The sequence below is a fragment of the Syzygium oleosum genome, unplaced genomic scaffold, assembly GCF_021117445.2.
Source record: "Syzygium oleosum isolate NSW1041296 unplaced genomic scaffold, Sole_v2.1 Sole_v2.05, whole genome shotgun sequence".
Taxonomy (NCBI): domain Eukaryota; kingdom Viridiplantae; phylum Streptophyta; class Magnoliopsida; order Myrtales; family Myrtaceae; genus Syzygium; species Syzygium oleosum.
In genome coordinates, this window is record NW_026607489.1 from 14580142 (window position 1) to 14642314 (window position 62173).

The 62173-nt window shown below is 42.0% G+C and overlaps 7 protein-coding genes, 2 long non-coding RNA genes and 1 other non-coding gene across 16 annotated transcripts in view; 4 read left to right on the plus strand and 6 right to left on the minus strand.

Annotated features, from left to right (window-relative positions):
• The window catches only part of LOC115665788 (uncharacterized), a 6659-nt gene extending 2426 nt beyond the window's left edge, over nucleotides 1-4233 (minus strand). The window contains exons 1-2 of one of the 2 annotated variants that reach the window (XM_056311303.1): nucleotides 3082-4233; nucleotides 1889-2943 (exon numbers count right to left, since the gene is read on the minus strand). In XM_056311303.1, coding sequence (XP_056167278.1) covers nucleotides 1889-2943; nucleotides 3082-3529 — 1503 coding nt within the window. In that variant the 5' untranslated portion in view covers nucleotides 3530-4233. Of the gene's footprint in view, nucleotides 1-1888 lie in introns of both variants that reach the window. The other variant, XM_030587622.2, reaches the window with a different exon arrangement.
• Nucleotides 4234-14521: 10288 nt separating this feature from the next.
• Nucleotides 14522-17441, minus strand: LOC115665834 (uncharacterized). Of its 3 annotated transcripts, none has more exons than XM_056312020.1 (5): nucleotides 17305-17441; nucleotides 17045-17193; nucleotides 16220-16482; nucleotides 15111-15316; nucleotides 14522-15007 (listed from the first exon to the last, which is right to left on the minus strand). In XM_056312020.1, exons 3-5 carry the CDS (start codon nucleotides 16307-16309, stop codon nucleotides 14749-14751), a joined length of 555 nt encoding a protein of 184 aa, XP_056167995.1. In that variant the 5' UTR covers nucleotides 16310-16482; nucleotides 17045-17193; nucleotides 17305-17441; the 3' UTR covers nucleotides 14522-14748. The 3 variants fall into 3 exon arrangements, with proteins under 3 accessions (XP_056167995.1, XP_056167997.1, XP_030443520.1); XM_056312022.1 differs by lacking the exon at nucleotides 17305-17441 and adding an exon at nucleotides 17271-17288 and having other exon boundaries at nucleotides 17045-17166; XM_030587660.2 differs by lacking the exons at nucleotides 17045-17193; nucleotides 17305-17441 and adding an exon at nucleotides 16537-16563 and having other exon boundaries at nucleotides 16220-16435.
• On the plus strand, nucleotides 16405-17167 carry LOC130138315 (uncharacterized). The gene is made up of 2 exons (XR_008816718.1): nucleotides 16405-16579; nucleotides 17014-17167. It is a non-coding gene; the product is annotated as an uncharacterized LOC130138315 (long non-coding RNA).
• Nucleotides 17442-20046: 2605 nt separating the features above from the next.
• On the plus strand, nucleotides 20047-21154 carry LOC130138297 (uncharacterized). Its single transcript, XR_008816702.1, has 2 exons — nucleotides 20047-20614; nucleotides 20724-21154. It is a non-coding gene; the product is annotated as an uncharacterized LOC130138297 (long non-coding RNA).
• A 2594-nt stretch (nucleotides 21155-23748) lies between these two features.
• On the plus strand, nucleotides 23749-24384 carry LOC115664519 (uncharacterized). The gene has a single exon (XM_030586446.2). It carries the CDS (start codon nucleotides 23851-23853, stop codon nucleotides 24184-24186), a length of 336 nt encoding a protein of 111 aa, XP_030442306.1. The 5' UTR covers nucleotides 23749-23850; the 3' UTR covers nucleotides 24187-24384.
• A 586-nt stretch (nucleotides 24385-24970) lies between these two features.
• Nucleotides 24971-36775, plus strand: LOC115664502 (trafficking protein particle complex II-specific subunit 130 homolog). Of its 3 annotated transcripts, XM_030586432.2 has the most exons (21): nucleotides 24971-25192; nucleotides 26215-26444; nucleotides 27088-27269; nucleotides 27733-27916; nucleotides 28264-28354; nucleotides 28881-29041; nucleotides 29209-29298; nucleotides 29405-29566; nucleotides 29997-30058; nucleotides 30174-30264; nucleotides 31092-31255; nucleotides 31343-31553; nucleotides 31846-32391; nucleotides 32498-32710; nucleotides 32911-33307; nucleotides 33442-33532; nucleotides 33642-33726; nucleotides 34448-34664; nucleotides 34959-35257; nucleotides 36070-36160; nucleotides 36254-36775. In XM_030586432.2, the coding sequence occupies exons 1-21, from the start codon at nucleotides 25129-25131 to the stop codon at nucleotides 36427-36429; spliced, it is 3807 nt and encodes a 1268-aa protein (XP_030442292.2). In that variant the 5' UTR covers nucleotides 24971-25128; the 3' UTR covers nucleotides 36430-36775. The 3 variants fall into 3 exon arrangements, with proteins under 3 accessions (XP_030442292.2, XP_056167445.1, XP_056167446.1); XM_056311470.1 differs by lacking the exon at nucleotides 29209-29298; XM_056311471.1 differs by lacking the exons at nucleotides 24971-25192; nucleotides 26215-26444; nucleotides 27088-27269; nucleotides 27733-27916 and adding an exon at nucleotides 27946-27976.
• A 486-nt stretch (nucleotides 36776-37261) lies between these two features.
• Nucleotides 37262-37333, minus strand: TRNAQ-CUG (transfer RNA glutamine (anticodon CUG)). Its single transcript has one exon. It is a non-coding gene; the product is annotated as a tRNA-Gln (tRNA).
• A 2574-nt stretch (nucleotides 37334-39907) lies between these two features.
• On the minus strand, nucleotides 39908-42010 carry LOC115663192 (uncharacterized). The gene is made up of 2 exons (XM_030585222.2): nucleotides 40832-42010; nucleotides 39908-40655 (listed from the first exon to the last, which is right to left on the minus strand). The coding sequence occupies exons 1-2, from the start codon at nucleotides 41328-41330 to the stop codon at nucleotides 40273-40275; spliced, it is 882 nt and encodes a 293-aa protein (XP_030441082.2). The 5' UTR covers nucleotides 41331-42010; the 3' UTR covers nucleotides 39908-40272.
• A 7062-nt stretch (nucleotides 42011-49072) lies between these two features.
• Nucleotides 49073-52910, minus strand: LOC115663179 (PAP-specific phosphatase HAL2-like). Of its 2 annotated transcripts, none has more exons than XM_030585210.2 (4): nucleotides 52490-52910; nucleotides 50929-51607; nucleotides 50329-50690; nucleotides 49073-49533 (listed from the first exon to the last, which is right to left on the minus strand). In XM_030585210.2, the coding sequence occupies exons 1-3, from the start codon at nucleotides 52641-52643 to the stop codon at nucleotides 50387-50389; spliced, it is 1137 nt and encodes a 378-aa protein (XP_030441070.2). In that variant the 5' UTR covers nucleotides 52644-52910; the 3' UTR covers nucleotides 49073-49533; nucleotides 50329-50386. The 2 variants fall into 2 exon arrangements, with proteins under 2 accessions (XP_030441070.2, XP_030441073.2); XM_030585213.2 differs by lacking the exon at nucleotides 52490-52910 and adding an exon at nucleotides 51707-51927.
• A 2672-nt stretch (nucleotides 52911-55582) lies between these two features.
• LOC130138230 (uncharacterized) lies at nucleotides 55583-56554 on the minus strand. The gene has a single exon (XM_056311670.1). It carries the CDS (start codon nucleotides 56552-56554, stop codon nucleotides 55583-55585), a length of 972 nt encoding a protein of 323 aa, XP_056167645.1.
• Between the last annotated feature and the right edge of the window lie 5619 nt (nucleotides 56555-62173).

The window sequence follows — 62173 nt, forward strand, 5'->3', positions numbered from 1 at the left end:
TGAAAACAAAGAGTCTGCTACTGCATGGTACATAATCAATGCAAAGAGACCTCCTTTAAAGACTACTTGTATTTGCAATCCTCACTCCTCCTTAACCTTTTCAAAAAAGCACAACCCCGTTACGGTCGGCATAACTTATGCAAATAGCTTCAAATGAACAGAAATATTTAACTCCAATCGACATAAAAAAGGCAACAAAATTTAAGACTCGTTGCATGAGGACATCAATATGGAGCCTTCAAAACATTGAACGATAACACGCCAATAGTCAACTCGACATATGACATCCTCTCATGAAAATACTGCAGCTCCAAGATGGAAGTCAGCTACACTATCCTTAAACAATTTCGAATAAAGCAAACCTTTGACACCAAAATTTGTGTATCTTCTGACATCTCTTCTGGCAGGGAGCATATATAATGCACAAAGATGAGGTGGTATTTACTGGTCAGCCTGGCTCTATTCGCATGTCTGTTTTCCCATCTAACACCTTAAATCATGCAATAGCATATTTTTTACTTTCAAAACCTGGTACTGACCCAAAGGCTCAAATTTAATGGAGGCCAATACTAAAGATGAAAAAAAAAAAAAAAATGGGGCCAAACTCATCAAGTTTAGGCCTGTGATCTATCTACCATGAAACTGCTGTAACACATACCACAAGGACCTTAAGCGGAAAAGGAATGAAGAGTCCTCTGCTTAAATGAGATACAAAAACTAGTCATGCCAAGAAATCCATCATACATGTGAAGCTACCAACTGTGGATCACTAACACAGACTCCAAGGCAAGTCGCATTGAACAAAAGCAGATGCTCAGAAGGGCACTGTTCCAACACCACATTAGGTCCATAAAAAAAATTACAGCTTAAGTTTTTGAGCTCGTCAAGAATAAAATTCACTTAATCAAGAAACAAGATATATAAATACAAATGAAATGAAGTGAATTGAAAATCAAGCAATCAAGCGAAACTTTTCACAGCAGAGCCTAACTCCTAACTCTGAAATAACTCACTGTTGGGGCGGAAGTGACCAGCTTTTCACACTCTAAACAACTTAATTTCCATTCGACTTGAAACTGACAGACATAAAACTGCATCGCGGACATGTTCGTAACACATCAAAATGATCTTTTTCTAATGACAAGTCTAAAAGGAGTAATGAAAAAATTTTCCTTAAAAAAATGAACACGCGTTTTAGCATAATCTACATAGTAATCAGTTGAATGAGCTATGTCACACTCCATTTTAGCATATTTCACCAGTTTTGATCCAACAAATAAACATAACACATAGGCCTCACTCAGTTATAACTCGATAAGCATAAGATATCCTGAAATTTACTTCCCAAACAACTTGTGTCCAGTTTCACTTTCTCAAAAGAGAAAAGAACAAGAGAAGAGTGGAGAGAAACTAAAGGCTTCATCTTTATTTAATGACTTAATAAAAGAGTATACGAGATGGCTGTAATTATATAGAGCACAAGAAACACCGAAAACCCTAATTAACTTATTTAAGACTCGACCACTAACTAATGCCTAATAACACTAAATATGTTTCAACACACGTCACGCAGAGAAAAGGGGAACTCGCACATGGCGATATGCATATGCCGGTTTTGTAAGTGGTGATGACACGGTCGCCATGATATGCTCTGGAAAGTATATCCTAAACAGCTAGTATACTTTCTCCATATCAGATCAAGAAAAATGTAACTCCCAAAAGCAAGGCAAGATAGCTAAGCCAGGGGGAGCTTAGTCATTATGGAATGAGTTTCATGAAATCCCCAATCAGACCATACACAATTAGAAACGGAACATGTACATGAACTGCCAATAACCAATCAAAAAGTTAAGGAAAAGATTTGGAGAATCGGAGGATGGTAACTAACCTGGGACTTGGACCATGAGAGGTCAAGAACATCATCAAGATGTCCCTCAAAAGAACATTCAGGTTTCTCTGAAAGTGCGAACACAGCTTCTGGAACAAAAACATGGTCCAAGCTCAATGACTTCCGGCTTATAGATGATCTCCCCCTTCTCTTCTTATCGAGATAATTATCTATCTTCGGCGACAACGTGCTCAGTTCTGGTGATGCATTAGCCCCCGACAACATGTGAAAGCCCCCGTCTTCCGGTTTTTCCATCAATAATTCCCCCTTCCTCTCGGACTCCACCACCTTCCACACATGAATTACACGATCGTCACCTGCACTTGCAAGATATCTCCCATCCAAACTAAATTTGATACTCCATATAAACCCATTATGCGCCTGTATTTCTTGGCATTTATAAAGCCCTGTAAGCTCTTTATAAGACTTCCCGTACTGCCTCACTTTTACGCGCTCAGGTCCATGAAATGATACATCCTGGCTATCATCTGTCGCCGAACTTGACCTTCGACCGCCTTTTTCGGAAGAAGTATCCCTCTCGTCACTGCTTCGCCTCTCTTTATTAACACCAGTCATTGTGCTCGCCACGCTCCTTATACTCCTAAACCACCCACCCTTCTTCTTCAACTTTGACCCCCCGGCACCGCCCACGATCCCGTTTACATCCATATGATCCTTATTACCCTCTTCCACATTTTGCCTCCTCATCAACTCTTGCACGATTGGGGAATGCCCGACACTAATCTCAAACTCCTCATATGTCAATTGCCTACCAGTCCCGACTTCCTTGAGCTTGTTCCAAGAACCATCTTCCCTAACCTCATTCACCACAAACTCTTTCCCGTTGTCAAGGTTTTTGATCGTACAAACGGTCTCATTCGCCCTATCATCAGTCCCATTGTGCTGCATATCACAATCACCCACTCCATTACCCTCAGCCGCAAAGTGACGATCATTCGAGTCAACCTTTACACTGGTGGAATCACTCTCAATCTCGTGGAATTTTTCACAACACTGCGTGATTGGCGGATTGTCCAATCTAAGGGGACTGGCACCTGCGGATCCAATCCCAGCACCCCGCGATTCAACATCGACACCATCCACAAAATTATTACTATTTACAAGAGAACCATTGCTATCAATTGAAAGAATAGAAGTAGAATAACGAATGGGCTGCAAGGAATTCGAATTACACTGGTCACTCGAGGAGGCATCGTGATCCACAGACCCATCTGATCTCGACCGCACGATACCGGCGCTCGGACCGTTCTGCTGACCCCTCACGTGATCCGCCGATACTGACCTCCCAAAGTCGGCGCGACCCGATTCCTTCCCGGGTTTCGCCTGCGAGAGGGAAGGGTCGGCGGTGAGACCCATCTCGTGGAGAAGCCGAGACCGCCGCTCCGACACCGAGGACGGCTGCGAGGTCCAGACATCGTACCGGAAGACGCCGGCCGGGAACCGGGGCACGGGGAAGGGACGATCGGAGGCAGAATTCGGATCCGGGCTCGTATCGTCGGCCTCGTCCTCGGAGTTGGAGCAGGAGCAAGAGGAGGACGAGATGAGGCGGTCGAGGGACTCGTAGAAGCGCTCTTCCTCGTCGTCGTCGTCGTCGCCGCCGAGGTCAATCGCTCTGGTCATCGTTCGCGTGGATATGAGCCGGGCATTTTCATTTCATCTGGGCCAAAAGAAATGAAAATGCCCCCCTTCACTTCATGGGATCGAATCCCAAAAGTTCCTATTCCTCTCCCCCCCCCACCACCACCACCACCACCACCCACCGCCCGCTTCTCTTCCCCCGCTCCTCTGTCCTCAGTCGTCGGCGAATTTTCAAGAAAGAGAGAGAGAGAGATCAGACAAAACACGATGTGGGTATTCGGGTTCGCAGAAATCAGATCCGATGACGGTAGAGAGAGAGAGAGAGAGAGAGGGAGAGGGTGGAGTGGAGAGGAACGAAGCCCTATGCCTCTGTATGTGTGTGGGGGCGGGGGCTGTGCTGAATATGTAGTTAGATGCAGTGTGGGTGTTCGGTGATTTGCCTTTCCTTTTTTATTCCTCCTCCTCTTCGCCTCTCTGTTTCTCTCTCTCTCTTGCGCGCGCGCGCTCTCTGCATGCAAAACCCAAATGGGAAACTCGGGATGGAACGACCGTGAAAAAGATTTTGGGTCGGGGGGTGTATCGAAAGATCAGAGTGACGAAGTAGGGGGGGGATCGAGAAGAGAGATGCTGAGCGAGCGAGCGAACTGGTGCGTATGTACCGGCGCGATTGGTCGATTCTTGATTTCTTGATATTCTTGATTTTGTCAGGAAGGGAAGTTATGGATCCCGTTTTCTTTACCTTCCCTTTCCCTTTTTCCTCTCCCCCTTTCTTTTATGCGGGGAGGTGCCGTATTCAAAGACGGGAAAAGGAGGAGCGACAGGACAGTAACATTCGACGAGGTGGGGAGCATCGTGGTTCAGCCAGTGAAAATGGAGTTTTTGACTTCTGATTAGGAGGGAACTGGGGGGGGGGGGGGGGCAAGAAAGGAAGGCAAATTACGAGCGACTCCGTCCGTACTCTCCTTGGCGTGTGTGTGTGTGGTGTGTGGGGTTTTGGTTGGCGTCGGTTTGGCACGTTGGCTTTGGAATATTCCTAGGAGAGCAGGGAGGGTTTTTGGACCAATCCTTTGTCATGATCATCTCTACACGTTGCGAAACGCCGTGATCTTTTACCTCGCGACCGAAAAATTCAGGTTGTTCTTGAATTCGGGTAGTTTTCAGTATGTTGATCGGCAAGGTCGTATCGAATCCTCTTGTGCGACGATACAAGACATTCGCTCTTTTAACGATTGTAACGTGTTTATGGCGTTTATCTCGTATGTTGCCGTGGTTTAGCCATAGAGTTTCCTCGCGGCATCAGTTAAATAATGGAAAAATGACGCAAATGACTCTTGAATTTTGGCTCAATGTGTAATGCGGTCCTTGAACTTTTGATTTATTTAATATGATCTCTGAACTTTAACCCGACGTGTAATGCGATCCCTGAACTTTTAATTTGTTCAAAATGGTCATCGAACTTTTGGTACATATTCAAACTAGTCATTGGACTATATGAAAATATTAAATGATAACCTTCTACTAATTTAAGTTCTGGGACAACATTAAATATTTTCATATAATCCAGGGACAAGTCTGAATATGTATCAAAAGTTCATGAATCACATTTCATACTGGACTGAAATTTAGGGACTACATTGAACATTTAGTCAAATTTCATGTTATCCTTCAAGTAATCGAAAGAGAAAATTTTCAAATTTTTAGCACGTCCACCTTTTCCTCAACCTTCGCAATTTCTTCTCCCCTTTTTTTTTCCACTTTTCCTTTTTCTTTTGGGAGCTAACTGCATGATTGATTCTCCCAAAGTAGAACCGCAGGACAACGTTGTTTTATCTTCGGTACGAGCGCTAAACGCTAAACGCCAAACCACCGAGACGGTTTCGTCCTTATTCGAAAATCGAGTGGGACGGTCCCCAAAAACGCTCGCCAAAATCAGTAACGTTCGCTGTGCATACTTTCCTCGGGGACCAAACGTGAATTACCTCTTCGAGTGCATACGCGGAGTTTCCTTTGATGTGAGAAGGCTTTCATGTTCGAGTTCGACTGGGGGCGGGGGGGCAGCGTTTGTTTGTAGTCCGGAAATGTTGTCACCATGTAATGCGGTAACAAGTGCTCTTTGTTGGTACATGAAAAATTTGCATCAAAGGCACTCGCCAAAAGGGTGCTTCGAGACATGGAAGAGAGTGTTCTTAACACGGTTCCGATTTGCAGACATTCTCTCCTTTTACACAGCCCTCGTAAATGATAGTTGGAGGATCGTATAGTTTCCTAGCAAGTAGCAGCTTAGTTTTTACTGCACGTTAAAGTTACAAGCATCTTGTAAAGATCATGTGGATCCTTTTGTCATTGATGTCCTATGCACATCGATTAACCTGGCTTTAAAGCGAATATTTTAGGGGTACTTGTTAAGTAATCACTTTCGAAAGCAAAATTGATAATTTCTCATTCGCGATCATCATCTATTTTCTTCAGCATTAAAAAAATATCGGCACACTTCTTAAAGAAATGTGTCGATCTGACCTTATTTAAGTTTACGGTTAGCTTATATGAACAGTAACCAAACTTATTTCGTACAACATGCCACGCGAGTCGTGAAATCGCACATCTCAATGCTAGACATCCGACCAAAAAAAAACAAAGAACATATTTTTATAGGTCTAACAATTTGGATTGAAATATACACTACGTGGAACAAATTGAAATATATATAAACTGTCCGGTTTATAACCATCGAGAAATATCACATCTATTATGTACAGGCCAAATTTCAGTATCTCAACCGCATTTTCTTTTTGCAACAGGCTGGTCAAAGAGATGCTTCAATGAGCGAAATGAATTCTTATGACATAACTAGAGTTTTAGGAACGGAGAGCATTCCAATTTTGTCGGAGCAGAGAACATGGTGATACGCAAATGCCGAATCGTTTTTATCTTTTCGCCGCTATCTCCATGAGACGGCCGAGTTACCACAACTAGTGAGATTAGCCGGTCCGTCCGAGCCATCCCAAGGATTTAACGGGCGAGCTAGTCCTTTATATCCTCTAGGTCCTAATCCCACGCACGCATGCCCTGTGCTACGGAACAGCCAAGACTTGAAAACAAGATCTCCTCCATTCATGAACAAACGTGCCCTTAAGAGATCCAGATCCATGATAAACAGGAGATCGATCAACTTTGGTACGAGCAATTTCTCTTTTGAAGTTGATGGGTCATGAGATGACATCTTAGGACAACTCTGGCCCCCAAATTAGGGGTCAAGCAGCAAGCAGGGGTACTCCTCCAGCCTGCAGACAGGAGCCCTAGCAGCAGCACTAGGCAGGATTTAGGGATGGGGCTACTTGTGGCCAAAGGAAACAAGTGATAATGAAACGATAAAAAGAAGGGGAAAAACGAGAGAGAGAGAGATGAGTCACAAAAGCCTTTGCGAGTGGCTTTTGGAACTCGAGTTTTTGTACGTGGACATGCGACCCCCCCCCCTTGCTTTCCAAAGGTTTTCTTTTCACCTTCGCTTGCGCCCATTCAGAACAATCACATCTTTAGTACGTATCGAACTGGATGATTCGAGCGCAACGATGGGCACCCGGTGAGTAATGAGCGATGATTCGAGCTTCCGTCAAGGGAGCGGAATAAACGTGTTGCCTGAATGGAGCCGGATGGTTTGAGGATGATGATTCGAGCTTCCGGTAAGGGGCAATCGGCGAAAGAAAGAACGAAAGGAAAGAGAATGAATAGGAAAAAAAATAAATACAAAATTCGGAAAATTATTAAAATATTATTAAAACTTATTCACATTAGTGCTGGCCACGCCAAGTAGGATGGCCGATATCTATGTCAGCTATTTCCGGTCACAATTGGTCAGATGGACAAAATTGACACAAATGTAAAAGATTTATGAGTCAATTGGCAAAAAAAAAAACAAAAAATTTTGAACTGAATTGGCTATATTTATGGCTTTTTGGGTAATTCTTCCAATGCACATTACATTTGGCACCGAGTAGGATGGCATGCAAATCATTTTGATAATGTGATTGGCCAGTGACACCCCATCAGCACCGCCGTGTGATGTCCATGTTTATTAACCCGCCAATCACATGCAAATTTCATTAGAATTTAAAATGGACGATATCCTCGTTGGCAACCCACCAATCAAAAGTGTGGTCGAAGAAGATCATGATATTCCAAACGGTTTTTTCCTGGAAACACATGCACTTCATCGCGTGATTCGGAAAGCATACGCATGCCTACTTTGATCCATGGCATTAAATTGCCGGCATGGTCCGAAATAGGGGAAAGAAAACGAACAAATCGAAGATGATCTTAGACCATTTCACTCCAGCTAATTCTAAAACCTGTCCTGCATGGCAGTCCTACAGCATGATTGAATGAGAACTTCGAGTGCAGTTGGTGAACAATAATTAGAGCAATGCATGATTAAGTTGCAAAAAATCTGTCAAAGGGAAGGGGGAAGAAGATGGGAAGAAGGAGGAGATGGCAGTGGCGGCGGCGGCGGACGGTGGGTGTCGGAGCCCGAACACCTCCCAACACGACATCCCAAACGTGGTTGCTCCAAAGACAAACATGCACCGTTTGTACCTTTTTTCCATCGTCATGATTAATGTCATGCGTGCTAAGGTTTATCTAAATTCGCTTTAAATTGGAATTAAGTGGCCGGCACAGATTAGCATACGAAGATTATTATGGGGGATGGAATGATGAGCTTGTGGTTCCATTGCCTAGACTCGATGTAGTCATTTCGCGCCAATGATTAGTTTTTCTCTCTGTCTACACGTCGATCGACGAAGCTAAGGAAGGAAGAAGAACACCCATTTGTCCATTTGCGGCTTCGATGAAGATCCAACGTTCGGAAGTTTCGTAACTCGATTTGTCGTATCTGAATTAGTACTCTCGAGACATTAGTCTTGTAACAATGGCGGGTCGAATCTATGCCTTCCTACAAATTAGACGACGTTGATAAAATGCTCGGAACTATTTCAAGCACGGGCGTCGCTCACTGCCCCTTGGGAACGTTGGCAACCGCCAGAGGCCAAAAAGGTCGGCGACAGCTTTTTGACGGCGGTGGCTTTGGTCGGTCCAACTCCCACGACGGCCTTAGACCTCGTTGGCTCGCAATTGGCGCGTTGACACGTTAAAACAAAGGGTCGGCACGTCAACCCCGTTATACCCGTTGACTTTTCTAAAGGGGAAATCGTAGCTGGTGAAGTCTCGATTTTGGTAAGTTCAAGAGTCAACAAGACCCCCAAGGTTCAAAGCGTCTCTGGTGCTAACTCAAGTTACCTATATACATTTAAGAATGCATACTATCGATATACGTTGTCGGTCCGTTTCCTAATTAACGATTTGAGTTTTTTAAGTAAAGTGATTGATGTTGAAGTGTGGAGAGGGTTTGAATTCTAGCATTCTCTTTTGCTACTATCGTGCGAGGATTTCCTCTTAAAGAAAAATTCCGGGAGGGGCCATAGGATATGACCACTTGTTTTATTAATCAAAAATTTGGAATTACGTTTGAGGGACATCGTGCATCATACTTCAACAATATCTTGTTTAAGTCATGTCACCACGTTAATACCTTTTGAAGTAAGATTTGTTGTGAAATCCGAACCCGAGTTGTTTTGGCTTCGAAGATTAGATTTTCCTAAGACTCGTTCAGTCGTCACTCGCAAGTAGATATTCCAATGACATCGTTAGCATATTAGAATAAGTGGAGAAAAGGGTACGAAAAAAGGGTTTTTTTTCATTTGGATCAATGGCGACGTAAAGAAAACCTTTACCGTTCAGGCGCCGCCACGTACACATTCCATTAGAGAAGATGAGAGTTTCAGTTCGTAATTTGCAAGCGTGAAAAGATCTTGCACCGGCGATATATCTTATATATAAATCCGAGAATGGAAGGCGCCCCACGAAATTTTAATTAAAAATAATAATAATTAAAAAGACAAAACAAGTAATTGAATTCTTAAAAGCCAGAGATGCCTTTCTGTACTCATGCATCGTCCATCATAAGGGTTCGGTTCAAAGAACCACATTATTTTGCGCTTGTGATTAAGCTTATTATGTTACGATAGAAGAACCAGCACAGATCAAATAATTAAGTTTCCCAACAATTGAATGCAGACACACCACGTGGCTTGATTCCCAACCAGCCTGTCCTAGGGCTTAACCTGCTGAGGGCAAAGGTTAAAACTCAAGATGAACAGCGATCTAACATGCCCCCTTTGCATCTCTCCTCATTGTCAAAGCTTGACAAATCGTCTGATTATTGCTTGCCAATCATTATTAACTAATTATTAGGGTCCTCATTATATTGGTCGAGTTAGCGAACTTCTCGAATGCCCCGGAAAAAAGGAAGCGGCGACCGGTCCTTTCGAAATCGCCACATTTACCGCATGCATACTCCGTGCCGGAATAGGCGGAAAAACTCAATCTTAATATGATTAGGGTAAAGATCGGAAGGGGGATTTACAACGCAACGCGCCCTGGAAACCGAGGTTGGTGGGTGCAACGATCATTTAATGTACCGGTGCCTTTTAGAGAACGGGGGAACTTGCTGTTCCAATTTCAAAGGGCCACGGAAGAGCCAAGAGAGCATTAAGTACCAAAAGAAGGAACGGATTGACCAAAGAATGACATCAGTCACCTTATTTAACAAGAACGAGTGAATTTGTACATAGGATCTGATTCTCCTGACACGGAAGATACGATGATAACTTCCACTCACGAACATAATCGTGAAAAATTGCAGTACTGAGAGTACCGAGGCCCTATGCCTCTACCACGCACAACAACAAGATTATCAGGAAAAAGAGCCAGCAATCGAATGTCCCAACTGGGTTTTGCATGCTTTGAGAAAAATAAAGAAAATGGCCACTTTCTTCGTGGCCACAGCATTCAAAATTGCAATTCGGACTGATTTTCTTTTCAATGGTCTGTGATGATCCACTCGGGTTCGCCCGATTCGTTTTGTGTTGGGGGTATCCAAAGGGAGGCTGCGAAAGTTATCAAGACGTAAAGAGGAAAACGGGGCAAAGGCGTATCGACAACACTATCTAAAAGATGATGACACGGTTGGGTAGTTCGGAAATCCTATCTCCAGAATACAATGCCCCGGCTCAAATCTTCTTTTGTACCGAGCGTGCTGAGAGAACACGGGTTGAAGTAACAAAAAAGAACAAAGAAAATGAAAGAAAATCGACAACCGTGATCTTTGCCATTCCAAATATATGTAAGTGGTCAAAAGGTGTGACATTTTTCCACCACGTTTACAAGCTCACAGTCACATGTGCACTGTACTGTTTCTAGTAAACAAAGTGTGCACATTGATGATAGCAAAAAGTCCAAGCAAGGACCGAGCCACGACATGTTCCGGAGTTTGGCCCTTTTGACATTTGTAGAGAATCATTGCTCCATCGAAATCAACACGGTCCATGTTTGTGCTGTGACACACGAACGTGACGTTTCCAGGACGTGTTCCCCTCGATTCGGTTTGTGCGGGCACATATACTCAAATCCATCAGAGTGAAACAGATTGACTCGCTTCATGTGGGTGTGGCCTGATTGGGGTTATCATCGGCCCGAGATGAAGATCGCAGGATTTAGTTCGAGTCACGAGAACTTCAAAACAGAGGCGGCTCGTTTAGGAAACGATCTCGTCATTGCTCACATTTTCCTTCTTCTATCGTATGTACAATGACCTTCAAAACTGTCTTAATTACACATAGCTATGCACATTTGGGAAACTTGAATGCTTGCTTGAAATTCACAGTCTGCAAAGCTACGTCGCCATGGACGTCAAGCAATGCTTCCTGAGGAAAACGGAAGGCATCGGGCAACGATGGCACCAGACCAATGACATGGGCCAGCAGTGAATGGAATTTGGTGGAGATCTGAAGAAAGATCATTAACTTCGCCAGTCTCACAGGAGGACATGCTGCGGGGTTCAGCTCGAAAAACTAAAACGCATCAAAGCGCTTACGTACGAACCGATGGCTCCCGCTTATGTAATCATAATTCCTCTTCCGTCGCCCGTTGATGGGCGTTGCATTAAATCGCACGAAATGACAGATCCATGAAAGCTGTGCTCCTGGGAAGCGACTGTGTGGAACCAGCAGCAGCTGCAGCACCCACTTTTTCAGCTCTACGTGAATAAGGAATTCAGTACAAGGTAGGTGACTGTAATAAGGAAGGAACGGATCGAAACCCTAGCGAACGGGGTTCTTCCACACATCTTCCAAATCGCGGCACTCGTTTGCTCGAAAGTAGGTAATTGCTCGATGTGACGAGGGGCACACGTGTCTCGATCTCGGGAGGCCGCGCTCACGTAAAATGAAATTTTATATTGGGAACGAGGCGGTTCGATTCCGTGAGTTGTTTCAAAGTCGTTCCCTTTTTGATCTTGTCCAATGCATGGAGCATTGCAGGCATGTTCCGATCCGATCCTCCGTGAAGGTCTCACAAGTAATGATACCTCAAACGCTCATCTCCTAGATATAAAGGATATTGTGTAAAAAGGAGAGAATGAAAACTCAAGACCAAAGATAGGGAAAATCTAAAAAAAAAGTCTTAAATCTATTGCATTTGTACCAGTTTAGTTATAAACATTTTGATTGAATCAATTTAGTCATAAACATTTTTACATCAGTACCAATTCAGTTCATCCTGCCAATTTTAATGTTTACGTCAACGCCGGCCATGCCATGCAGGACGGCCAGAGTCCACGTTAACAATTTCCGGCTTAAATTAGCCGAATGGACTAAATTGATACCGATAGGAAAATGTTTAGGACTGAATTGGTCAAATTAAAAGGTTTAGAACTATGCCGATGCAATAGATTAATGACATTTTTGGCACTTTTCCCACGAATGACACATCAAACTTCAAAGAGCATCATCAACTTTTCAACTCGGAATCGTTTTTTCAAAAGTGTCTAAAAGGAGAGTCCAGCCGACGATGAAGGCAGTGTCTGCCCGCACAGGGAATATATTACCAAGCGTGGGTCAGTAAGAAGCCACAAAAGGATGCCCCACCGGACTACATCCGGCAACCAAGCAATTTTCCATTCGTACTTTTGATTCCCTCGAGACAGAGAAAGAGGTCTCCCGTTGCTTCTCTAAGCAGTCCATGTCTCCACGCTTTGTGATTTCATTCATCATCGACAAAAGGCAAGAGTCTAATCAGATGCACGCCCTGGTCGGTCACGATTCCGAGTCCCAGAGAAAAGCCACGACCATAAATTTTATCATGTCATGTTTCATACAAAACAATTCATTATCTCAAAAACACAAAGATCATGTCATTCATCTGCTAGATTTGAGGTGAAGACCGACCCCTTTTCATCGGTTCATCTGATATGGTACCTTCGCTCTAATTGAGGCCTCAAGTACCCCGGATTCACCATGTACCACTTTCACTTCGATTGGAATTCAACAAAATTTCCACCGGAATGCTGATGAGGAGCCCGCACGGCAATGATGTTGCATCTGAAAGTCCGGCCACGTGTTTGTCGTGCTAGGAGTTCGCAGGGAAAATCGGTTGAATTACCATCAAATTGCATTGGTTGTAAAACGACAAGACCTTAATGCCTTGGCCGATGGGAATCCAAGTTTGGTGATTGGATTGATATTCCACTATACTTCAACTACTGGAATTTAGTCATTCGATGCACTGAGTACATACCTAGAAATACATTCAGACGTTGAGCAAATGTACCGCAATTCGGATGCATTAAAGATACTTGCATAAGGTCCACACGTTGAGCAAATGTCTAGTGATACATCTCCAGTTCTTATCATGATCTAGAGTTTTTCTGAATTGTGCCCAATGGAATATGCTTCCGACCCAGAACATCAAAACAGAATCCTGTGGCCCAACCCATTTCCAAGTGCTCCATAGAACCACTGTTGTGATCAAGGCTCTGTCTTATGTCCCATTGTTTTTTGTCAACTAAGGGTTCATTTGATAACCATTCTGCTCCCGAAAATAATTTCTGCTCAGAAATGATTTTTTTATTCCATTCCCGAAAATAATTTCTAAGCATTTGAAAGCGTTTGGTAACTGTCCAAAATTATATTCCCGAAATAGAAAAAGAACAGAAATGTGTTTGGTAATTGCATAAATTTTTTTTTTGTTAATAATATTTTGAATTTTTTTAATATTTCTTTCTTTCTTTTTTTCTTCTTCTCCTTCCTTGGCCCATGGTCAGCGAGGGCCGCCCTCGCTAGATCTGGTGAGGGTCCGGTGAGGGCAACCCTCGCCCAGGCCGTGAGGGTCCAGCCCTCGCCTAGGTCGTGAGGGTCAAGCCCTCCCTCTCACCGGCCATTGGCTAGGAAAGAAGAAGAAGAAAAAAGAATTTCTTTTTCATTTTTGATTTTTGTTCCCAGAATCAAGAATCAACTTTTTTATTTATTCTTGATTCTGGGAACAAATTTGTGCCCGCGAACAAAAAATTTACCAAACATATTTTTGTTCTTTTTTTGTTCCCGGGAACAAAAGAATAGAATCAGGCACTGTTTGACCGGTTACCAAATAGGCCCTAAACCTTAAAGTCTAACCCCTATTAACATTGTACTAATATAAATGAGTAATCTTGAAAGTAGATCAGCCTATTCCCAAGCGCGGCTATGGTTGAAGATTCATTATATCAGCCACGACTGCAAAGCGGGTGCAAACGATTCCAAGTCCGAATATGGGGACTTGTCGCTGAAACTCGGAATGATCGAGAAGATTAATCGGCCTAATCGACGGTGTTTTGCATTTCTATGGACACAAACAATATCATTGCACCACCCGCCTGGGTGGCGCTGCTGGAAAGGGCACTCTTCCTCTCGCAAAAGGTTGGGTGTTCGAATCGGGCGCCACAGGGTGACTTAACCGGTGCACGTGTGTGGTGGCTAGCACGTGTCGCCCCCAGGGTTTACCTCCCGGCTGTCGGCCGTGCGGGGTTCCCTGGGTTACCAAAAAAAAGAAAAAGAAAAAACAATATCATTGCCCCTTACCAAAAAAAACAATATCATTGCCTTATCCTTACCAAAAAAAAAAAAACAATATCATTGCCTTATTAATGCATACATGACAAACCCCACCCAAAAGAACAAATGCAGTATCATGATATGAGTTTGTTCAGACGATACAGGGGTATGATCGACTACCTTAAACCTATTACTGGATGAGATCCACCTCAAAACTTACACAATATCCCTATGGAATATCCATGGTCATGAATATGATCAACCCAAAGCCAAGGAAAGCTCTCATTTGAAGGCGCCCAAGCCCACACCTGTTTCTCTGCCATAAGGTTGGAAGCTTTCCATGGCCCTGGAGTAGCAAGTGTAGTAGAACTCCGAAACGATGGCCGTGAAGAAGATGAAGGCAGCCCCGGCGCCAAACACCCCCTTCCTCACGGTTTCACACGAGGGAGGGTTCTCGCTGAAGATGGTCCTGTACTTGGTGTGGTAAGCGTTAGTCACCGATCCCGCAAACAAGCACACCTCCGCGATGAAGAAGAACACCCTGATGGATCATTTCAAAAGCCGGAATGATCAAATGATTAACCGAATGACAAATTCCCAATGCGTAATTTTAATTACGTATGGGAAAAGTACTTGAAGCATACCAGCAGGTAATGAAAAGAATGACTGCCCAAGCGCGCGAGCCTCCGGGACTCAAGGGCTTCCCGCAGCAGAAGCAGCGGCTCGCTGCCATTATGATGACTTGGCTAAGCATTAGGAACAAAAATGCTCCGACGCCAAAGCCGGTAGAGATGTCCGAGTCATACACACAGTAGTTGTACTGGACTTCACTGTCCTGGACAATCTTGGCCTGAAAAGAGACGAATCCATTTTAGTTAGGAACCACCAATATATGCTTCTGAGAGTTGACATCCAGCAGAAATGAGACACATCAAAGATTTGGAAAATGTCCAGGAAGTTGATATTTTTAAAATTAATTTCTTTAGAGGTGCTGCATCGCTTGCCCAGGAAGTCAGGTAATGCTATTGTTTGGGCGAGAAAAGGTCAACTTTTGAATATAGAATACAAAGATATCTATTCATATGTGGAAGTATTCATTGTGCAAAAGTCAAATTGCTGCTTGTTTTGCATTCACTTTCCTCCCTGCAGAATACAGGAAAATAAGGATCTAGAACATCGGTTTGATTTACATTCAATTGAATTCCTCGTCGCAATTGCACAATATCATAATTTGTAACCACAGATCCGAACTACAGCATTAAGCCAGTATCTGATCTCTGGAGCCTTGGAGGGGCGGACCTCGCCACAATGTATGTATACTTATCAAAGGATTTCATCTGGGCACATGATTTCAACAAGCGAGATCTGGTTCTATAGCATCTTAAGCTAAACCCTTTTTTCTCTTTGAATCGGAATTTCAATGATGGAATTCTGCGAGATATAATGTTGGTATCAGTAGATCTGGAAATTCTATGGTTTGCCATGCTTTTTGACTGTAGGTGTGAATCCTAATTATGAGAAGCAGAAGATTGGTGTTTTGCTACTATTGCTGTGACCCTTTGGAGGAGAAAGGATGCTATCGTTTCTCAACTAAGCTGGTGAATATAATCGTTCTCTTATCAATAAGGCAAAGAAGATGCAATCCATAAACGAATTCATGAAATTACTGAACGACTTGGACAATAGCCATTGCCACAGAATTGGCAACTTATGAGCATGGAAGAGAGTTCTTAGAGACGAAACACAAACTTACAGTGCTTCTTCTCTGCTCAGCTGCAATAGCAAGTCCAAAGGCAATGACATCAAAGATGAAGACTGTGATCAAGATCAGCTTCGAAGCCATATTTGCTCCCAACAACTGGATCTGATCTGACCCTCTTCTTCTTCTTCTTCTCCTCCTCCTCTTTGACTTCTCTCGAACACTCCCCCCTCTGATCCTCTCTCTTCTAGGTATATATTCTCAATAACTCTGCAATGTGTTGAAGAAGCATCAGATGCCACTCCATCTCTTTGCCCCTGTTTGTAAAAGAATATTTCAAAACCAACCACCATCAGAAAAGGACAAGCTACCATATCAAGCGAATGTGGCCATTTCAACCGCACCAGTAAATAGGTAAGGGAAAATAACACAAACATTCCAATGAGCTTTCTTGCGATGTGCGATTTGGTCGCGACTTTTAATTTGTTGATATAATCCCTCGACTTTAGGCTAATGTTGATGTGGTCCTGAACTTTTATTTTGTTTAATGTTATCCCTGAACTTTTGGTACATATTTAATTCAGTTCCTGAACTATATGAAAATGTTCAATGCAGTCCTTTCCATTAATTCAAATTGAGGGACTATATTGAACATTTTCATATAGTTCATGGACTGAATTGAACATATACCAAAAGTTCAGGGATGACATTGAACAAAATAAAAGTTCAGGGACCACATTGAACATTAGCCAAAAGTTCAGGGATAACATTGAACAAATTAAAAGTTCAGGGACCAAATTGCACATTAGGTCAAAGTTCAGGGACTGTTTGTGTCATTATCCCAATAGGTAATAAATCACAAAGAAGTGGCTGCAAGACCTTCCATATTCACCAAAAAAACGAGGGTCCTAAACAAATTAATTAAGTCGCTTGAGAAGTCAGCACCCCCATCACTTAAAAGGCAAGTCTTCTCCCAAATCTCTCTTGCTGTCTCTTTTTGGCTGCGAGGAGAGAGTGCTACATTACATCTGCAAATTTTTTATTTGTATGAAATGTCAAGAATTGGCGTTAAGTCACTTTACTATGACAGATCCTGCTAACCCACCAAAAAAAATGAAAGAGAAGAGGGAATTCAGTACAGTTGGCGCAACAGCAAAGCAACCCAATGGATCTTGAACGTGAATCTCAGGCAGCAGCATGTGTTGTACAGCTAAAATCTGCTTTTTCTACTGCCCATTTCTTATTATTATAACATTTGTGGACGAGGAGTGACTGAAGGTTCGTGTATGAATCATCACCAGAAAGAAAGTAACTGCCATCGATGATTGATGCTGACTTGCTGTCGGTGGGGAAGGAAGAACACCGCTGCTCCTGCAGGTAGATCCACGGTCCACATCCACCACGGGAGGCCGTCAAGAAAAAAAAAAGGAAAATCCCCTAATCAGGTGCTAAATTAATAATTCCCCCTTATTTCGTATTTTATTGATGGGTTAATACCACGAAAAATCCTAAATCGGTAAATGTGTGACAAACTTATTCAAAAATAATTTTTTGACCACTAAAAACTCCAAATTAGTACATCTGTGATAATTTTACCCTCGGTCAAATTTCTGAGTTGGATAACATGTGGCAGTTGATGAGTGTACCAGTTTGAGGTTTTACCAGTCTGTGATTTTTGGTGATATTAATTCAATTTAACAGATGGCAAATTTGTCATAAATGTATCAATTTGAGGTTTTTTGTGATAAAAGAATTAATTTACAGTAAATTTATCATAATTGTACTAGTTTGAGATTTTTCGTGGTATTAACTCTTTATTGATCGATTAAGAAGTTGAGGGGCACAGTGACATCAATGATGAACTTTTTTGATTTATTTTTCCATAAATAATTAGAAAAATTGAAACGAAGCTTTTATGATTGCTGTTATGACGGTTTGATGGACTAGAGAGATCCGTCCTGCTCCGTCGTTCGGGTAATCTTCCACGAGTTCTCTTCATCGATCCGGCCTGATCTGAAAATAAAAGGGTACAGTTGCATCGAGTGCGCTCGGGGATTATCTACCCCCCGAAGCTTGTCGGACATGACTAATCTGGTATACGCGGTAGCGGATCGGGCGAGTTTGGACTGATGTGAGATCAATATGTGCTGTGATTAATTCACGAGGCTCGAACCCGACCCGTATCACCTGTACGTCTTAAATTGGGCTGAGGTACACCATACCGACGCTTTTGCCCGACCGAACACGCTGATCTGAACCCTCGCATTCAGTGCGGGACGGCTCATGATCGGGACATCCCAGTTGGCACTTTCATACAGCCTGTGCACAGCAAGCCACTTCCTCGAGGTCCAATGACACAGCGCCACTTCAGCAAGCGCGGACGAAGGGTAGAGCGACGCGTGGCGTGACTTTTGCTCGCGGTACCATCGTCGGCCTTGAGAGAATTTGGTCAACTGGCCATAAAGAAAGAAATAGAACTACACAAGCATTTCTGGCATCATTAGTTAGCTTTCTTGCACTTGAAAAAACGAACGATGTAAATTGGGTGTCGGGCAGGTTTTGTTTGCTTACAGCAACGACATGTTCATGATTCTAGAATTGTTCATGATTCTTTATAAATTTATGGGGCCCAAAATTGAACTGAGACTATCGACATGATTGTATCAATTTTCCGTCATTTAATGGGGGTAAAACTTAATTTCCAGGCCAAAATAATAGAACAAAAGTTAAAAGCGAGAGCCCCGCTACCTTCAACAATAGGTCCGTCTGTGAATTGAAATTCTTTTGGCATTATGGAGGGAAAATTATTCAAAAAATCTTAAATTTATTACATTTTGACCAATTTAGTTTCAAACATTTCATTGTCAATTGAATCCTAAATCTTTTTACGTTTTGCCAATTAAGTCCATTTGGCTAATCTTAGCAGGAAATTGTTGACATGGACAACGGCCATCCTACGTGACATGCCCGACACTGATGTGAATAATTTTTATAAAAATTTTAAGATTTTTCTAAATTTGTTATATATTTTAAATATTTTTTCTTCTTTTTTATTTTTTTATTTTTTTCTTCCAAGCATGGCAAGAGTCGCTCGCTAACCCTTGTTGGTCATAGGAGAGGGCTAGCTGACCCTCATCGGCCACTGGGGGAGGGCTGTGAAGCCCTCACCGATTGTAGGGCATCCTACGTGGCACTACTAGTATTCACGTTAGCGATTTCCGGCTAAAATTGAACGAATGAACTCAGTTGGCAAAACGTGAAAATACTTAGAATTCAATTGTCAAAATTAAAAAAAAATTAATGATTATATTGATCAAATTGTAATCGATTTAAGAATTTTTGGACAATTTTCCTGTTATGGACGCCGAGCATTAAGTTTTGCGCGCAATTGAACTACACAAACCCAGAAGCCTTTAGTTCTATACGGGCCCCGTTCACAGGCGTTTGAATGAGCATTGAAAAAACCCTTCCATCAGTCGGGCTTTGACGAATTGGCCCAAAAGGAGTGAACTGGGCTCAAGGGAGATTGACATGAGGTTATGTATGCATCTCATTCATAATTATTCTGGGTTCAGAGTTCAGACGCTTTGCCCGTGTCGCCATCTTCGTGTACTCTTCTCCCACTGGTTCGGTTCGGAGATCACACGTAATTCCTAGGAATATAACGATGCAGATTTCATTAGCGACAGGGGCAATGCAATTCACTGCGGTATAAGGAAGCATGTGATGAGCAGCACTTGGAATTATTTGGCCTCAACCCTTTTCTTGTGACCCTCCCTCGCAGCCCTATGCGGCCTGTGATACCCTTCAATACCTCCATCCTCCTCACGCCACCACCACCACCTCTCTCTCTCTCTCTCTCTCTACTATGTATATATACACGCCCGCATGCACGGCTGATCTTCTCACTTAGCACAGACGCACAGCACCATCAGTCATGAATCTCTCTGCATGCGCCGTTGCAGCTTACTTAGCGCTTCTTCTTTGGGTCAACTCGTCCGCCAGGCAAACCGACCGCGCTCCGCCGTGTATGCATCCCCGGCATGTTTATCATCGTAGCTTGATAACATATGTTCTCCTTTCCCTTTTACTTGAAACTTTATAAGTATGTACATGGACCAGCTTTCTCGATACTCTAAGCTTTTGGGTTAATTAATAGTCTCTTGCATGGCCTGGGTTTAATGTTTTAGTCTCCAGTCATGCTTATTGTCTTCAAGGTAGGTTAGTACTAAAATTCATAGATATCAAAAAGGTTAAAAAATGTGCTCGATATCATATATTATGTTGATGCACATGGCTAACAAACTACGATAGTTGCAGCAGACACTTTTAACTAACATCTTGCATGAGCTAAGGTTGATGCGAAGCGTCATGCACCAAGTGAAACATGCAAGTTTCCATTCGAGAGTAACGACTAATGATAGAAGAGATTGCTATGTTTGTTTGACGGTAACTAACTACTAAGCATCTATGACCATCACATATAATTTATCGCAGTTTCATATCTGAAATTACAGTCTTTGAAGAGAACAATAATAGAATTCGGGGTTTTTGACAGATATACTTGGAGACAAACAAGCTGATGATCACGAAGAGAATCCATTGATAGAAACCGAGGGGACAACGAGCTACGGGAAGGGGATGGTGCACACAGTTCGAATTGCCGGGTCAAGATTGCCGGATTGCTCACACGCATGTGGTTCATGCTCTCCTTGTAAATTGGTATCAGTAGGCTTAACTTGTGCACGGGCACGGCTCACCGAGTCTTGCCCTATTTCCTACCGCTGCATGTGTAAAAACAAACTGTATCCTGTCCCGTAATCAATCTCTCTCTCTCTCTCTCCCCACTGCGTATTATGATAACCTTACTGTACATATCGAATGTATATTGATTTCTCCTAGGTCTGAGTTATTATTCTATTTTGATGTTCGTTAACCACGATGTTGTCACGATCTCTAGTCTTATACTCTAAAATTACTCTTGATGAAGTTTGGCTTTACTATTCGTGTCTTAGCTCAGGTCATGAGAGTGACACGAAAAGACAAAGTATCAAAAACTCATGCAAAGTCCACTGCTAGTCTGTCACCAATCGCAACGAGACGTGTTTTCGCACAAAGGAAATGGTCAACTCTACTAGTGAAGATCCTGCTAAAAATGCATACGATTTTCAATATAAAGACTAGAAAGACAACAACAGAAATCCGAACCTTGCTATCTATATAGCCAGAAATGAAAAGGAAAAGTTCATAGAGGTATCGATAGCATAATTTGTGGTAGTAATGTCGGTGTCGCCACAAATCTCACTTAATCATGGCGAGTCATATTACTGCTTCCATGAGCTGGTTCTTATGATGGAGATCAAGATAAGGTTATCATTTCCCATCCGATTCTGCGATATTTAACCATCCAAGCTTCATGTCGTGGACGATGGAAGTCGGTCGTCAATAGAGTTTTACAGGTTCAGATAGGCACTCGGAGAGGCTAAGTACACCGCTGGATATGCGTTTGATTCTTTGAAGGGTCAGAAGAGATTAATCAATTTTCATGCCTATCTCCTTTATACTTGGTTAACGTTCAACATGTCGCCTAACAATGGTAAACCTATAATTTTAGGATTGAGGGGACGATCTCTTAGCCAGAGTGTATATCAAACATCAATTTATGAAGTAGACACTTGGCGGTTGCCAGGCGGGCGGCGGTTATCATTAAAGGCTAGTGCCACCAAAGGGGGTGGTGATGAGAAGTGCATGCAAATTTCTCTATGAATTAATGTCAATTTTCTGAGATGTTTTACGATGCCACATTAATTATATGCAGAAGAGATCGATTAATTTTGTGGATGAGAAGCTGGTCTGATAACTTCGAATTGACACACTGTCAGCTGTTTCCAAGCTCCTACTCTAGGATTACTTACCAATGTGTATGATCATTGGATTCTTTTCCTTCGATTGCTCAAATCTTCCTAAACGAAATTGACCGAACGATCGGTTAGATTGTTAATATTTCTCAAGGAATCGGTCAGATCTTGTAACAAGTGCTTCCGATATTGCGATGAAGAGTTTGCGAGTGAAGACCGTCAGCTGCATGACTCTGCCATCACATAAATGAGCAATGGATGTTCATCTCATAGATTGTGGACTAGCTATTCCTTCCTTATTGACCAACTTGACTTTTCATGCGTAGTACTTACAGGCCACCATCATCTGATACAAAAGGAAGAGGAAGTGAAAAGGTTATGTCTTGTAGTTAGTTTCAATCTCTTATGGTGCGTTAAATGAAGTCCGCATATGATCATTCGGATGTATATAGGGAAGAGAGATGTAGACTATGATCTTTTGTTGATCAAGACGATTTTCGTTGATTCTCAAGTCGAAAGAGGACCGTCGCTCACCCCAAAACCATACGTTAGCGGGCTTTGAATTACATAGAGCAATTCGCTTCCCCGATAAGTGTATTCATACTAGTTCCGTCGTTTGTTTCCGAAAAAAGAAAAATGGGACACAAAGGGATGATGGATGTTCAACCAATCTAAGACATGTGATTTCTACCTTGAAAATAGAAGAGTTAACATGGGCACAGATTCAACCGGAGATCAGCACTGAGTTGATCAAGTTCCATTTCCCATTTTACAACTGTGGGCTCACTAGAATCCCAAGTGCTTTAAAATGCTGGAGTTCAATTGAGCACTTCTGAACCCTCATAGAAGGTCCCAAAGTCTACAGTGGGCAATTTCTTCGGTTCAAACCGGATGACACTGCTCTGGTACTAATTTGTGATGGGCCTACTGGAGGAGTCCAATACTGGGCCCGAAAAAGAGCGGAGCCTGCCGGAAAGCCCAATGGGCCCAACCGGTCCTGGAAACGAAGGACCGGCAAGCCCAACAGAGGGCGATAGCGAGACCCCGACCCTGCGACCCGGACCTATACAGTCGCATCTCCGAATTTCCAGCAAATAAGGAGGATACATGAGGAGACATGAAATCAATTAAGCCCATCATCGGAGGGGGTTGCTCCCTGATCCCACCCCGCTCCGAGGTATTAAGGAACGCTAGGCCATCTAAGTAAATGTAAGTAGTGTAGAAACAACACGTTTCATACTGACTTGAGCGTCGGAGGGTGCAGTGCGCAAAGAGATGAGATGGGGAGATCCGCAGATCACAAGAGATACCTGACCCATTCTGAACTTGGGTGCTAACAAACCCATTTTCTGATGAAGTTGGGTAAGACACCATCTTCATATTCTAGTCCATGTTCTTATTGAAACCATTTGCCGTCCTGTCTAACAAAACCATTTCCTGATAATGGGTTGGTTCCTATGACCAGATTATTGTCCAAAAGGATGGTTCTTCTAAGTTCTAGATGGTCCAAAGCTGGTTCTGAGTTTCCACGAATGTTGCTGAGAAGGCACTTACAATACACAAAGCAGAATCCCACTTGAGCTCGAATTGTGGGGTTTTGACTTAGCTATTCCTATTGCCTTAGTCAAATCTCACGCGCGGTCCAACTCCAAGCAGTCCTCCCCAAGTCTTGAACCAGTCAATTCTCAGCTGCCAATTTACGCTCACTGACTTTCGTGAACAAGATAAATCCCCATCCCTCCGCAAGCCCATGCACAAGCACGCCTCTTTTCGCTTTAGAGAACGCAAGCCATCGTCCTCCCCAAAAAGCTGTTCGGAAAAAAAACCATGCAAGTCCTGCTCGAGAAGCCGTCCCAGAGGCCGCGCCTCCAGCAGAGATCCGTCTCGTTCGCCGGGGATAACCGGGGCAGCCGCAGCCGCAGGTGCTCCTTGCCGGCGGCGTCCCCGCGGCGCCGGCCGGCCTGCACGTGCTCGAGGAATCCAGGGTCGGTCCAGTGCGGCCGCCACGGGTACGTCGTGCCCGACGAGAGGGCGGTGACGAGGAACCAGGCGAACAAGGAGATTCTGCGGAGGGCCTTGACGCCGCCGGCTCGCCGGTTCAGCCTCCGGAGGTGGAGTTTCAGGCCGACGCCGAGCAGGCTCTCCGCCATGTCGACGGCTTAGAGTTGCTTAGACTAGAGCGTTTCTCCCGTTTCGTTGTTTTCACATGTTCTGCTCCGAGGAGGTAGATCGACGGACGGAGTTCAATGTAAATTGCATCAATTTTGATCTCTTTATTACTTTCTTTTCTAATGTCTTGGTCCGGATCGGATGGCTGCTTTCGGAATTGGTCTTTCTTTAGGAGAAATCAGCGCAAGCAAGGCAATATTGTTTGTGGCATTTAAGTTCATTGTTTTGACAATTCTAACGTGCACGCGAATTTGAATATTCTCGGGTCCGGACAAACTTGGGGTTTGCGAATTTTGCCAATATTTTCCTTTTCGTCCCCTCCTATTTTATACAATCACGTTTAAAATTCGACCCGAACTTGAAAAAAAAATTATTGAGTCGATGACCTGCGCGCACTCGACATATTAGATTCGGGATTTTTATATATATTTTTTTAGATACAATAAAGATTTTAGGCTAGGTTTCTAGTTCCGAAGATCGCCGAGTTTTTAACGGAAAACATAATTTGTTGCTTTCAGATTTCGGAAAGTTAAAAAAAGAAAAAAAAAACCAGGATTTTGTGCTGCTGGGGGTCAGTCTCGTAATGATCACCGCGATCGCGCACCAAATCCTGGCCCAGGATAGAGATGCCCTCAAAACCAAACACCACCGGCGGGCCCCAGCCAACCATCTGCCGCCACGTATGACCCGGAAGGAAGGGCCCGCGGATCGCCGAGCCCTGCGTGCGTCGCGAAGCACTGGATCCCAGCAGCAACCGAAGTTCGGAGACGATGCAGGAGGAGATGCACACACTCGAGCAAAGCAGAGCAAATCTCACGGATTTCCCACCGAGCCACTCCTCCTCCACCGCTCTCGCTCCGCCCGTCGCCCCCGCGCGCGCATCCATGCGAACGCCCGTGCCCGTAGCGATCGGCCCATGGTCCTCGTAGATCGAGCATGGCGAACTACCTGGCTCAGTTCCAGACGATCAAGAGCTCCTGCGATCACCTCGTGATTGCCGGTGAGCGTCCCCCTCGCTCGCTCGCTCTCGTTCGGCAGCGATTCGTGTCGTCGCGGCGCGTGATCTTCTTTTCTTTCTTTTTCTCGCTCCCTGCTTCGGGTTCGATTGTGAGCTCAGATGCGCTCGCGAAGGGCTGTTGTTCGATTTCCGGGCGCGCTGTCTACTGTTGGATTTGAATTGGATTTTGTGAAATGGAGGCGCTCGGTCGCGATCCGTAAAAACCGTCTGCTTAAGATCGCGCGAGATTGAATTGTCTTCATTCGCACTCCGTGTGTGGTGCACCCTGCCCAAATGGCTTACTTTTGCTTCATTCTATTCGGAATTGTTTGATTTGATAGCTCTGCGCTGGGCGTCATTGTTTCGATGGCGCATTGTACTTGAGAACTGAACTGGCGGGTGATATACTATGCGGTGAATGTCCGGGAAGTGTTGCCACACTCTGTAATTTGTTCTCTTGTTAATTGAATTGTGAAGTCGTTCAATTTCTCGCGGTCGTGGCAGCGAAACTTCTTTTGCTGGACTTTTTAGCGGGTTGAAGATTCGTGTCATCTAAAATGTGCGTTCTGTAAGAACCGGATAGTATACGAAACAAGTAATATTGTCGCATTATCTCCAATTCCCTCGTTCTTTATTTTTTTTCCGGAGGGAGAAACATGAGCATAATCAAGCATCGTCTTTTTCATTTTTAGAAAGTTGCAGAATTTAGGGAGGAATGTATCTTTGCTTGGTTGATCTAGGCTTAAGTTGAGACTGTTCATGCAGTTCTTTGATTAAATTTTTTACGATTCTGCTTCTGAGTATAGGTTTGAGCTTCTATGCATGATAAGTTATCTTATTTAATCTTATGTGGGCTTCATCAATATGTCGGCTAGTTTTCCCAGCGTCATCAATTTACCTTCATCCACTTTTATGTTTTAATTTTAAATGTCATGAGTATTCTCATCGGTTCTCCTACTGTCTCTGCATTAACTTTTTTACTCATTAGGGGTGACCTTTCTAAATTACTCTGAACTAACTTTCAGTTGAAGATGTGAGTGACTTGTGGCCAACTATCAAGAATGCATTTGAGGAGAGACTGCCTTTTAAAAGAGCTACTTTGAATAACAAGACCCGTAATCCTGTGTCTGTCGAGAACTTGCCTGCTGAATTCATCCTGACGACTGATGCAAGACTTCGCAGCCGCTTTCCGCAGGAACAATCGTTGTTTTGGTTTCGGGAGCCATATGCTACCGTGATTCTTGTGACCTGTGAGGTGGCTCTTCATCCCTTGCCTCATCCTATCGAACCATTTATCTTTGCCTTTTAAGCTTTACGAGCTTTCTTGATATATCATGATGACGAACTATGTAATTGTCCAAATCCTGGTTTGAAGCTACAAGAAGGTGCACATCATTTAATTGATATTGGGTTATTTTGAATGAAGTAAATAATGTTTGCAGGGCCTGCTTCATCACGGTGATTGTTACTTTCGGATTTATTGGAATTTACATGATCAGTGGTATTACTGCATGTATATGTAGATGTGATTGAGTATATAGACTGATGAACAAAGTTGCTGTTTGGTCGACAGCATGAAAGGCCACCTCATAGGAACTTTGAATGCAGAGCTTGAGTTACTTTTGCATTGAATTTGCATTGTCAGTCCAAGCTTCTGTCCTTGTGCTATTTATGGAAGCTTTTCTTGTAATTCAACACTTTCCAGCAATTTTGTCTGTTGACTTCCCACATACATAGGTTGTGTGTGTGTGTGTGTGTGTGTGTGTGTGTGTATCTGAAAATGCTTCGGACCGGATTTGGAAAGCATAATAGTGGCCATTCAGGATTTAGTGCCGGCTTTCTTCATGTTCTTAAGTTTGCTGGTGGAACATGCCTTGATGCCAATTACCCTTTTGCAGGATCTTGATGAGTTCAAAACCATCCTGAAACCACGACTGAAACTAATTGTACAGAATGATGAGAGAGAATGGTTTATTGTGTTTGTGTCCAGAGCTCATCCAACTAATGATCAGGCCACTAAATTGGCCAAAAAGGTATATGCCAGGCTCGAAGTTGATTTCAGCTCCAAGAAGAGAGAAAGGTATTAATTATTTCCTGTAATACCTCTCAGTTTCTACTTAACAAAACCAGAGCAGCAAGAAAGAACGTGATTAAGCAGTATCCCTCTGTTTACTTTTGCTTCTTATTAGAGCTTTTTGTCTATTTCTAGCTCTTGAAACTCATTTTAGAAGGTCGATAAGTATACATATGTCACCTGGAAGTTCTTTTACTTAATCACCAATCTCTATTGCAATTATGAATGAATGTGGCATGGATGTGTCCCTGGTGTGTGACTATGTCATTGTCACTTGAGCACTTATCATTTCTTGAGGCTAAGATTGACTCTCTCTCTCTCTCTCTCTCTCTCTCTCTAAGTCCAAGGAGTAATTTTTCTCGTGACCGGTTGCAAGTTCCTCTGTTATTCTTCTCTTCTTTTTTACTGGGTTCCAAAGTCGCTGTCAGCCTTTACCATGTTCTGAGATTTGAACATGTCCTCGCCTCAGGTGCTGCAAATATGACATTCACGGTCCTGAAGCAAATTTCTGGGAAGATTTGGAATCGAAAATTGTAGAGTCCATCAGGAATACCCTGGATAAGCGTGTTCATTTTTACGAGGATGAGATACGGAAGCTCAGTGAACAACGATTCATGCCGATTTGGAACTTCTGTAATTTTTTCATATTGAAGGTCTTTCCCTTCTCAAAGTTGTGGACCATTGTTATCGAATGAAGTGTAACTTTAGCTTAAGTGAGTTGCCTTGTTTTGATTTTACCTGTTGCCTGCATACCTTTTATCTTGCATGTATCAATTTTTTGCATTTGCACGATCATTCTATCAAAAGTCTTAGGTTTATTAGTCTTATCCATTCATCTCAATTCAATTATGAGGCGCGTAGTACTTAATGCAATTACGAGGCGCATCACTCAGAAATTTCATGTCTTCTAGTGCCTGTTCTTCCAAATCAATTCAAACTTTCTCTGCAACCTATTCTTGCAGTTTCCTTTTTCTTTTTAATTTTTTGTAATGGTTAACAGGAGAGCTTGGCTTTTATATTTGAAATGGCTCAACTTCATGAAGATGCGTTGCGTGAGTATGATGAACTAGAACTCTGCTTCTTGGAAACAGGTGCGTATTCCACGAATGCGTTGTTGATACTTTCTATGTCACTGATGAGAAACATGTCTTTGTTGACTGGATTTTCATATAATGGAGGCATCTGATTATTCTGATGGATTGCTATGGGGACCTGACTCGTCTATTTCTTGTTTTTTTATGTCTACCTGTAACTTGCGACACATTACTGAAAATTTGGCTCTCTATCATAATTTATGTGATGAGAAGGACAGCATAGAATACAAGTGAAAAACTGCCTTGAATATCAGATTTTTGGCTTAGTAACTACATAGCAGTTGGCACCAAATATATGATCTTAATTTAGTTGTATAAAAGGCAATGTGTTATCTTTTGGTGCATGGACCTCAGCCATTGTGAGGATGGATATCCATTGTGATGGCATTACTTGTAAAAATAGTCAGCATAGATTCATGTCATGTCTGCAAAAACAGAGGGAGCCTACATATGTTGGTCCTTTTAAAGATCCTTGCTCACCTCCGCACTATGATCAGTCTTATAGCTATTAATGTAAATGCAGCCAACATGACTGCAAAGCAGAGGGACTTTGGAGGATTAGATAAGGGTGATGATCAAGCGGCACTCCTCAATCCCGGAAATAAGCTGCTCACGCAGATTGTTCAAGATGACTCATTCAGGGAATTTGAGTTTAGACAATATCTCTTTGCCTGTCAATCAAAGGTGTGCAATTCTTTACTAATTTGATTCCGCTTCTTCTGATGCTGAAGTAGAATGGACTTCTTGTTTGCTGAAAGTTTTTGTTTTTTGTTCATAAGATGTTTGCTGCTTCTTTAAAGGATTTATTTATTTGGTATTGCTGTTTCTAACTGACATATCTGTCACTGCAGCTTTTATTCAAACTTGGTCGGCCATATGAAGTTGCATCGAGGGGTTATTCATTTATAATAAGCTTCTCAAAGACCCTGGCAGTATATGAAGTACATAGATTCATCTATTTTTCAATTGACTTACATTTTGAATTGTAGAGTATTTGCTCTGTATTTCTTTCTTCCTTACCTCCTGGTCTTTGGGAACTCTTTTCAGAGTATACTACCATTTTGTATGCGTGAAGTGTGGGTAGTGACTTCATGCTTGGCTTTAATTAGAGCAACTTCCTCTCATTACAAAGATGGAATTGTCTCTTCCGAGGTAGAAAAGGAGTTCTACCGTCTTCAGGGTGATCTATATTCTCTATGTAGGATTAAGGTGAGACTTTTATATGTGTTCTTTTTTATAAATGTAACAAATGCCAATTGATACTTTTAACAAGTTGGAAATCATTTAGTGTATAGGTGTTAGCATTAGATCTTGCCATCATTGACACCAGCTAATAGTTTATAGTACTTGGCAAGAATTTTGAGGACCATGAATGTTTGACTAAAGCAATTGATTTGTTTTGCTGCAAAGAAGAAAAGGAGAGTTGGGAAAATTGGGTATTTAGAGATTGCTCACTCCTTTTTAGGCCGAAACCAGAGACTTATGCTTAATATGCTGGATAATGAGATCTTTGTATAGAGAAGCCTTTCAATTCTTTCACAGCTCTTCTGGGACATATGTTATAACCATTGCATCCTTCTTTTCTCTCACTCAAGTATTGCCAATGAAATTCTATACTGAATAGCATGATTGATGGCAGTTTATGAGGCTGGCATATTTGATTGGATATGGGACGAATATGGAAAGAAGTCCTGTCAACAGGTAGGAGCTTGAATTCCCAGGACAAGTATTATCATATATATCATTACTGCCCTCATCTGGAGCATAATTGTCCATTTAGCTGTTGTAAATTTGATTTCATCCCTATTTTATGCAGTGCCTCGCTCAGTATGCTACCTTGGCCCAAACCTGCAATTTGGCCATCCATTCCACCAGATGCTTCATCTGAGGTGCTCATTAAAGAAAAGGCAAGTCATGACCTGGTTTATGAGCTAGTAAACCATACATTAGACACGTATTTCAATTTGTTTTAGCCAAACTGGTAATGTTGTGGATGAGAATATGGCACTTTAAGGTGATTATTTGTCTAATGATTTTGTTTTGAGAGCAATTATTTGTCTAATGATTTTGTTGTGAGAGCAATATACAATTTTAACCACTCATACATATCGACATACCCGATTGGTTACTCAGGGTAAGATGATAGTGGAGTGCAATTTTTCACACCTAGTCAAGATATATTTTAATAACTAGGAAACATGTGGTAGATTCGTGATTCTTTATAAATTGCAGTGTGTTCTCAAAATCAACTGAATGAGCATCAGGAGGCAGATTTTGTGGAACTTTGTTTGCTTTAGATTATTTATGTTTGTTTGAAATCAATAGGCTCTTTTAAGGCATACAAGAGCTTTGAATGTGTGTCACTGGGTTGATTGAGTAATCTAAATGTGTTGTGTTATGGCATGCTTTATTCCTTCATATTAATTATTGCATGAGGCTCCATGTCCAGGATAATATCAAAATATTGTTTCCAGAAAGAATAATACATCTAAGAAAATTCTCTCTTCAACTTGCTGTTGAGTATTAGGGATTTCTTTTCTGTTTTAAAGGAATGTCTTTGTGGTAGAACATGCAAATTATAAAGTAGGAGAACCATTTAGATATACTGCTTGATAAGCCTTCTATGACTTTTCATAGTGCTCATTTTGGACTCTGCATCTTCTCAGTTGCTCCAAATGGCATTCTGAGTCCACTTCAATGTATGAAATTGATGGTCATGATTGATTTCTTACAGATCATTCTACAAGCTAGTCCTAGAGTCAAGCACTTTGGTATTCACAGGAAGCAGTTGCCCCTTGAACCTTCAGTATTGCTGCGTGAGGCTAACCGTCGAAGAGCTTCTCTATCTGCTGGAAACATGTTTGAAATTTTTGATGGTCGCCCGGGTTTTGTTGACGGGTAATGAATTTGTGGTTATTTACCAACTTTGTGGCACTGTTTTGTTTTGTTTTGCGTGGCTTTCTCATCATTCCAATTTGTCAGCAGGTTGGGTTCAGATGTATCTTTAAAAACTTCCCCATCAAATAAAGCTCACGCAGCCACTATGTCAAGAACAAACTCATCACCAGGATTTGAGAGCTCAATCGATAGGCCTATGAGGCTTGCGGAGATTTATGTTGCAGCAGAACATGCTCTTCGCAATACCATATCAAGTCCAGATCTTTGGAAATCTTTCTCATCTTTGGAGGATTTCGAGGTATAACCACCAGCATGTACTTAAATTCTTGCATTGCTAAGCACGATCTTGCCGTAGCATTTATTAGTAGCTTTATGTCATTTTATCTTTCCTTCACTTGCTTGCTGTTTTCATTACGAGCGTTTTCTAGTATTGTGTTTTTCTGTTTATAAACCGTAGTTTTGCAAAACTTAAGAGGTATGTCGGTAGTTTCTAATGGGAAGCTCTTCCTTTTCCGGACCCATCTTAATGGGGTTTAAAAGAGGAAAGGAACTTTTTTTAGTTTCTCATTCTTAAAAGTTGATCATGATAGGAGAAATATCTGGAGCTAACCCAAGGTGCTGCTGACAATTTCCATCGTTCCTGGTGGAAAAGGCATGGAGTTGTCCTGGATGGTGAAATAGCTGCTGTCTGCTTTAGGAGTGGAAATTTTGACCTAGCTGCAAAGTCTTATGAGAAGGTTTGCGCTCTTTATGCTGGTGAAGGATGGCATGATTTATTGGCTGAAGTTCTGCCCGACCTGGCCGAGTGTCAGAAGATACTAGATGACCAAGCTGGTTACCTATCTTCTTGTGTGAGATTGCTTTCATTGGAAAAAGGTTTATTCTTGACCAAAGAACGTCAGGCCTTTCAGTCTGAAGTGGTTCGTTTGGCTCACAGTGAAATGAAGAATCCTGTTCCTCTAGACGTTTCATCACTGATTACATTTTCTGGAAATCCTGGCGCTCCACTGGAATTATGTGATGGTGATCCGGGCACTCTATCCGTGACCGTTTGGAGCGACTTTCCGGATGATATAACCCTTGATTCGCTTAACCTCACCCTGATGGCTACAAATAATGCTGATGAAGGAGCTAAGGTGTGTCTTATTAAGTAGATGATTTTCATCGTTAATTGTCCTCAGAGGGAGATATATTAGGCTCACACAGTATGCTATTGACCCCAATCTTTTATTTGTTTATCAGGCATTGAAAAGCTCCGGCGCAATCATTCTGAATCCTGGTAGGAACACTATCACCCTAAATTTACCCCCACAAAAGCCAGGTTCCTATGTCTTGGGAGTTCTCACTGGACAGATTGGGAAGTTGAGATTTAGATCTCATGGTTTTTCCAAGGGTGGCCCTGCTGACAGTGACGATTTTATGATCTATGAGAAACCAACAAGACCAATTTTGAAGGTAATGATTCTGTACTGAATAGAATTCCCAAAAATATGCATGGGCATTGTGTCAGGACAAAATTGGGCCTTGGTCACATACTTCTGCTTTTTTCTTGTGCATGTTCTGCTAAATATTCACAGGAGGACATGACCTAAGGATGGTATAATTGATTTGTTTCTAGAATCATAAATTGCTGAAATAGTATCTCTTTTTGATAGGTTTCCGATCCGAGACCTCTGGTTGATCTTACCGCATCTGTTTCATCTGCTTTGCTAATAAACGAGCCGCAATGGGTTGGAATAATAGTACAGCCCATCGACTACTCTTTGAAAGGTGCTGTCCTTCATATTGACACTGGTCCAGGTCTGAAGATCGAGGATTCATATGCCATTGAGATGGAGAGCTTTAACCATGAGCTGCAGAATACTGCTAATATAAGGCAAGAGGATGGTGCTTGGGACAAGGATTCTTCAAATAGTTATCATAAGAATTTGGAGCAGTTAATACTCCAAAATGGTCGAATAGAGTTCCCAGAATGGGCGAGCAGCATGACTTCTATTCTGTGGATTCCAATTCGAGCCATCAGTAGTGAGCTCGCTAGAGGATCATCTTCAGGTTCCTAATTGTTAATCTTTGTGTAGTTCAGTATCCATGCAAATGTCTCTATATATGCGTTACCTGTTTGTTTTATCCGGAAGCAGAGTGTTGCGTAATTGATTTTGCATTTCTTGCATTGTGATTGAGGACAGTCAACCCCCAGAAGCAAAGCATTGTAGATGGGATGAGGACAATAGCTTTGAAACTTGAGTTTGGAGTGTCTCGCAACCAGATATTTGACAGGTATTATTCTCCATCACATTCTTATAGTTTCATTCATCATGTCCCTTACATCCTGGATCCTGTGCCACTTAACCTTACCCTAGTAATCTTTCTCTAAATTGTGTCGCAGGACCATAGCTGTGCACTTCACCAATCCTTTCCATGTCAGCACACGCGTTGCAGATAAAGGCAATGATGGTATCCTGCTCCTTCAGGTATTTTATTTTTCAAACTTTCGGCAGCATTGATTGATTGTTAGGACTATGTAGCATGCCTTACAACTTATATAGCTCTCTCAAGAGATATACTTTTGGGTTGGGCTTAAGGATAAGGGCTCTTTTTCATTGAAGATTGAGGGATGGCTAATTTTTGCACTGCATTGACAGAGTCATGCTATAGATTGGCCGACTATCTTAATAGCTACCTGAACTTCTGAATGAAGAATCGGTCAATTAGCTTGGCAGAACACTTTCTGGTTATGGGTCAATCAAATTGGAATTTGAGATCCGTTTATAACCGGGCATCCTAAATTTGGAACTTCTTTGATTCACCAGTTAGGCTACATTAATTGCGATCATGTGAAGATTAGTCTCTCTCTCTCTCTCTCTCTCTCTCTCTCTCTCTCTCTCTCTCTCTCTCTCTCTCTCTCTCTCTCTCTCTCTGTGACACACACATACACACAACCATGCGAGTAGGAAGGGGGAAGAGGAATGTGGGAGGGGGTTAGCAGGCAGATACACGATAAGTGATTGCCAGACTAACACATGAAATAGGTTTTGTTTGAAACTCATCCTGAATCCTTGTAAAGGATGATTAATATACAGGACTTGCTCCACAAACTTAAATATAAAAAAATCAGATAGATTAGTCACCCTACAGTATAAAGTAGGAGATTCTTTTGACTACTTTTCTAATTACTTGCTGTGCAACATCCAGGTTATACTCCAATCGCAAGTAAATGCCACATTGACTATCTATGATGCTTGGCTGGATCTTCAACATGGATTTGTACATATTGGAGAAGATGATGATGGATGTGTACATATTAGAGAAGATGATGGAAGACCTACTTTAGAATTTTTTCCTCTCATCATCTCTCCAAACACTCGTGCAGGGATCCTCTTCAGCATATGTACGGAGAAAATAGTTGGAGGTATAAGATTCAGCTTCTCTTTCATTTTTCCTTTCGAAGAGCCTTAAGTTTTAATATCTATTATGATTAGACCCTTTGTCCTGGTCAAATAAATGATGATATGAATTTAAGATAGAAGCTTGAAGTTCTCACATAGGCGATTGTAAAATTACGAGGATAATGCACCCTGTCTCCTATCGGATGATTTAGTGTAACTTGAAGCTAAGTTTTGATTTGGGGAGTTTCATTGTTGTTCAAAGGGAAATCATTTTTATGATTTTACATGCTGTGTTCCATGTTTCTTTTGGTTTACAGATCATATGGAGGCACGGCGAGAGAGTATACTTAATATCAAATATGGAATTTCTGGTGATCGCACTATTGGTGCACACCCACCTGTTGCAGAAGACTCCAACAGACTTGGATGTGATGGGCAGGATTTGATCTTTAGGAGTGCTCTTTCTTTGCAGCGGCCTGTGCTTGATCCATGTTTGGCTGTTGGTTTTCTGCCTCTTCCTTCTAGCGGGCTTAGAGTTGGACAACTTGTTGCAATTAGATGGAGAATTGAAAGGTTGAAGGATTTTGAGGAAATTGATACCTTGCAACACCACAATGTAAGTCAGCAATACAGATGATCTTCACAAAGAAAACTAAGATACTTGGAGGATTTAAAAAAAAAGGTTTTTGGACTCTCTTATTAAAGTCGCAGTTACAAGTAAAAAGAGCATATGCTGCACCTATTCTTCTCTCATTTGATCTTGCTTTTGTTAAATTGGTTTCCGTTTCTCATCACCTGTTCTTCTGTGAATGATGTATTCGTAGGATGTCAAGAATGACTACAAGTTGGTTAGCAAGACAATGAAATAGCTAGCCAATTAGATATATTATGGATTATCTTAGTTGATGGTGCACAAGTTTCAAATTTATATTCCACTATCTGGTTCCATTCTCGGCTGGCTCTCACCAACCTCCGGAAGTCCTTGTTTAGTGCATGGTGTACTGGTTTTTTGAAAGCTTGGAAGGAATACAAAAGGAGAATTTATTGCTTTAATGCTAGTCAACCTCTCCATCAAATTTACTAAACTTTATAAACCTTTAAAAGAACCATTAAGAGTATTAGTTATTTCTTTTGTTCTGTTTTGACAAAATATTAGGATTAGTTATTTTAAATCTACAAACTAGAGGAGTAGGCTGTAGATTTGTGTTGTTCCTCTTTATTTAATTACATATTTGCTTAAAAGCTAAAGGATACCCATTCACGAGCCTAGACATCAGGGAGTCGTATCACATATTGAGTAGCTCATAGCATGCAAAGAACCTGGGTCTAAAATCAGGTTTCAGTGTAGTAAGTGTTGTTGCACTGAATAGCTACTTTAAATAGTTTCAAAATTGTTCTCTCATTATCCAATTTACTTTCGTATGACAGGATGAGTTCTTATATGAAGTCAGTGCAAATTCTGTGAATTGGATGATTGCCGGCAGGAAGAGAGGGCATGTCTCTCTATCTCCAAATCAAGGTTTTGAAGTCCCGCCTTTTGCTGTTAGTTATCTCTCGAGTAATTTTTGGATAGAGTAACTTATCATGCGCCGCCAATCTGTTTTCATGGCAGGTTCCAGAATAATCATCTCCATATTATGCGTGCCGCTGGTGGCTGGTTATGTTCGTCCCCCGCAACTAGGGCTGCCAAACATCGATAAAGCAAATATCAGTTGCAATCCCGCGGGTCCTCACCTGGTCTGCGTCTTGCCTCCGGCCCTCAGCTCCTCATTCTGTATCCCAGCATGATTTCCTCACCTGCTCCTCCGTTAGTCGGCTCCTCAACTCAGTCGTGCCACTTCCGATACCTGTAGGATTTTTTCATTCAAACAGAGTTAAACGAGATAAAGAGCGTGAGTAAGTATTAGAAATTTTACAGGATTCAAGATTTTGTAAATCCTTTTTCTTTCGTTGGTTGTTCAGGGAACGAAAAGCGTAGCTGAATTTATCGCGCGAGGTAGTTATTCAGGCGTTCTAGGTCTCAGCCACCTTGTACTTCCTGGTTCTGTGTACAGCGGGAATTTTGCTGTCCTCTTTGTTGTACAACACTTTTTGAGTAGAGTGTGAACGAGGCAAAAAAGAAAACTCTACTTCTGGTTTTCCAACGCATTGACACTGTGGAAGTCCTGATATGAATGATAAATTGATAATCCCACTTTTCAGTTGTCCAAACTTGTGCAGAATGGAACTTCGACAGGCACTATAAATTTGCATAGCTGCACGTAAGAGTTAATAATTTATCCCCCAAAAATATGATTAAAAACAACGCAAAAGACCATGCACTATTTGGACAACTACGAGGATAGAGTCCCCAATCCAAGATTGCTTTTGAAGCCGGATTGACTACTGTGTTGATAATGTTAATATCCCTTCAAATTTGATCTTCCTTTCGTCTTCCGAACTCAACAGACGCTGGTCTTTTAGAAGCAATGCCACATTTCCTGCGACCTTCGTATTCCATAAAGGAGCTAAAGCTGAACGTCACCATTCGTTTGAGCACGTAAATGATCTGGCGAAAGCTTTGCCATGAGTGATTTCCGAAAAAGAAACGAAAACAAGAAAAGAAAGGAAAAAAAAAAAAAGGTCCCACCGAGATTTGAACTCGGGTTACTGGATTCAGAGTCCAATGTCCTGACCACTAGACCATGGGACCCTTGTTGATACTGACTTGACCATATTTATTAATTATATATGTTGGAATAGAAGATAATTTTTTCTTTTTAATGTCGGTCAGCAATCCGCAACCATCACAAAGGACAAAATGGCTGTTGCCTGGGTAATTTCGCGTCACGTATTATCGATCGAATCCCGGTTCGTATGTTTGTTTTGTAGAAATTGAATGGTTTGAAAAATATTACGGCATAAGCAATCATTGATGATAGGTAATAACACAATTCACTCCCGATGAGCGAGCAATGAAACTTGAGATGCACCATGGACACGCTATTGCTTTTTAACTTGTAAATGTTAATCACATTTAGGTTTTTACTCGGTGTTTAACCCGGTTTACTCCATTAATATGGTATTCATGCGTTGAGAATTATGGAGCTGAGAAGGGATTTATTTTTTTCTTAAATAAATAAGAAATGCCAATAACACTGGAAGACACCAGAACAATCTTCCATCCATTGAGAATTAATCAGGCAACTCTCAGGGAATTTCATTTTTATATCTTTTTGCCAGAACAGGGAATTTATTTCGCAAATTTGCGATTTCCCGCAACTTCTTTAGTCTGTCTTACATGACATATCGTGACGTTAGCGATTTCTAGTGAAACTTGACCAAAAAGATTTCATTGGAATTTTGCGCAAAGGTCTATGACTCAATTAATCAAATTGAAAAGTTTAGGACTGAATTGATGTTAGCACAATAAGTCTAGGACCGATTGGATAATTTCCCCTTAATTAAGCAACAGCTCCTAGCTATACCCTCATAAATTCGGGTCATGCACCGCACTACAGCGATATAACGCTATACCGTGTACCATTAACAACTCATCGTCGAACGATATGGATTGGAAAAAAAAAAAATTAGCTTATTAGTAGTGCTAAGATATAAAATATTTTCCGCGCCACACTCTAAAGGTCTAAAAAAGATTCCGTGTATAACTCTAAGCAATAAAACTTAGACATTTGATACCAATAACGTAAGCTACATTAATGGACTCCGCAGAGTGATACGTCCAACCACATTACTGCAAGAAGGAACATTTCGGGTCCACCGACTCGACCCAAATGGTGATTTCAATGCTATCCATGGATGTGTTTTTAAATCTGATTTGACACGACTTTGATTAGACCCGACCCATGAATACTAGATCTCTAGCTTAGGGTTCGTAGATCGTCGGCTCATCGTAATTATTCCAACCCTAACTGGTCGTCCCTAATCATGAACCCCTCATCTCGACTCGATGTAGCCGGGTCCAGATCCTACCAACATGGGTGGACCGTGATGCTTTAATATGATTAATGTTTTCGACCCAAAAAAAAGATGATTAATGCTACGTGATTTGGATCGTGATATGGCGAGTATGGTCGTATTTCATGTTGAGTGACCTTAAATTATGCAAAAAGGGCATGCAAAATGGGGAGTATGGGGCTTATGAATTGTCCAATCACTTTTACTTTTTTGTCAGGCTAGAGAGCGATATCATAAACTTGAATTAGCCCTTTTGAAATATCATGATGTTCCATCATTATGATGCTGTCCGCCTTAAGTCTCGGAGGGGGAAAAAGGAGTAACCTAAACCAATCCCAGCGCATGCCCTAAATTCGACTTTATTATTAGAAAAGCAAAATGGAAATTCTGGAGGTTGCTTGCTTTGGCCAGGGGATTTTGTACTTTTTTCTCCCTCGATACCCATTTCATTTTAAGTTTAATCTTGTTCGAAAAGGTAAACCTCGTATTATGCTAATATCGATTCAAAATATCAATTGATCTCTATATAAATGGATTTTGTTAACAAGTACGTGAACGTCGCGAAACATTCATATAAAGAAAGTTTGTGATTTTCAATTTACTGTCTCCTTCATGCGTGATGTGTAATCGTTCATGCGTGATGTGTAATCGATGTGTCAAATCAAAATAATTTTTTATTATAAAACCCAAGAAAAATTATATTTTTATGGGATTACTAATCTTGGATTTCTTGCGTGATAAACAACTGTTCGCGTATCTTATGTTTGGGGGCAATCTTGATTGTGAAAAAAGACAATATAGCCAAGGTTAAATTACTGCTCGATTTTCATACATTCACCCGAAATAAGGTCCCCCCATGATTCGCTTTCACCCTCAAAAAGCAAGTCAGTTTCTTTCTTTCTTTCTTTCTTTGCACAACCAAAATTAAGATTCCAACTTGTAGGCTCTCAAAATTTGAATGCTTCGCCATCAAAGAATCCAAATTTGCAGATGAATAAAGATTTCAGGATGGCGACTTGATAAAAGCAGGACCCCCCCACCACCCTTCATCACGATGCACAACTTCGCACCCACCACCACCACAGAAGTGACATTCCAACACAACATGTCCTTTGCTAAAGAACCACCAGCAAAAACATCGCAGGCTTTCTCTAAAGTTGGTGGTGCCACCATCCATCAAATTCAGATCAAATCAAGGTCTTGATTCAACGATCTCCGCCATGCCTTCCCTATCTAGATCTCGTGTTCTATCGCAAAACCGCATCGACTCCCTCTTCATTCACAAGCGGGCTATTATCTAACATTGATATGGAGGACAAGAAGAACCAAGAACAGTGACATTAATGTTATATAGGCATTAACAAATGTCAATACAGAAGAAACATGTGCCCCTGCCTAATCTCCTTCTGCAGTTCCCTACTATTCATCTGGTTTGGCTTTGTCTCCCCAGACCTCAAGTCAACCAAAAAACAAAGGAAGTAAAAAAAGGAAGAAAAGACTACTTGCTTGGTGTCTAAACCAATATATAATTTTTCCCCAGCTTCATTTATTATTGTCTTTTTGCTGCTTATTCAATTTTCCATTTTTTTTGTAATTTCTTTTTTGGGTTAACTTGACATTCCTACTGTTCTGAAGTATTTGGGGATTGGATTCCTAGCTCTCCCGTATTCCGGGTCAGCATCTCCAGTCCAGCCGGACCTCGCCCGGCCCCGCCACGGCCTGGTTGGGCTTCCGGAACGACACGACGTGGCTGCCGACCATGAAGGCGGTCACCCGCTCCGACACCCGGATGTCCTCCATCCTCAGCTCCTGCAGCTTCCGCACGTACTCCGGCACGTGCAGCAGGTCCCACACGACCCCGACCCCGCCGGGCTTCAGTACCCGGACGAGCTCGCCCACCACCCGCATCCGCTCCGCCGCCGCCTCCACCGTGCGGTGGCCGTGCTCCTTCCCCACCGTGTGCACGAACACGGCCGACGTCACCACGTCGAAGTAGTTGTCCGGGAACGGCAGGCTCCGCACGTCGCCCTCCCGGCACGTGACGTACTCCTGCACACCTGTCATCCATGGATGTTGTTAGCGACCATATGATTGGATCGGTAATGAACACGGGAAAAAACCATCGTGCGGAACGTCAAGGGAAGAATTGTGGGACAAATTGGACAAGAAATCGACGAGTTATATCTCGTGCTTAACGTAATTCTCGAATGTAATAAATAGCTTTTAATTCTACCTTCCATCTTCGCCGTCCGGAGAGTGGCAAGCGCGGCGCCCTTGCCCGGCGCCAGCCCGACGACCCGGCCTGAACTGCCCGTCTTCTTCAGCTGGGTGGCCACCGCGTTCAGGAGCAGCCCCCGCCCGCACCCGAGGTCCAGCGCGTTCCTCACCGCCGACCAGTCGCTCACGGCGTTGACCATCCGCTGCGCCATCTCCTGGTGCAGCGGCACCGCCGAGTAGAGGAAGTTCCCGGCGGCGAAGAAGAGGCAGACGGCGGAGATCGCCGTCACCGCCCCGGCGAACCCGGCGGCGTACCGGGCCCCGCCGGGCGAGGAGAGGGAGGACTCCAGGTAGCCGCAAATCGGGTCGAAGTAGAGGAGGAAGAGGAGGGAGAGGAGGGAGAAGAGGACGGCGTGGAACAAGAGGAAGAGCAGGGTCTGCCACTGGTCGACGCCGTACACGGCATAGATCTGAGCCCAGTCTTTGCTCGCCGACGACGACGATCGCTTACCCATGTTCGAACCCAGTCTCAAAAATGGCAACTTTATGTCGATAGAGGATTAAAAATTGCTCCTTTATGGATTCGAGGTCGGGAAGAAATTGAAGAGCTCCCTTTCAAATTTGAATTACGAAGGGCAAAAATAAATGTGGGGGTCGCTGTGTTGGAACCGGGGATCGAGGCTGCGAAGAGAGAAGAGAATGCAAAGTGGTGGAGCGAGATGCTCCCTTTCTGAACTGTGGTGCTTTGTCGTTTTAGGAGTGAAGTAGCAGGAGCAGGGGTGGGAGTGTACCCCCAACCTTAAAACCTGTTCGCTCTCAGAGTGAATTCAAAGCAGACCCAGAAATTGCAGGGGATCTGTTTGGTGGGGGGGGGATCCCAATACTCAGAGAAAAATCAAGTACGGGAAGCTCCCTGGTCTTTAGGATCAGAGCTCGGTGATTCAAACATGGAAGGAGGAGTAGGAGGAGAGAGGAGTGAAAGTGAGAGACAGAGGTGCTAGAAAGGGAAGGCGGATGAATGACGACGGTGATATCGTATAATGGGTGCGAGACTTTTGGGTACAGGAACGCGCTTTGTCTGCGTCAGCTTGGTGTTACCAAAACCAACTTGCTGTCAAAACAAAACTCGAGGATTCAGTGGCTACTTCTCTACAGTACCCATATTTCAGAGAAAGAGAATGAGAGGAGTGAATGGTGAGAGGGAGAGAGGGAGAGAGGGGGGCGATACATAAATACGAGAGGGAAACCGCAACCGGGTCTCCTCCTGCTGCTGCTGACCGGGGCGAGTACGACTTAGGATTTCCGTATTTGAATGGTGCTGGTTGGTAAGAAAAAGCCCCCTCCTTTGACGTGGTTTCTCTTGCAAAATGGCGTGAAATTCTTGTTAACCGTACGCATCAATTATAGTCATACGTGATCTCGAATCTTTGTTTCGATACCCATATCGACATCATGTTTGTCAATTGGAATTCGGGATGAGCCGCTAATCTCGGCGAATTATGATGCGTCTGCGAGCGTTGAAAGCGAAAGCGTTAGGTGCCGCTTGTAGTTTTTAGCCCATCGAGAGTTCGATTGGAGGGAATACAAAGAGGGATAAACGACAAGGGTCGCAAAGCAATCTGTGTAAGTAGTCTTTCGACGTGGCCCGAATAGGCTTTTTTGTATTCGTGATTTTGGCGAAGCAACAATCTTTTCACAAAGGTCACGTTCTTGACCGGCATGTTCCCTTTGATATTGAGCCATGAAGCTTCGAGTCTCTCTCTCTCTCTCTCTCTCATTATCACTCCCTCAAATTTTGGCACCAATCTTAGGGACCCGCCTCACACTCCTATTTCCCAGTCTTTTGCTTTCTACCTCTTCACTTAAGCTTTGATTTGGGTGGGCACTCGTTACCAAAGGCAGTTCAATTAGGAACGGTAATTTCAGTAACCGGGTGCAATCCAATCCAATCCAATCCTATAGTGAGGGAACTATTAATTAGGAAAATTGTCCTAAAAATCATGTATCTACCGTACGCGTCCAATTCAATCATAAACTTTTTAACCTGGCAAATTTAATTCTAAACATTTTGATGATTTGCTAGTATAGTTTTTCTTACGTACGAATCGCATGCATAAAAAGGAAACTATGTGGGCAATGCACGCTCGTCTTCATAAATCGTGTCGCTAACTTAACACGACACGACTGGGATTACAGCATGCTCCGTGAGCATTTTCGTCGGCAAAGGGGTAAATTCTGGAAAGTAATGAACGTGGCTGGGGCCCCCCAAGGTTTTCCAAAGAGGAAGTATGGAAAAGTAAAACGCGGGAATCATAGAAAGCGACCCAGCTAAGCAAAGATTGGGATATCACGTCGACGACGACGGTCTCTGTATGTGCATGTCACCTCCGTTCGACGAGCTTTGTGATGCTAATCTGGGTAATTATCTAGAGTCCCGTCCCTATTTCACCACCTGTCATTTCCAACAAGCTCGATCCAGGTTTCGCCGAAGGTGAAGCCGGGAAAATTATCGAAAAAAAAAATTATCCTAAAACTTATTGCTCTTATTTCGATTGAGTTTAAAATTTTTTAACGTTTTCTCAATTTAGTTCATATGATCAGTTTTTCCCGAAAATCGCTGATGTGGACGCAGATCATCCTACGTAGCACGTCTGCCGGTGCTGACGTGAACAAGTTTTTTCAATTTTTTTGAATTATTGATTTTTCTTTTCCTTTTTTTCTTTTTTCCTCCTTTTCTTTCAGCTTTTTTAGATGTGGCCAGCAAACTATGGTAAGGGTCGTGAAGCCATCGCCTGTGGCCACGATGGCCTTGGTGAAAGGAAAAAGAAAAGAAAAGAAGGAACAGAGAAGAAAAGAAAAAATAAAAGGAAAAATAAAATAAAAATAAATGGAAACTTTAAAATTTTGGAAAAAAACTTTCACGTCAGCGTCGGTTGGCCGGCATTTACGTTAGCAATTTGCGGCCATAATTGGCCAGATGGGCTATATTGGCAAATTGTCAAAATGTTCATGACTAAATTGACCAAATTGAAAGGTTTTAAACTGAATCAAAACAAGTGCAATAGGTTTTAGGATTTTTTTGGTAATTATCCCCGTCTAGACCTCCTCTTGTGACTTGGGTTGAGCTGTCGGTTTTATATGCACTTTCGCCTCTATCCTTCGAGCTCTGCAATTCAGTTTCGCCTATTTCGTTCGTTCACTAGTAGTGTTCTGGTTTTCGATGGAGATGATTCCGATTTTATTGTTTAGAACACGTGCACGAGGACAAGACATCATCAGAGAAAGACCGACTCAGCCCACTCCCACCAGATGAACCGGTCCACTAATTTCCAAGAGTCCGGATCTCATCTCAGGAAACGATTTTTATATTCGCGTGGGAATTCTATAGATTAGATTCATTCCCATGTATTGCATGGCATCCAATGCCACTTGTACTTTTCTTCTTCTCCTTACAAAGTTCATCAAATACATTTTTGCAATGCCCTTCTGAATTGGTCTTGGACAACTTCATTGTCTTCAACGAACTCGAGTCTGTCTTGCCTTCGAAGACCTAAGCTCGCATGGTTTAAGTTCTCCTTTAGATGGCTAATTCAGTTATTTTCTGTTCCTTTTCTGGTAAAAAAGACTGGGCATAGTTTCATCTCCGAGCAACAGAGGAAGTAAAGCTGTAGATGGTTGTGGACCTGTAAGTTATCAGGCGGGACAGTAGTTTGAGTTCTCAAACTTTTGAAATGACGATTAAAATGGATCCGTCCTTCTGGTCTGATGTATATGAGGTCAGGAATTCAGGGTGAACTTACTTTCTTATGGGTTATATAGCCCAGGATATAACATCGGTAGTTTAGCGGTGATAATTTTCGATGTCGGGACTTCGTTCACTACAAAGTCGAAGAATGTGTACAAATCATAAAGAATAAGAGAGCACCTCTGCAACTTTGTAATGCCCCAGTTAGAACCAAGGGTTCTGTCTTTCTATACAAATTTTCTTCCTAGCTCAATGTGCTAATCTTTCTGTAACGGACCACTAAATCATGAGTACAAGAGTATCAGTATTAACAGCAAAAGAAGAGTTATGCAAACATTTGTTCCTAGTAAGCCATAAACAGTAGGTACACGCAGACCGTGACAGCTTAAACGGCAACCGAGGCAAGCAAGATAGACTTCCACACACCTTAAAAGAAACATGACAGCAAAGCACAGATGGTTCCTGTCCTCGTTGGCCGAATTACACAGACAGCAGAACGGATTGACTTGCATATTCCACTTGAAAAGCCTATCTTTAGTGGCCAAGCTGTTGAGTATGGAGTGCACTCCAAGCCCTGCCCACACTAAAACTCCCCGAGGTAGCAAGAGTCCAAATAGTTCTATTAGGAACAAAGAATTGGGTTGAATGTACTCACAAAGACCTTCTCGGGTTTCCACCAAAGCTTCAGACCTAGCTGGTCAACACCAACATGAATCATGTGTGACATCAGACACTTTCAACTGAAAACGCAAAGCAGAATCGTGCATGGTGACCAGAAGACCAAGGGGATGCCAGTCATCATGCCATAGAAACGAACACTTGCCATCTCCAATAACATGCTTTGTATAATGTCGAGTAGTATCTCTATGCTTCAGGATTGTCCTCCAAACATAAGAGGAATGAGCTGAGATCGGCAAAGTCCAAAAGAATCTGCCCTTCGGCTCATATACTCTCAACAAAAGTAACCCAAATGGAATCGTAACGTGTCGTAAAACCTTATTTATTGGTACAGAATGTAAGGGCCATGTTAAATTGCATTGATTGGTCACTAAAAGAAATACTTAAAAGGATCAGAATGCTGGAAGTCACGGTCGGATCTTGAATCTGGAATTCACATACTAAATGGAATGACGCATTTTTTTTTTTGGGCAGCTCCATTGATTCTTACCAAGATTTGGCAAAGGAATTCTGGACTAAGAACGTGGGGGTTGGCGTTATTTACGAAGTTAGTGTTGACACGGTCCCCAGAACGACAAAGAATTGAATTAGTAATGGTTAATCACCTGAACGGACAAGCACATATTATTATATACTTGCTGCTTATGACTTAAACATACTCATGACCAAGCCCAATTGATTATATTATTATCATGTTTTAAGATGACGATGAAAGAGAGAATAAAGAATTCTCCGTTGACTAGGTGCCATTTAATAGTTCAAAACTTCACACTAAGTCTAGGGGAAATTACCAACATGTCATAGGGGAAATTAACTTTCCATCTCTCTCTCTCATCTTCAGTTTTTCATTACCATTTTTTAAACAAGACTAAGGAGATGCAAAATGAAGGTTTTGAAATGTGAGAATGGTATTTAATAACGAGCGTAAGGTCGAGGATGATTTTTGCAATTATCTTCTTTTGTTTGTTTTTCCAATCTGTTCATGCAACTTTCCCCAGATTAACAGCTCACTGTGGCTACTCACGCCCCTCGTTTTCATTTTAGGGTTCGTCAATGCCTGATTTCACAGCTTACTGGGGATTTTGCATCTTTGTTTGTTGTCTCAGCTCAAGGGTCTCTGTAGGTTTTTCTCGTTTTGTTTAGCGTTTGACAATCAATCTTGACTAGGGTTTGTTACTTCGGTTATTCTCCAAAGTGTGAGTAGTCCTTTTATTTCGGTGGTGGTGGTACAATATGCTTGTTCTACTCTATGATAGGAGAAAGTAAAATCTTCCATTGGGTGATATGATATACGGTATGTTGGAGGTTACACTGACTACTTCCTTGAGACCGTCATCTCTTAGAAAGATTTTGCTTAGTCTTTTTCTAGGGAATATAACATTGCGAAGCTGCATTTCTGGCTAAAAGAAAAGGACTAGTGGTAATGCATTTCCCAATTGCTGCAATGTGTCAGAACTCAGAAGAAATCTTATGTTGAACTACATGTTCCCTCTAGTGAGCAGCTTTCTATAGACAGCCATATTGCCAGGTTTCTTTAGGCAATCTTGTTTGAGCTACTTCATTGGTACCTTATCTCATACCTGTCTGTGGTTGAATGAGAATTGAAAGGCTAATCTGATCCTACAGTTACTAGTTGGTCCAAATGGGTTTGGAGCTTGCTACGCTGAGGGCACTCCTGGAGGAGTTACCTGAGAAGGTGGAGCTTCTCAAGAATGTGTGCGCCATCATTGGAGCCTGCTCTGAGGCCTTGAACTATCAGAACCATTTGACTCAAAAGATGGACATTCTGGACAAAAAGGTTGAGCATTTGAGTAGCTTGGAGGAGGACGTTATCTCAATTCTGCGACATGATGAGTGCCGTTGTGGATGTAAGCGGAAGAGAGATGGAGAATTGGTTGAGAAATATAGAGAGGAAGAGAAGTGACGTCCGCATCCTAAAGCGAAGGGCCGGAGAGAGGAAGGACTCATTCCAGGTGTGGATGTCAAACTCTCTCGAGAGAACATTCAAGAAGCAGAAGATCTTCTTAAGCAGGGGAAATTTTTGGAGGGACTTGCAGTCAATACGCAACCAACTAGCGAGAGGGCATCGCTAACCACTCAACTGGTGGGAGATTTAACTGAAAAGGATTATAGAAAAATTATGCGCTTGTATAAACAATGATGGAGTGTTGGAGATCGATGTTCACGAGGAAGAGGGAGTCGGCAAAACGGCCATTTTGATGCATGTTCACAACAGGCTCTTGAGCAGAGGCAGTTCCTTTGATCATGTGTTCTGGGTCACTGCATCAGACAGTCTCAGCATCCGAACATTGCAGAAGGAGATTGGGAAAGCAATAGGATTTGACCTTAAAGACGAAGAGGAGATATTAAGAGAAGGGCAGCAAAATTGCATGTGGAGTTGACAAGTAAAAAAGACGCTACTCATTTTGGACAACTTGATTAAACCATTTTTGACAATTGACGTTGGGATCCCGACTCACACTAGTGGATGCAAACTGATTCTGGTGGCTAGATCTTTGAAGTTGAGCATCACAATGGGTTGCCAGGAATGTTTCCAAGTGGACCCTCCAAATGATGAAGCAGCAGAGAAATTGTTCAAGGAGAAGCTGAGCCTAAGATGTTCTCTTTCTCCGGAGGTTCAAGAAATCGCCGAGCTGATTGTTAAAGAGAGTGGCAGGGTTCCCCGTGTCCCTATTTCAATGGCAGAGAGGATGAAGGGAGGACATGATATCGGGGAGCGGAGAGATACACTTGAAGAAGTGAGAGATCATATAAAAGGGGATCCCCAGGCTCGTGATGCAACCCTTTTCGTGCATGTGATTTACTTGCTGCTGTGTCGCCCAGAGCGTAGGCAATGAGGACACGTAAAATAATGATTCTCCTGATGATTAGAATGTTGGTGATTCACAGGAACTGTGAACAGCAAATTATGGCATATGGCTAGATGAAATGGTAATATCTGTGTGAATTCTGCGCATGGAAGTGCTGTATTAAATACTTCAGATATGGCTCATCTGTAAGTGTAACATTAGTTTGCTTATAAATCCAGTTAGAGGTTTTTAACTGGTGTAGCCATCAGTTATGTCTAGATGTTAAATGTTCACTAAAATACATAAACTTGCTCCTTCCGAATGATAATTTTCCAGCTCTAATCTCCAAAAGTTACAGCATGTTGATGAAGGATGCCTACTGTATCTGAATATTGCAATTCCCCGTACAATGCCTATTTTATGAAGTTGATAATTGCCATTGGAGTTCTACTCTTACGTGCATGGTCATGTCATGCGCCTCAATTACAATAACAACCACTCGTGTTATCTCAGATCTTCAAGGAAGAAATCATGTGAGCCTGTAATTCGCCGCACAGCATATTTTGATTGGCCTCACGAGCATGATGTTAAATTGCAGAGCATGATGTCAAATTGCAAGGCAAAATGAGAAAGTCTGCATTTTCATTAACCAAAAAGTCTCCTACTGTCTTTGCCTCTGCAAATTTAGAAAAGAGCAGTTCTAACTAAAGAATCAATTGCTGATCACCCAATACAATGAATAATATTCTGTTTGATATGAATCTATATCTTTGAGATCACAAGCGCAGCTAAACGAAAGTTTTCCAAGGACTTACACGAGCTAATGCAGGCCATCAAATCCTTACCAGTTGAGAAAAGTGTACATTGTTGTCTAGTGAAGAAAACGAAACGCTTAAATCGTGTTCTATGGAACAACTTGACTATCCAGCGATATAGCATCATCATTAGATTGGTACGCAATGAAGAATTCACAACATGAGCCATCAAGCATATAAGGATTATGTTAACAAGTGCTTCGAGGGCATTTGTTTAACATCCAAGTAAGAAAACTTTATAATTTCCAATGCTCTTATTTCTCTCATATTATGCACAATCAGTGCCTCAAAAATCAAACTATCCCAAATAAAATAAACTTAACTAGTGTCCCAGGGCCCTGGTCAACATGAATCCCATAAAATCTATTGCTTGCACCTTTTCAACTGAAAGCAAAAACACTGACTTCAGGTATATTTCGCGACTGTTATGCACAAAGCTAGGGCAAAATCCATCTTAAATATCATTTATGACGATATTGAGCAACATATACAAAAATTAGATGCCCAATCAACATTCTTTTCTTATATACCATCAGTATAGCTTTGTGAAAGCCCATATCCTCAAAACACTGAACTAGCTTCATTCCCGCTTTTCTTTAGAGCACGTTAAAATCTGAGCAATGCAGGTGAGCAGTAGCAATACAGCATGCCTTCCGAGCAGATTATTTTCCTGAAATAATTCAAAATGATTCATGTATGAGAACCACCAAACAATCTAAGATACTTATATCTACTGATCCATTCAAGTAGACTTGAAAAACAGAACCAGCCAAATATAAGCATGTTACATAGAGCACATAACATTTGGTTCAAAGTGTCCAGAAGATAAGAAGAGGAATTTGGAGAATGATCATAAAAAATGGATGAGTAAGGCCTCAAAATGAACCTACAAATAGGAGATGGCAAGATGATAAATATAATCATTGATTGTAGAAAATTCACAATGATCTTCAGCTCATATTCGTAAAGAAACTCCAACCTTCACCTGGACGTTTCAACCTAAGTACCAAAAAAGAGAACCTCAAGCTAAAAGTAGGAGCCTTATCATTTTCCCAAAGTTTACCTTTGGTTTTCCGCCCAAAAAGAAAAAAGCTTAACCGACTCGGATAAACGAAAGAAAAGACAGCTTATTGATTTCAATAGGAAAATGGACATTGCTTCTAATGGGTTTGTTTCTGAAGCATCTCAAAAGAGTATACTTCTGTGTGCCAACTAACTCTAACGACTGCACCTTTACAAAGAGAAAAATCAACAGCCAACTGAGATCGCTAATAAGACAGTTCCAGGCTAATATATTTAACCAAGTGCAAACAACCAAACCGTGAAAAAATATTTACTCGACATGTAGCAACCTTCAGTACTAGCATGCAGAACAAACGTGACACTAGGTAAACATATAACATAGCATAACACATCCAAGCCAACCTCCGCAGCAGAAAAGAAATTGTTGTTTCAGGAAAATTACCTTGCCATCATTATTAAAGTTCAGTGGTTGTCATAATGATCACATGTTTTACAAGGTCCTACAGATTTGAGGAATCCCAACTAGCATAAACAGCACCAACAATTTTTTCGTGAAGTGTAGAGCCACAGCAAACAATGATTCCCCGGTCAAGACCTTCTAAATAGATTCCCCTGGAGAAATCCAAGGGTTTTCCTCCCGCATCAGTCACCACACCACCTGCCTCTTGCACAATAACGACACCAGCTGCGTGATCCCATATTTTTTCTTTGTATCCACATCTTGCAAATTTCATAAATACCTCAGCATCTCCTCGGGCTATTGCTGCATATTTGACCATGCTGTAGACACGCAGTGGCTGCTTTCTGCCATAACAGATAGGGGAAATCTAGATAAGATTGACTATTACATGATATAGTTAGAATTTGGGGTACATACTGTCTTTAAAATTTATCAGTTCCATGCTTCATTTAGAAATAAATAAAGCATCAGCAGCTTTATCCTATGTTGGCTAATCACCCATCCACTAAGATTGACACAACCATCATGTCAATCACCAGTCCTTAAGTGACAACTAACTGAAAGAGGTCAAATGAAACGAACCTGAGTCCAACACTGCGAGCAAGTCCTGCTGCAAACGATTGGTTTGAATTGGCCTTCTCAACCGGCTCACAGAATGTAGCCAGAGCAGGATCATCAACAGAAGAAACCTGGATCAATCTGGCCTCATACTGTGATTCAAAATTCACATTTCCACGGAGTAGTGGCTGCATCCATGCCTTACCACTGCCCCTCTTTGCATACATCACGCATCCTTTCTCCCACGAATCATTGGTAGCTGGGGAGGTGCTTTGATAGTAATGGTGATGATAATTCAGCCACTCTCTCTTCATTGGGTAATTTGGACATCCTAGCACTCCAATGATGATTTCCCCATCCTCAATCAAAGCTAAAGCTACAGCATACTGATTTCCTCGCACAAACCCCAAAGTTCCGTCCACAGGGTCAAGCACCCAATGCCTTCCCTCTGGACCCCCAGTCGAGTTGCATCTCTTGATGGCCTCGAGAACTTCTTGGGTAGTGAGGTGTTTATCAGGTTTTTGAAGACCAAAATTAGGCGCTTCATCTAAGCATTCATTGACTGCATCAACAACAGCCGATAGCAATCCTGCTGAATCGCTTTTGCAAAGAGCTTGAACATCTTCCTCGGCAACAATTGATACACTCTGACTTCCAAAGACCTCTGATAGTAACCAGCTTACAGTGGCTTGAACACCCCAATCTATGCAGTAACAGCTTCATCAAAATTTAGGTAATCAAGAATAAAGAGGCAACCAAGAACAACTATCATATCATGTTATCTAGTAAGCAATTAACATACGTGAACAATAAAATAATGGAGTCGATGACAATCCAAGACAAAGAAAACCTCTGCAGCTCATGCCTTTTACCACTGCTTGAGATACTAGCTGAAATCTCGAGGCACCAGCGCATGATTTGCCCGCATAAAAACTCGTAGCGATCAAACACAGGCAGTCTGGACTATTTCAGCATGATAATTCAACATTAACCAGTGGAATGCCAAGTAAGGATCATTTCGGCAGAAGAAGTCGGATTCAATTTCTATACCTTACTGGATAAGTTTGTGTCTTCGAGGAACGATAATACTATGATAAATGGAAGAACACGATCGTAAACACTTTCGGGTGAAAAGGGCTGTTCTCTTCTCCCTCGAACTCAGTTTTTATAGGTACATAGAAATATCCCATAAAAAACTCCGCAATGACGAGAACAATTCTTATTTTAAAAATCACAGCCTAATATATTTATGTTGTATGATTGCCATCAACACACATGTGTATGACTGGTCTACGTTAGAATATTAAAACGACTAGTGGCTATACAAAATAAAATCAGTAACCTCCAACTATACGACGTCATCAGCAAGCGAAAGCAGCCCAACAGTTGATAATCTTAAAATGCAGGATTGAGCAGAGTCTGCAATTACGGAATCCAACAAATTTGTGAAACACTCATCGATGCGCTTCCGATCGCAACATCCCATTTGAAAGCCCGACCAAATGGGCAAAAGCCGAACAACCCAGATAACCCCACAAACGAAAAGCTTTAAATTCAAGGACGGGGAGGATAAACAGAGAGATACCCGCGACAGTAACCGGTGAATCGTCATCCTTAGACTTGACCTCGTCACTGGACCTTGAAATTAACCCGCGTTGCACTCTCCGGCACAGGGAGCACGCCATGTGAACTGCTTTCACGGCCACATCCAACTCCTCCGCATATTTTTCGCCCTCCATGGAGATAAAGAACAGAACGAAAACAAACAAACAAACAAACAAAAAGATCCAATATTTTGGCAGGAAATCGAGAATGGAAAATGACCCTGTTCTTGAATCTCCAGTCACATGACGAGGACTGTAGATTTCACATACGAAATGAGACCTTCGTGCAGAAAATCCGTGAAGAATTCGGCTCTCATTGTGAAGAGTGGTCGGACATTGGCCCTGGGTTTCCTTTCCTTTGCTTTTGGCGAAAGCGAAGCAACCGGATGCCCGTAATGGTATCGCGTGAGAAAGTGACAGCGTTGTTCATGTGCATTTTGTACCGCAGCATAGCATACTGCACCAAACCCAAAAACTGGCCTAATTCAATATAAAGAACGTCACGAGGAACGATTCTGACCCGAATTTTTTTACTTTTACTTGAATCTTAAATTTGACTTCGTTGACTTGAAATAGTTAATTGTCCAATGTGACTATTCCACCTATATTCGCGTCGCTTGCTAGCTAGATTTAAAGTATTGTACATTACCTTCTTTTCTGAATCATAATTTGAAGAATAATGGTAAAGTTGTTCATGGTCTCCTTTATTTCATTGACGAGTCAAAAAGATCTTCATGTTGAATCTCTCCAGTCAGGCTTCACCATTTCATCGTAATATGAAGTTGTGAACCACCACTCATGGATGAGATCTGCCAAGCTCACGATCAAATTTTTTTTTCTTGAAACAAACCTAAGCCCTCCGCTTGAAATATTGAAGTCTACTAATATCCATTGATCTCATTTAATATATCGTACTCTAGAAATTGATATTAATAAATGGATTTTGTTGGGAAGTATAGTGCTAATCATGTGCTTTGCCAAAGTACTTCTAACAATCTACAAGATCTCAACCTTTGGTTAACGAGGGTCGGATTTGAAACTTGAGTAAAAGTTAATGATTTTTAGGGAAATTTCCAAATAAGAGCTTGAAGTGGACCTTGTTTCAAATAAACACAAGAAGTACCATCGTTTTCTCAAATAAGGGAATGAAATGGATTTTATTTCAAATATGGGTCTAAAGTAGCTATATCAGTCTCAAAGAATCGTCGGCCAAAGAGCATTTTCGTCCTTTACTTTTTTGAATTTTTTTTCCTCTTTTTCCTCTTTTTATTTCTTTTTATTTTATCTTTTTCTATTTTTTTTCCTTTCCTTTTTCTTTTCTTTTATTTTATTTTTTCTTTTCCCCTTTTCCCTCCGTCGGGCCTTGTTGATGGCTAGCAGAGATCATTGGACTGAGGCGAGGGCCGCGGCGTCAAGCGAGGGTCACCCTTATCGAATCTAGCAAGGGTCGCCCTCTCCCGCCTAGCCTAGGTGAGGCGATCCTTGCCTGGCCTAGCTAGTACAACCATTGCCAGCGTAGGCAAGGGCCACCCTTGCCTGAGTTCGGCGGAGGTGCAACGATGGCAGGGGAGGGAAGAGGGAAAAATAAAAAAATAAAAGAAAAGAAATGGCAAAGGAAAGAAAGTAAAAAAAATTTAAAAATATATACTTTGAATTTTTTTTATTTCGATGTCCAAAATAGTCACATATTAGCTATATAACCAAAAGTCCTTATTTGAGACGATTTGGCCACTTTATGCCATTATTTAAGAAAATGAGGGTATTTTAGACCCTTATTTGAAATTTTCGATCAGAATTATCAGTCAAGGTAAAGTTTGTGCTTTTTTGAGGAATTAGCGCCCAAAAACTATCCTTTTTTTTGGTTGTTATTCGGGGACATCTCTTGACTCTAACATCATCAGTTCAGATAAAACATATTTTATCATTAATTCATGGATTGTAATACACAAACTCAAATGATTCATATCTAACGTGATGTAATAGTCAACAAAACCAAACACTATCCATCGAGATGACCATCCCACCCAGAAAAAATGACAAACCGAAACAAAATAAAATGATCATCCGCTTTTTGATTAGAATAGTCATATGTGGATGAAATGACATTCTTTCTCTATTAGTTATCAAATGAGAGTAACTCAAACCGTGCAAAGCTCGTTCTTTCGTTATCCGGTCATCAATTTATTAATAGTTTCTACATCATAATATAGATAAAACGACACCAGTGGTCCCTCTATTTTTACCTGAAATTCAAAATTATCCCTTTACGCTCGTAGCATCCATGACCGGTGGTCGCTCAAGCTTGCTGCGTCCATGGTCGCAATCTCACTCAGGTCGAGCGAGCTCGCGGCATCCATGGCTGCTGGCCACTCTAGCTTGTGGCCATGGCCACCAGATTCGAGAGGGACGACAGCAAGCGATATGGTTAACGTCGGCTCGGTTGTCCAAGGCTAACGGGCCAATGGCAGTGGCCTGCAATGAGAAGGTTTGGATGTGAGTGATTTAGGTCTTTTTGGGTTGACGATTTGGCACCAATGTGGCAGGACCTAAAAATTGAGCGTCTTACAAGATGGCACATGTACACTCCAATGGTCCGTGTTAGCAATCCGACGTTCGACGGTAGCAAAGAGTATAACGGAAGGACTAATGGTGAAACACTTCAAAAGGTGAAAGGACGAATTTAAACAGAAAGTATAGAAGAAACGGTTTTGAATTTCGGGCAAAGGTGGAGAGATCACTGTATGATCTAAATTATCTTACTCGGTGAATGTCATGGATGCCTATTGTTATACTTCATAACAACTCCATAGTCTATGTACTAGCACGAAGTGCATATTTCTCGAATTAAAAGTGAAATAAAATCCTCTACGAATCACTCCAAATCAAACGGGGAAACACCATATTTCTAATCCATCCCAATCTTCCGATGGAGGCGAGGAAGTCGGTGGTGGTCATCACTCGGCGCCGGGTTCTATCCACAAAGGTGTGGTGGAATTGGGATAATGCGGCACGCCGCCGGAGAAGAGCGGGTCGATCTGGCCGTCGACCATGTGATAGATGCCCATGTCTTTGCCTCAGGCATGCTTGCACATACGATCGTCCGCGAAGTATATACAGTCGGGCTCGATACCGCGATGTTGATCGCTAACCTCCACGGAGAAAGACGAGTCGAGACCCAGAAACAGAGATGCATTGCCCAAGCTGTCGACCTTGGTCCAAGTGTTCGCTTCCAAGTCGAGCAAGAAGGCTCGAAAACGGGAGGTCACGAACCGGGACCCTTGTTGCCATTCTTGGGAGACCACCAACAACGATCTGCGGCACTCAACGAGATAATGCTTCTTGAAGTGCTCGAGGTCGACCAATCCGGGCGGCCTCCGCGCCACGACACGGCCATCTGTATCGGGATTCAGTCCGTCTTGTCTCACGTCGAACGCCCTAATCATTCCCCCCGCGTCCATGGCTAGGAAGCTGCCTTTGTGGTAAATTAGGTCCATGTATATCCTGTAGGGGCTTACCACGGTCCACGCTTGGTTTCGGTAGTTCCATGTCCCAAGCCGCCGGTTGGCATCGCAGAGAACCATGATCTCAAACTTCGCGGGCGAAAAGGGGCACGCCGAGAGCACGCATGTACAGATGCGAGTGTTGGTGATGGGGCCTTTTTCGCCGCCCCAGTCCTTAAAGCCCGAGAGTTTAGCAGGGTGGCGCTCGCGAGATATAGGATTGAACATCTCGACGTCCCCGTCTCTTCCGATCGTCATAATCCAACCACGCGAGGACAAGCACCTCTTGGCCCGCACTTCCGGCAAGGGGAACTCGTAGAAGCTCTGCCGCTGCGGCATGAAGAAGCCGCATAAGTCGGGACGTGTCTGGTCCGTGATCATCAGCCACGGGATGCCGATCCTCGGCTGGAAACTTCCCAGGAGTTGGACGGCGACACTGCCCCAGTACGGACATGTTTCGCGGAAATCGATCGGGTCAGCGATGGGTAATCTAAATGCGATGAGTTCGAGCAGATGCGAGGGGAGATCCGACCAGTCACCCGCCATGGTGGTATGGAAGCAGGGATTTCTCTGATCTGTCTTATTGATTCTTCATGACGATGGGATCACAAGCAGTGCGTATACATATATAGTGTTGGATTAGGAAACTGTATCAGGAAACAACACATGAACCAGATCACAGCTGGGCTAGGAATGCCTGATGTTACGAATCCAAGTACGAGTTGGAAAACCAAAAGCCTTTGTTGCGGTTTTTATTTTAGGGGTTAATACAACGAAAAACTCCAAACTGGTACAATTGTGACTAATTTACCCTTAATTAATTTTCGTTAAATTGAATTAATATCTTTATACCATAGCCATTGAATTTCCAACAACCACCGGTACACATGTAACAAACAGAGAGTAAAATGTACATCCGTCAATTGCCATATGCATCCAATTTAGTAATTTGACGGTAAAATTTAACAGAAACTAACGGAGGGTAAATTTGTCACAGGTGTACTAGTTTGAGATTTTTTGTCATCAAAAAATTGGTTTTGGGTAAATTTATCGCAAGTGTGCCGGTTTGGGGTTTTTCATGATATTAACCCTTTTTTTAAAAAAAAAATTCTAGAACAACCTCATCTTCGGTGTTTATTTGAGAAAGTGAGAAAATCTTATGCATGTAATTTCAATGCATAGTTGCAATTGCATATGAAGTTTTTGTATTAGTAAGATTTGGAATGCATTGGGCTCACATGTACCTCGGCGCACCAATAATTGTCTCATTGGCGCAACTTAAAGAGCAAGTTTCGAGAAAATAAATCATAGTTAGAATGGTTAAGGTAGATTTATACGTGTAGTATTTTGAAGGAAATGAAATATCCATAATAAGTGAGCATATATAATTCGATTTTCAATAAGAATTTGCTATATTAGTTAACGTTTCGAGTTTGTTAATGTGGCATTATTCAACAAGTCACATGTTGCACAATATAATAACGAAAGTATTCGTATTATACTTGTAACCGCCACGGTTTGAGGGACATCTCTAGACTCTTACCTTACATTATACCTCTACGTACACCAAGGATCACATACATACCTGTACATTTGTTAATGCTGAGGATATACCTGAGTTTTACTTTTAATGTAGTATTATTCACAATTATCCTAAAATCTACCTGAATTTTAATCAACAAGATAAAATTGGCCTCAATCATGCAATTGCAGCTAAATTTATTGACTTTCGTCCTTTTTTATTTTTTCTATTTTTATACTCGATCTAATTGCCAAAATTAAGAATTTCACATGTTTTATTATTGTTTATTGTGGGCACTATGTCTTCCTTTTTAATGTTAGCTGTTAGTTCCATAGAAATTAGTTTTCTCGAAAAGGAAAATTTCAAAAAACCTAATTCTTTTCCAATGTTTTCAAGCAAATTAATAGGTAAATTGTCAAGTAGAATCTAGAAAAAAAATTTACAAAGACAATTTTTAACAAAATCACTTGCTTATATTTTTTTTTTGTGCATATCACCATCAAACATTTTGTTATCGGTTGTCTTTTATATACATATACATATAATGGAATGATAGGATGAAACAAAAAAAAAACCCTTTTTAAAGATTTTTCAAAAATCATAATTACATTCTCTAACGTGATCGATTTCAATGGGACGTGTACCCGTTGGCGCACAATCGCGGTCCGGCTCTCACCTAGCTGATGATTGCAGATGAGAAGCATCATCCCGGATCAGGTGGTCTAATGTGAGTAGTCTTTGCCAGAAGTGAAGGCATCTTCATGGGGATGGATCATTCTAATTAGGGGTGATCGGTTCCCAGTACCAGGGTTCGGACTGATTGGTCCTAGGACCGGGAACCATCCAGTTCCGGTCCAATAGAGCCGGTCACTTCTTCTTTTTTCACATTTTACTAATTTTTTTTGAAGAAATATAAAAAATATATAAATGTAGTCGGTTCGAGAACCGAACCACCCAGACACTGATTCCATTTTCAGGAATCGGGGGAGCCGGACCAGCCGGTTCCTGATTCGGACGGTCCGTTCTGCACATCCCCTAATGGCAATCGGGCGTGAACGGGGATGTCCACAGGCTCGATCCTCTATCGCGTGGACGTCGGCCCGCCCATCTCCGGGCCTCGAGCGAATTCGCGAGGCTCATAACTTGTCAGGCCGATGCTCGAAATCGATCGTATCGCCCTAGAATCAAGCCCTCGAGAATCACCAGCACAAAGACGAGGATATCAAAGGTGCGGAACGCGAATCTTTCCCGCTTAGCGGGGGGCTCCATTCAACGCCGCCAAAGAGGAGGGACTCCCATCAGATCGACGTGATTGAAGGGGGGTTGCAGTCGACATTGACCGACGCAAGACCTAACCTAACCTCCTCCCGCGTCCCTCCCAAACGTTACGTTTACGTGTCGTCCCGGGGAATTTGCATGATTTGACTTTTAGCGGAGAAAAGACAAAAAAGCGGGGAAAGGAGAGAGAGAAAAAGGACGTGGGAAATAAAATAAAGGACGGTGATGGAGACTTTCTGGGCACAAGTGGGGAGTTGGCCATGTGCAGCAACGCGGCCGTGTTATTACAACTCGATTTCGACAGCTTCACACCGTCTTTACTAAGGGTCCTCCGTTTCCAAAGATTCCGTCACTTTGCCCCCCCTTCCCCCTATATGTTCGCACCGCCGTCCTTATTGAATGATAACATGAGTTGTGTCAGGGGTTAATTTAAAAAAAAAGCACCAACTTTAGTTCAAGGGATAATTTTGGCCCGAACTTTTTTTTATTCCATAAAAAAGCATCAACTTTAGGTCGAGGGGCAATTATGGCCCGAACTATTTTTTGTCCCATAAAAAAGCACCAACTTTAGGTCGATGGACAATTCTAGCCCGAACTTTTTTTTTTGTCTCGTAAAAAAGCACAAACTTTCACTTAAATCCCAAATCTGGCCCTTATTGACTTAAAACAATTGATTTTCCAACTTGACTATTCCACCTTAGCAATAAATTCACGTGACTTGCTGACTGGATTTAAAGCATTATTCATTGTCTTATTCTCTGAACCACAGCTTGAAAAATAACGGTGAAACTGTTCGTCTCCTTCACTTCACCGGCAAGTCAAAAATATCTCCAGATTGAATCTTTCTAGCCAAACTTCGTCGTTTTGTCGTAATCTAAAGCTGTAGACCACCGCCCGTCGACAGACGCCATGAAAGAGATTCGCCAGGCTCACCACCATAACTTTTTTTCTCAAACAAGGGTAACTTCAAACAGAAAGTCAATGGGGGGCCAAATTTGGGATTTAAATGAAAGTTGGTGCTTTTTTACGAGACAAAAAAAAGTTCGAGCCAGAATTGTCCCTCGACCTAAAGTTAATACTTTTTTATGGGACAGAAAAAAGTTCATGCCAGAATTGTCCCTCGACCTAAAGTTGGTGCTTTTTTTTGGAATTAACCCGTTGTGTTAGATAAGTCCTGCATCGAAAAATTGATACGGTGTGAAGCAGTTAATTTATAGGATTAATATAACGAAAACTCCGAATTGGCACACTTATAATAAATTTACTCTAAATTGATTTTTTGATCATAAAAAACTCCAAACTGATACGCCTGTGACATGATTTACCCTAAAAATCTTGAATTGGTACATTTATAACAAATTTACCCTCGGTTAAATTGGATTAATATAACGAAAATCACAAAATGGTACACTTGTACAAAACCCCAAATCGGTACACCCGTCAAATGCCACGTGTCATCTAACTCAGAAATTTAATTATAGAATTTAACGAAAACTAACATAAGATAAAATTGTTACGGGTATACCAGTTTTGGGTTTTTCGTGATGAAAATATTAGTTTAGGGTAAATATGTTGCAAGTGTATTAATTTGGAGTTTTTCGTAATATTAACCTTAATATATATCGCCTGGCTTATAATTCATTCGTTTAGGCTTTTGAATAGAGGTGGGTCCAATTGAGTATGTTGACGGGCTCGGACTCGTCCTCTTAGCGGTCTCCCGAACGAAAGGTATATTGAGCTTCTGTTACACGCTCCCAACAGTTCCAAACTTATTTTCTCTTTTTCTATTTTATTTTGAGCGCGTTTTTTGGGCGAAAGATCGATGACTTGAAAAATATTTTCCTTAACATGATCGCTTGTGTCGCTTACAAAAATGAATGAACAAAAAATATTTTCACTGTCTACGAAAATATTTATGAGCAAATTATTGTCGATAACGAAAATATTTATCACTGATTAGTTATATCGAGTGATATAAGTGATTATTCTTAGGAAAATACCTTTCATATCGTTCATTTTTTGTGAAACAAATGGAACTTGTGAGTTTCGAGCTCTTCCGCTGCTCGACTCATCTCTTCGCCCTATGCGACTGGACTCGATGCACCTCGGCTAAACTAGAATTGTAGCCCCTTATATTGGTCCCTGAATTTATTGCCGCAAGTGAAAGGAACAGCAAATAAATGCATGTTGTGTTGATGAACATTGTGGAAGTTGTTTTCGATGCTGATTGTTGTTCACGAGTTTTGAGTTGCTTTCCGAACAACTTTACAAGGGTGGGTCGGTTTAATTCATACAATTGACAAAGCCAAACCATGCCGCTCTTGTCGGTGCCGCACATCCACCGCCACCGTCGACCACGGTGTTTGCCGCTCCACCATCCATCGCCGATGCCGACGAGGGTTCCCACCAAAGCTGCGCGCCGCTCGCTCGCTCGCTTTTCCCATCCCTCATCTCGGACGAATCGAAGCAACTATCTCTCTCTATCGTCTAATGGGCGGTGGCACACGATACTCGATTCGTGCCATATGATACGCCTGATTTGAGGTCGCAACTATTAGGTTGAATCAATAATTTCCTTAATCGCAAGCGAATCTATCTATTCGCTAACTAATCTACGATTTCTGATACGTATCTATTGATTCAATCCATCCAATTCTTTTATAATACACTCAATTCTTGATTCGTTACGCGGTAATAAATGAAATGACAAACGAAGAATTGTAATTGCTATTCGAATGTAATTTTTATTTGGGTCAATACCATGAAAAATCCAAACTGGTATACCTGTGTCAATTTTACTCTCCGTTAGTTTCCGTTAAATTTTACAGTCAAATTTCTAAATTGGATAACACGTGGCAATTAATGGGTATACAAGTTTGGGATTTTACCCTCCGTTTGTCACAGGTGTACCGGTTTGTGATTTTTCGTGGTATTAATCAAATTTAACGGAGGGTAAATTTGTTACAAATGTACCGGTTTATGGATTCAAAAAATTAGTTTGTGATAAATTTGTCACATGCGTATCAATTTGGGGTTTTTGATGGTCAAAAAATTAATTTAGGATAAATATATTATATGTATCCCCGTTTAAAGTGTTTCGTGGTATTAATCATTTTTATTTTACCAAAACAACACGAAATTATATCCCCTCTCCTGCGTAGGGTCATCACTTATGCTCGAAATTACAATCACTCTCTCTTTTTTTTGTGTTAAATCACACGGCTTATCTCGTCACCGTCCGCTCCGCAAAAAGCGCATCGCGAGACAGATTTCCAGCGCTCCAAGAGTAGAATCCGAAGACGCTTCATTTTTATCACCGAGCAAGCAGAGGTTAAAGATGCGACGGAACAAACGTAAGACCCGAC

Bases quoted from the DNA above. Each gene is read 5' to 3' on its own strand.
- LOC115665834 (XM_056312020.1), bottom strand. From the start codon at position 16,309: ATGGCTTCGAAGCTGATCTTGATCACAGTCTTCATCTTTGATGTCATT. The intron at 15,317-16,219 runs GTAAGTTTGTGT...GTCTCTTTTCAG, and splicing joins CTGAGCAGAGAAGAAGCACT to GCCAAGATTGTCCAGGACAG. The intron at 15,008-15,110 runs GTATGCTTCAAG...ATGATCCATCAG, and splicing joins ATTCTTTTCATTACCTGCTG to GGTGTTCTTCTTCATCGCGG.
- LOC115664519 (XM_030586446.2), top strand. From the start codon at position 23,851: ATGCAAGTCCTGCTCGAGAAGCCGTCCCAGAGGCCGCGCCTCCAGCAG.
- LOC115664502 (XM_030586432.2), top strand. From the start codon at position 25,129: ATGGCGAACTACCTGGCTCAGTTCCAGACGATCAAGAGCTCCTGCGAT. The intron at 29,567-29,996 runs GTGAGACTTTTA...GATTGATGGCAG, and splicing joins ATTCTCTATGTAGGATTAAG to TTTATGAGGCTGGCATATTT. The intron at 32,711-32,910 runs GTAATGATTCTG...TCTTTTTGATAG, and splicing joins CAACAAGACCAATTTTGAAG to GTTTCCGATCCGAGACCTCT.
- LOC115663192 (XM_030585222.2), bottom strand. From the start codon at position 41,330: ATGGGTAAGCGATCGTCGTCGTCGGCGAGCAAAGACTGGGCTCAGATC. The intron at 40,656-40,831 runs GTAGAATTAAAA...CATGGATGACAG, and splicing joins CCGGACGGCGAAGATGGAAG to GTGTGCAGGAGTACGTCACG.
- LOC115663179 (XM_030585210.2), bottom strand. From the start codon at position 52,643: ATGGAGGGCGAAAAATATGCGGAGGAGTTGGATGTGGCCGTGAAAGCA. The intron at 51,608-52,489 runs GTATCTCTCTGT...GTTACTGCATAG, and splicing joins TTCACCGGTTACTGTCGCGG to ATTGGGGTGTTCAAGCCACT. The intron at 50,691-50,928 runs GTTCGTTTCATT...CTGTTATGGCAG, and splicing joins GCTCGCAGTGTTGGACTCAG to AAAGCAGCCACTGCGTGTCT.
- LOC130138230 (XM_056311670.1), bottom strand. From the start codon at position 56,554: ATGGCGGGTGACTGGTCGGATCTCCCCTCGCATCTGCTCGAACTCATC.